The sequence below is a fragment of the Neolamprologus multifasciatus genome, chromosome 2 (genome assembly GCF_963576455.1).
Source record: "Neolamprologus multifasciatus chromosome 2, fNeoMul1.2, whole genome shotgun sequence".
NCBI lineage: Eukaryota > Metazoa > Chordata > Actinopteri > Cichliformes > Cichlidae > Neolamprologus > Neolamprologus multifasciatus.
The window spans coordinates 29,500,175-29,559,299 of NC_140440.1; the positions used below are offsets into that span (position 1 = coordinate 29,500,175).

At 39.4% G+C, this 59,125-nt stretch overlaps 2 protein-coding genes and 2 long non-coding RNA genes across 6 annotated transcripts; 2 read left to right on the forward strand and 2 right to left on the reverse strand.

Moving 5' to 3' along the window:
- Window positions 1-3,548: 3,548 nt before the first annotated feature.
- LOC146524718 (uncharacterized) lies at window positions 3,549-8,158 on the forward strand. Of its 2 annotated transcripts, XR_014875650.1 has the most exons (4): window positions 3,549-4,096; window positions 5,168-5,395; window positions 5,518-7,059; window positions 7,508-8,158. It is a non-coding gene; the product is annotated as an uncharacterized LOC146524718 (long non-coding RNA). The 2 variants fall into 2 exon arrangements; XR_014875649.1 differs by having other exon boundaries at window positions 5,168-7,059.
- A 16,310-nt stretch (window positions 8,159-24,468) lies between these two features.
- LOC146524719 (uncharacterized) lies at window positions 24,469-26,174 on the reverse strand. Of its 2 annotated transcripts, XM_085169755.1 has the most exons (7): window positions 26,097-26,174; window positions 25,963-26,018; window positions 25,846-25,893; window positions 25,677-25,724; window positions 25,332-25,505; window positions 24,662-25,239; window positions 24,469-24,586 (listed from the first exon to the last, which is right to left on the reverse strand). In XM_085169755.1, the coding sequence occupies exons 1-7, from the start codon at window positions 26,120-26,122 to the stop codon at window positions 24,575-24,577; spliced, it is 942 nt and encodes a 313-aa protein (XP_085025881.1). In that variant the 5' UTR covers window positions 26,123-26,174; the 3' UTR covers window positions 24,469-24,574. The 2 variants fall into 2 exon arrangements, with proteins under 2 accessions (XP_085025881.1, XP_085025871.1); XM_085169745.1 differs by having other exon boundaries at window positions 25,332-25,724.
- An 8,763-nt stretch (window positions 26,175-34,937) lies between these two features.
- Window positions 34,938-37,067, reverse strand: LOC146524720 (uncharacterized). The gene is made up of 3 exons (XR_014875659.1): window positions 36,990-37,067; window positions 35,277-35,533; window positions 34,938-35,025 (listed from the first exon to the last, which is right to left on the reverse strand). It is a non-coding gene; the product is annotated as an uncharacterized LOC146524720 (long non-coding RNA).
- A 1,402-nt stretch (window positions 37,068-38,469) lies between these two features.
- slc43a3b (solute carrier family 43 member 3b) lies at window positions 38,470-51,322 on the forward strand. The gene is made up of 12 exons (XM_085169697.1): window positions 38,470-41,621; window positions 41,742-41,871; window positions 43,323-43,369; window positions 43,471-43,547; window positions 44,940-45,032; window positions 45,123-45,262; window positions 46,411-46,517; window positions 46,622-46,765; window positions 47,027-47,134; window positions 47,530-47,716; window positions 48,195-48,315; window positions 48,404-51,322. The coding sequence occupies exons 1-12, from the start codon at window positions 41,435-41,437 to the stop codon at window positions 48,524-48,526; spliced, it is 1,464 nt and encodes a 487-aa protein (XP_085025823.1). The 5' UTR covers window positions 38,470-41,434; the 3' UTR covers window positions 48,527-51,322.
- The last annotated feature ends 7,803 nt before the right edge of the window (window positions 51,323-59,125 follow it).

The window sequence follows — 59,125 nt, forward strand, 5'->3', positions numbered from 1 at the left end:
TCCTCCTGTGGCTCATTCCCCCTCGTTATCCCTCAGTGTATTTAAGCCCCATGTTTCTCTTTGTCAGTGTTGCGTCCTCCCTCATAGCTGTGTGATTTTTCCCTCTGGCGCCTTGTGCTTTAGTTTTCCTGGTTTAGTTTTGTATTGTTTTTCGTGTCCCACTCCACGCCAGCAATAAAGCTGAGTTTACTTTTTGTCTCTGCGAGTTTGCGTTTGGGTCCTACTCTTGCCTGCACACAGCCGTATTGTGACACTATGGTACAATGTACACAGTGTATGAAAAGATCTTTACTGCAGATACTACTATGGCTCTGCAGATTTTTTTCTTTTATTTTAACCTATGTTGCCTCACCTTGAGGTTGGCAAATCAGTTTTGGTGAACTATCTCAAGCATTTTAACAGTTTCTGTTGTGCCTGTCACTATTCCCTGTCTGTTTTCTTACCTGGTTCTTCCTGACCTTGTACTTTCTCCTCACGTTCCCCTCTTTCCTCCTCTCTCCCTCTTTGGACTGACAATCATACACAAATAGATTGTATTCAATTAGATGAAAAAATTACATTAATATGAAAAAAATATATTATTAAGATCACTAATAAAAAAAAGTCCTCTTACAGTTTACTTTCAACCAAAAGGCAAATAACCAAACCACATGAACATCTAATAAAAGATATAAATATTGAAACACTGATCCAACATTATCCTTTATTGACGGATCATTTGTTCTTACACTTTTACCTGAATGTTGTTCCTGGGTTTAATATCGGCACATGCACATATGACAAAATAACCAACTTCTCTCATTCCATTTCAAACAGGACAGTGGCAACAACAGTAGGCTACGGACAATTTTAAGTTTTAGATTTTAAATAGGCTGCATAAATTTCAATGGGAGCAACAGGACGGTCAAATGTTGCTGATTTTACTACAGAGCAGGACGGATTGTAGGGTAGCAAACATCGTCGGAAAACACGTTTTCAACACTGCAGGTTACCTGGGTGTAATGTTTCTCAGCTAAAAGGAAACATGGTCTGACACCTACCTAAATATATAAAGAGCAACTGAAGGTTAAATGCAGTTAACATGTCCTGTTTTAAGCCAGGCACTTACACCTCCGCTCCGCTGCGTCTAAGCTACCTTCGCTCTGGCAGCAAGGGGCTAGAGCCAGAGTAGGGGAGAGGCGTGTGACAGCAAAGAAATGATTGCTCAAATATAAGTTACCTTACTTTTTCTATGAAGTTTATATGTTTGTAAAAAATAAAGTAAATCATCTGCTCTAAACAGGTTTAAATAGACTCAAGTTTCCTTTTATAATTTTCTTGAAAACATGTTTTTGGGGTGTTCTGCAAAACTGAGTTTCCTCAGTTACCCACTTTTTCACTTCACTTAAAAAAACTTGCAGATCTGGCATATTGATCTCAGGTTTGATAGCGTATCTGTGGACAGTCAGCTTAAAGAAGAATTTGCAAAGTTCATTGTATTTATTTAAGATAATTTTTGACAGTCACAGCTGTGGCACATAAATTATTTTTATAAGACATTTATCACAGACTATAGACTGACAGGACTACGAGAAACACCTTTTAGTTATTGTTCCTTTTTAGTCGTCTAAAAAAATGTTAATATAAAAGCATAGGTTTATCTGTTTTAAAGACACAGATAATTTAAGACACAATTACACAAGTATATTTCAAGAAGACATTGTAAGCAACCATTTAGGGGCTGTCGTTTCACATGTTGCTCCTCCTATCAAGCGTTAGAGTCACCTTCCAGGTTTCCAGGTCACTTACTCAGTATATGTACTTGGACTGTACAATACATTACATTACAATGCATTAAAAATCTTTATTTCTAGACATATAGCACTGACTGGAGTTCATAATTTGAAGCATTAAAAGTCGGATTCTGTAACAAAAAAATAAATGATTGTGATTGTTGATTTCTTGCTAGTTATTAACTTTTACCATTGCATTTACCATCATTGCAGCTTCTGATGATTTCTTTGATTTTAATATTTGTCCAGAGCTTCATCTATAATAACTGTAAGGTTAACAGTACTCTTGTCTGAATTATCTCTGTGTTTATGTGTGTGTGAGGGAAGACTCTCTAACAGAGTCCCAAAAGTCCAACACATGTTATCCTGTTTTTAGAGACATAATTTGTGCAGCATATACAGAATCTAACCAAACATTAAAGGATTATTCAGCCTTCTAATCTCTCTAATTTATTGTGTTTTACAATGATGGACATGGTCGTCCATACAGAAGATAATCAGTATTAAGACATCAGTCACAGCTGAATTTCTTTTTAATCTTGCATTAGTCCCACTTGTCCAGCAGATGTCCTTGTTATGTCTTCTGCACATCTTGCTTGTTTGTACGTCTCAACCATGCTTTGACCAGATCATTCAGCCTTCCTTCTTTTATTTAAAACTATGAACCATTTAATCCAGTAGACCATGTAGTGGCGTTATTGCAGCCTTCAACTTGTCATTTTCAGATGGTTGTTTGTTCTGCTTTTTTTCCCCCTTTAGCTTGTGTCACTTTGTGGCTGTATCTTCATCTCCCTGTTTTAATTTTGATGCTGTTTGCAGTCATTAAAATCTCCTTTTTGTTTTTTTGTTTTTTTTAATTTTTTTTTTAATCTAACATTTCCAGCTCTAAATGTTAACTAGAAAAGATTAATAATTAGGCAGAACCCCTTGAAACTCACTTAAAAGTATGTGAAGACAAGATTCCCCCTGGTGAAGAAAAAACAAAACGAAAAAACAAACAAAAAACAACAACAATTAGGGAACAGTAAAATCCAATCTCTACAGCCTTAAACAACAAATAATAGTAATAAAATAATATCTAAACCACAGAGAGGAGTATACACTAGAGCAGGAGTGTCGAACTCCAGACCTCGAGGGCCGGTGTCCTGCAAGTTTTAAATATCACCCAAGGTCAACACACCTGAAACAAATGATTAGTTCATTATCAGGCTTCTGGAGAACTTCAAGACATGTTGGCTGTATCCCAATTCAGGGTCTGCAGCCTTAAAGTACGCAGCCTTAACGGTCCACAAGTGCTGCGTACTCAAAGACCACTAAGGCCGGAAGTGAGAGGCTTGTGAAATGGGACGTCTAGCCTCCGTTGCTAGGCAACCCGATTGCTAGGCAACCCGGTTGCTAGGCAGTTGCTAGGCAACCTGGTTGCTAGGCGGTTGCTAGGCTAGGCGGTTGCCAGGCAACCCGGTCGCTAGGCAACCCGGTTGCTAGGCAACGTTTCATACAGCTTTGTTTGACAGAAATGAAGGACAAAATCTTTTGTTCATTTGTGACTGTGAAATCATGATTATTGGGCTTCACTTCTGTACTGAACAGTCATTTAATGAATAACTGGCTTGGTTCAGAATTAATTGTGCGTGCGTACACTGTAAACCCGAATGTTCAAAGTAATTAAATAGATTAAGTAGTGTATACTCAAAGTCTTTAAAAAGTTCTGTTAACTTAAATATGTCAAGTTCGTGTAACATGTTCTTCTTTTTGAGTAAATGAAACGAATAATTTTTGATTGAATTGAACTATTTCTATATTAAGTAAGCATCACTTAAAATCATAACTTAAGCACAACGTAACACAGTTAAGTTAGGACATATAAGAATGGTAAAGTTCTGTTAGTTTTGTTGTTTCAAGTAGGTAGGATTTAATAATAAAGTTAATTTATGTAGCACATGCTAAAATACAATAAAATCTCAAAGTGTTTCACCAAATAAGTAAAATCAAATAGTCTTAAATGCATTAGTGGAAGACAAAATGTATTTATTTTAATATTCATTGTCTTATCAATGTATCCTATATATATTTTTTAATTTTTTCCGTAAGTGTTGAGCAGCTGCAGGAATCAATTTTTATTCCGAGTTAATCTCTGATTCACCCTCCGAAGCGGAAGGCGGCGCTAATGAGCATTATACACTGATCGTTTACCGCTATTTGGAAAAAAATACGAAACACAGAAGTAGTAAAGGTATATGGGCGGGAAACAGCACCAAAGAGGCAACACGGACGACTGGAGAAAGTTGGACCTAACGGCAGCAACTAGCATCACTGGACTTACAGTAAGTTTTCAATGTTGATATTAGTTTATTGTTAAAATACAAATATTTAGTTGTATTTTGGGTGCGTGTCGAAAAGAATAGCAGAAATGTCCGGTCGGTGTTTTTTATGTGCTTTGCTGCTCTCCCCGAAGGAAACTTTGCGCTTGCAGAGCTAGCATTAAGTTGTTGTAATGAGGGTCGCAGGCTGTTTAAAAAGTTAGATACTACTTGTTCTAGAGGTGGCGCCCGGTGGCCTAGTATGAAACAAAGTGTTTTAATCTCTCTAAATTTTGAAACCCCCTCTCATGACTCAGAATAGTTGGGTCCAAACAAGCCCGTTGTCCCTGCAGTTACACAGCAGAGATACCTGTCTGCAGTGAGAGTGCTTTCAAGCCACTATATTTTAAACTATATGTGCGAATAAGTGGTGCAGGTGTATTAGGCGTTTGAGCGACGGTCTCGATAGGTGTTTTTTTACATATATATCAGTCACTTTACGCAGTAGAATGATCGGGAAACTCATCCTTCTAATACACCTGCTCTGACGAGCCACATTGTTCACAAGCCAGAGTTAGAGGGCCAATGAAAGAGCACTGCACACGCATCGTCTCCTCTCACTTTGCCTAATTAGTGGAATCACTTGTCAATCAACTTCTGCCAACCAATTGGCACTCTTGGATCACTAAGGTCCTAAAAAACAAACCTGTCAATCAAAACAACCAGAATCGTTTGGAGAGAGAAGCAGTGATGAGGAGCCTGACATTTTTGACATTAACTGTGTATGCACATTAAATAATTTCAAATAACATATGTTTGGGGGAACCTCTCATCAGTAAGGCTTTAGTTTGTAGAAATGGCGTTGTTGTTGATTTAACCATGCCGTTAAAGTTCAAGTGCTGCTGCTTGTCTTCAGTATTGTAATATTTGCTCGATGGCTTTAGTATCTTGACTAGAGATGCATTCACACTTTGGGGATTAAATGAAAAAATCATTAACAGGGAAAAATTATAAATGGAAGTATTTATAATTTGTCACCGTTTGGATGCTTTTTAATTGTTCATCAGTTTATGCCTTTGGATCTCTCTGTTCCAGCTTCAAGAATTAAGACCGAGTCAAGGAAGAGAACTGGGGATGTGATCAAGCCTTGACCAGTTGAGGCAAGCAATTGTTGAAGAAGTCAAGAAGGCTGAGAAGAACCTGCCCCTCATTAGAAAGGTGATGGAGACCACATTTCCCCTGCACAGACAAACCATAGTGATGTCCTGTCCACCACTGAAGGAGCTCTTGGACCTCTGGCCTGCTCTAAAAATGGAGTCTGAGGTAATATGGATCAGCTCTCTTTAAAATGAAAATTGTAATTCTTACTCATGTGGCAGCTTTTTGCTGCTTTATAAAGGTGTGCGAGATTCTTCAAATTGAACTGTATTGTCCTTCTGCTGTAGTTGTATTCAGAGTTTCATTACAAATCAGAACCTGCCCAATACATTCTACGCTGGACTTGACCGCCATCTTCCTCGACTGATGACCTTATTCAGACAGAATGCATCAAAAACTGGGAAGACAGCAGATGCCCTGGCTGAAATTCTAAGAATTCACGATGAACAGGTAATAATAGATTGTTACACATTTCATAGGTTGAACCAGTGGAACATTGGACAGGTTCAATGATTTAAATGAGCTTTTTGAATTTTGCTATTAGTCCACTTTGAGTTTGCTATTTGTCTGACTGTATTAAAGATGTGAACAGGTTATTTGTGGACATGTGTTCTGATTTGACTGTTGTTGTTGTTGTTGAGTAAACTCACCAGTAGGGATGGGTACCGGTATCCGGTGCCACGATGGCACCGGTTCTGACATAAACGGTAGTAACCAGACCGAAAAGCAGCGCACATTTCGGTGCTTTATTTCGGTGCTTTTTTTTTCCTGAGATGTGATACACTTTGAATTCTAGCCAATCATTTTACGGTTCCGGGGATAGTAGGCGGGTCCAGGTACGTACGTTCTTTTAGAGCAGAGCTACAGATTAAAAATGCCCAAGGCGAAGCGGTCAAAAGTCTTGCTGTACTTCACAGCAAAAGATGCAAACTCAGCAGCCTGCAACAAGTGCTTTAAGGTGATACTGTGGAAAGGAGGTAACACCTGAAATCCGATGAAACACCTGGCGACGCATAGCGTTTTTTTTAAAAGCCGAAAAATGCGCCGTATTTGATAGCTTGCTGCGAGACCTCACACCGAGCGCATCTACTGCAGGTGTGGTGCCTGTTATCGGACGAAGAGTTAGCAACATCCCCCAAAAAGCTGAAGAGTAGAGTCCTGGCCCCTAGCCCTGCCAGTGTAGCAGAAATGATGAGGATGATGATGGCAGCAGCAGCCGTTCTTCTCTGCGTGAGTAGCTTAATGTTGTTCGTGTATAATTTACGTTGAGTAGGCTAACCACGTTATTACATTAATGTATGTAAGGTGAACTAGCAAACATCATCATAGCTACATGCGGCTGTCTTCTTTGATGGCAGATACTCCCTTCACCCTGGCCAAAAAGGCTAAAATGACCAAATAAAAAGTGGGAAACAGTTAAACATGAGAGGTTTTTGGACAAAGTTTTTGTTTTTTCCATTGTTTAAGCACTGCTTCCAGCCAAGAGTGATACCATATTTGCCCTATAGCTGCAGAAAAGGCTAACGTTGTTATCTTTTTACAAAAAAAACAGCTGAACATGAGAGGTTTTTGGACCAATTTTGTGTTCTCCATTCTTTAAGCACCGGTTTGAGCACCGTTTAAGCACCGGCACCGTTTCAAAAGTACCGGTTTGGCACCGGTATCAGATAAAACCTAAACGATACCCATCCCTACTCACCAGTATATACAATTCTGTTTTTATCTGGCAATAGGAAATCCATGATATCCACACCAAACACACTACCGTTCTCCACGCCCTTCCTGTCTATCTGCGTGAGGATGTCTCTGGATTTTTCAGAACCTGCACTGTGAGTGTCCTTAAGTATCTAACAGATACTACTGTGTATATAAACAGTGCATCAAAGTACAAACATGTATTTGGATGCACTGTTTGGACTTACCTTTGTTTAGTCTACCCATACGGTTTCCATGTATGGTCTTTTCTGTCTCCTCACTACGAATGAACTGAATTGGTGTTTTGTTGAAAGTGATAAGATGTTTAGTAAAACATTTTCCTGTGTATTTCCTTTAGCTTAGTTTCAGTCTATCTCACACCACTTGATTCTCTGGTGAATTAGCTGATTTATGTGTGCAGAACATGGATCTTCTGTTTTTCACCTCTTACAGTGAGACCCAGGTCTCCCTTGTAGAAGAGGTATTGGATCTCAACGGGAGTTGGTAAAATGAGAAATTATATGTCGTTTGTTTTATTTCTTGGGTTAGATTGTGATTAGTATCTCTTTTTCATTCATTCAGGACGAATCTGATGAGTTGGAGCTTGATGGTGTTGAAGTGGCCCTCTTCACTGTCATCAGTGACCATGACACGACAAGTCCAGTTCACTACCAACCTGTGAAAATCTCTGTCGTCATTGAAAGTGATGCCGTGGTCAGTCTCCCCAGATTTGGTGAAGCCTTCCTGGTAATGTTTGGACTGATCTATGCACTTCACCTCAGCTACCTCAAAGCCCTGACCAACACTTTAGAATTTACTCAAAAGATTTTACTTGGTCTAAAAAGTGGTAAACTGTCACCCAGGTTACAGACCCTCAAGAATGACTTGGTTATGTAGGAACTCATCTGAAAGAAGGATGCAGGGTGAAGCATTATAAAAGGCTAGTTCAAAGTTCTCTCCTTTTATCTAAATAATGCCTCAAAACGTTATTGCATTACTCTACAGGTGTTCAGCCAGTAGGTCCAAACTATACAACGTGCCTTTGTTCTCATTAACATAATGCAAAGCAACACTAATGTTTTGTATTTGTATGTTTTAATGTTTTTCGTAATACTATTTCTAAAACATTGTGGGCTGCGCAAGATGACCTAAATTTCACTGTTTGATACTGGTTAATGTAAAACAAATAGCATTGTAATTCACTCAAATTGCTGCCCTGTTGCCTTATCGAGATATTAGCCAGAGAGCCAAAAGCACATTTTGATATTATTTATTATTATTTGGCATTATTTTTTATTACTCTGACAGTTTTCCTGACTAAACAATTTTTGGTCTACTTATTTTAATTTATAAATGTTTTTGTTAATTATTTTTAATTTATTTAATATTTTTTTTAAAAATGTATTTAATTTCAACATAATGTGCTAAAAGGGAGCAGGCAAGATACTGTTCAATGGCAGATGTTTATGACTTTTGCATATTAAGTTACCGATACTCAGTGTAATTGAGGCAATCAATTGCCTCAAAAATTTTAAGTTTTGGGTCACATGTTTTTAAGTATCAAGTAATCAACATATTTGACTAACGTGTACTTAAAATAATGACAACACAAACTAATAAACATTTGAGTGTTGTTAACATAAAAATGTCGTGGTTGTGTACTTATTTTTTATAAGTTCTGTGAACTTATTCCTTTGAATTTGTAAACTTGAAACTTTCAGTCATATTAACTGCAAATATTTGAGTTAACCATTCTCAAAAGATACAAGTACCATGTAATCCAAACTTTTGTGTTCTGGAAAAATTTGACTTTTGAGTTGATCAACTTTAAAAAATTGAGGTAATCGATTGCCTCAATTTTTTTGAGTTCTGGTAACTTATTCGGGTTTACAGTGTACTCAAAGACCACTAAGGCTGAAGTGAGAGGCTTGTGAAATGGGACGTCTAGCCTCCATTGCTAGGCAACCCGATTGCTAGGCAACCTGGTTGCTATGCGGTTGCTAGGCAACCTGGTTGCTAGGCGGTTGCTAGGCAACCTGGTTGCTAGGCGGTCGCTAGGCAACCCGGTCGCTAGGCAACCCGTTCGCTAGGCAACCCGTTCGCTAGGCAACCCGTTCGCTAGGCAACCCGGTTGCTAGGCAACGTTTCATACAGCTTTGTTTGACAGAAATGAAGGACAAAATCTTTTGTTCATTTGTGACTGTGAAATCATGATTATTGGGCTTCACTTCTGTACTGAACAGTCATTTAATGAATAACTGGCTTGGTTCAGAATTAATTGTGCGCACGCACAATCAGCGTCACCAATATTATACAGAAAGCTCCCGTTTGCAAAAAAACGAAGTGCAATACAAATAATATGTACAGAACTGAGAGAATGTCCGCGATGTGTCACATGAGCAATATTAGGCCTGAGGATGTTATTCAGATAAATTATAGATTGTGCTGAAAAACGATAACGTTCACACAGCAAATCAACAGGAAATGATAAAATGTCCAAACGTGCTCTAATCACTCTCTCCCGGCGGAGAGCTCTGCGGAGAATTTGGGCTTCAACATCTACTGGCATGTCTGACACTTCCTACAGTCAGGTTTCCGACAAAGAGGCGGAGAAAGTCAGGGTTAGTTGAAGTAAACCTGCTAGGGGGCAGGTTAGCTTCACGGAGTGTGTCGTCATAGTAACTCACTCAGAATTAATCTAAACTCGCTTTGTGAAACCGAAAACCCAGAGTTTTCGTTAACTCAGGGTATACTTACTCAGAGTTTGCACTAAACCGGCTTTCTGAAACAGGGCCCTGGTGGCACTAGTGATGGCCAAATGAAGCTTACTGAAGCTTGTATTGAAAAACGGTTCATTAATTGAAGCTTTTCAACACAGTCCTCTCTGGTGACATCTGGTGGCCAAAAATATGAAGAGCAGCTTGAATCCACAAAATAAAACCAACTGCTTCGTAATGATTGCCCACTCTACAGAGTGGAATTTTGTCTGATATTGGGCCACCGTTGTGTTGCTTTAAACATGTATTTTTTGGGGTGACAGAAATGTTGTTTATTTCTTTAATAAATAATTTTGTCTAGTAAACTTTCCTTGTTTAAACATGCACCATTGTGTGGTCTTTCTTTGCTTGTGACGTCTTGATGTTGGTAAATACAGTAATTGAAAAATACCACGTTACATATAATATACATATGATAATGTACAACACATTATGGAGTATGCTTCTGCTGTGAGGTCCCGCCTCCATGTACCTATGCAGTTAATCGCTAGACGGGTATTTTTATATATAATATTACATTAAGGAAATTTTCCTATACATATTTTTGACCTGGGGGTAGATTTGATTGTGAACTGGAAAGGGAAAATGCTTAGGAACTTGCAAATTAAAAACATGATGCATTTAAGGTAACCCTTTTTCATTTTTATTTAAGAAGAAAATTTGTTCCACTGTGTGATGACCGAACCTGTTCCTTTTATATTTAGATAATTTCTCCTGCCTTAAGGAAAATCCCTTCACATGGCACAGAAGAGGCTGGAGTGCAGAGAAACTGGTAGAGATGCAGATATACAGTCTACCTGGGCCCCACAAACTATCAGCTAAAGAGAATAAATAAATTAAATTGCTGCACATTTTGCAGACTAACAGTTTAAGATTATTTAAAACATAAAATGTATTTTTTTTATAACATTAAATGTAAAGAGTCAAATAGAAGTCTTTCTAAAGTTATTTAATGATATTTATATTATGAAAAGCAGATTTTTGACATTTTCAGTTTTTCCCGTTGTCAGATAAAATAAACATGCACAAAACAAAAGCAAACAACAAGAACACAAAGCTGGAAAACCCACCCGATTGACAAAAATCAACTCAAAATCCTCCCACACAACAGAACCTCCTCTATTGCTCGCTGGCTCCAAATCTCTCAGTGGAATGATCAGTGGTTCGCTATCTGTCACCATCAAAACACTCCACAAATCCCGCGAATGATTCACTTCCTTATAAACCATTGAATCAGATACCGAATCAGTTAGGTTCTAAATGAAGCTTCGGACGTCACTGATCATGTGACTCTGGCTAAACGAATCAAGCTTCGACGCAGTGCTTTTGAAGCAGTGTGTTGGTTTTTTTGACACACGCACCTGAGCGTCAGCTTCAAGTGGGCCATCACTAGGTGGCACCCTTGGGCACTCCTCCCTGTAGGTTGCCTCCTCAAGTGGCCGGTCTCCACTATTTTGTTTAGTTATTTATTTTTTATCAATCTGTGATTGTTTTAGGGCATCTTGGGAGGGAGTCTGGTCATTTTAATCATCAGTTGTTAGTAAAGTGTTTTAATTAACTATTCTGCCGTCTCAACCCTGCTACCTTAGGTACCTTTCTGATTTTACAATTCTATGCTTTTAGTAGTTCTTCTTAGTAAATTTTGATTTGTAAAATTCATCTGTCTCACCTCTGCTGTTAATAACGAGTCTGTGGGCTGTGGTAGCCAGTGTAACACTTACATTGGCTAGAGGAATCTTTCCTGGGGTGTAACTTCCTCCCCCAGGTGGCGTTGTCAACATTTTAGTTATGGTTATCCCTCATTCGCGCCACCACACTACCACACAGGCCTAATTGGCAGAGAGCTGCAGAGGTCATTGTCCTTCTTAAAGGTTCTCCATACTCCACACAGCAATGCTGGAGCTTTGTCAGAGTGACCATTGGGTTATTGGTCACCTCCATGACGGATGAAGCTCTTCAGCATCCACACTGTTTATGTGTTAAAATAGAAATGATTTCATTTGTTGAGAAAATGAAGAGGCACATGAGAGTACATGGTCCCGCAATAAATTCTCCAGCTTTTGTGAAGTTGTTGGACAAATATATGAGAAATGAATTGCTGGGAGACTGGTGACCTTATGGTATGAAATTGTGGGTCTTTCTGTGTGGAGTTTGCATGTTCTCCTGTGATTGCGTGGAAACTCTAAATTGTCCATAGGTATGAATGTGAGTGCAACTGGTTGTCTGTGTGTTAGCTGATACCCTGGTGACAGCTGGGATAGACTCCAGCTGATTTTCTTTTATTGTTTATTTATTTGTATACAGTTTTTTATTTATCCTTCATTTCTGTGGTTTTTCTTTCTATTTGTTTTTATGTATTTAATCTTCTGTACGGCACTTTGTAGATTTTTTTTTTTAACTTTCAGTACTGTACAGCACTTTGGTCCATTGTGGTTGTTTTGTGATTCAGAGGCTGCCTTTAATAGCCGATTACATCACAGCCAGGTGACAAAGGCTGCTCCAAATGTGACCCACAAATGCCTCCTCCTTTTACCTGGATTTGAAGGATGGTTCGGGTGTATCCTTCATGGCCCAGCCTATCCCAGGATTCATAGCAGTGGATAATTTTTTGATTTAAGCTTGTTCTGCAGCTACAAGAGATAGGCACCTTGCAGTCGACGAAATCCTCTGTATGCCAGAGTCAAATCAGGTGAGGTGATCAGCTCTGTGCAGGTTAATAAGTCCACTCCTGTTATACAAAGACAAACATAAAGTGCAACCACATATAAGAGATCAGAGCAGGCAAACAAATATCTGACCATGGATAAGGTTAATGGAAGCACAACATCAAATTATTAAAAAAAGATTTCTAAAAATATTAGAAATTTGTTACGATCATGGCAGTAACTACCTTTAAAATGCATGATTTTTTAAATAGACACAAAATAATTGACCAAAATAACTGATTTAACTAATTAGACTAAGCAGCCCTAATGTTTGCATAAATGCAGGTCCAGGTGAGCTGTAAGTATACTGCAGTCATCCTCTAATTCAGGGGGATATAATGACAATTTCAACAGGGCCCGTGGGATCATGACAGCATTGGGTGCAGTGCCATAACCAACTTCTTTAAGGCGTCAACAGTTTGTTCTATGCAGATTTGTCCTATCTAATTGTCGGTGAGGTTGAAAAGGGGAAGAGACACATTTAAAAACATGACATTCAAAAACAAGACCGCTCAGCGTCATTTTACTCACATAAAAGCTCCTGATTTGTTACTGCTCATGAAGTTATTCTTTATTTACTTACCAGTAGCTCCCAGTCAAAAACTTTCAATGAACCGGAGAGCTCGAAATGAATTAAATAGGAAGTGCGACTTCCGGATAAAATAAACGTCTAACATAACAACTCCTGTGTTCTTGTTTACTCCAAGATAATATTGTCTGGATGCTTTTCTATGAAACCAAATAAGGACAAACGTTTTAAATGGCTTGTTTACCTGTCGTTTCCGAGGTAGGCGAAGAAGAAGCCAAACCAGCCAAAGGTGGTTTCTTCCTCTTTTCCCACGAACGGAAAATTTGCTTCTTATCACCACCTAGCGGCAAAGAGTGTAAATAATAATAACGTTGTCAGTAAGATATTACTGACAGATGTGGAAAAAATATAAATTTGTGCATATTTCTACAATGTAAATTATATTTATGAATTATAGTTATAAGACAAACTTATTTATTTTAAGATTAATTATAATCCGATTCAATCCAACTTTATTTATAAAGCACTTTAAAATAGCCAGCACAGTACCAAAGTGCTGTACAGTAAATAAATAAATAATATAGTGCTGTCCTCAGTCCTCAGCAACGTCTATATATTTTTCAAATATTGACATTCAAGGAAATGAGTGGAGGCTCCAAACGTTTGCACAGTGCTGTATATATTTAATTTCGTTTTCTTTTCTTTTTAAGTTGACTTTTAATTCTTTTCTGGAGTGACTTTTTATTGTTTGAAAATGCATAGTTTTAATTGTATCTATTTTCATTTCATACTATTATAATATGAATGGCATTACAACATGAACATGATTTTAATCACGTTGTCAAAGGAAAAGAAAAGAAAAGAAATTGAACTAAAACAAATGCCTGAATCCTAAATTATGGATATCCTATTGTGGTGATCTGAAATGTAACACTAAATGTGATTAAAACACTAAAACTCTGGACTCCTGGGCTGAACGACCGCGGGGATCACCAGCCCGAGGAAAACACAAAATACACATGACTCCGTGAGAAAGACAATTCATTCTTGAATGAAGACGTTGATCAGACACATTTAAAATGTTGCCAATTGTGTTTATTATTAAATTATTAAGGAAATAGAAAAGGGGGGGAATAGAAAAGGGGGAGAATAGAAAAGGGGGGGAATAGAAAAGGGGGGGAATAGAAAGGGGGGTAAGAAAAGGGTAAAGGAAAGGGATAGAAAAAGGGAGAAAGGGAGAACCCCAACAATGCCCTCTGAGCAAGCACTGGGTGCGACAGTGGATAGGAAAAACTCCCTTTGAAGGAAGAAACCTATGACAGAACCAGGCTCTAGAGGGCGCAGTCATCTGTCGGGACTGGTTGGGGGGTGAGGGTGAAGGGGAGAGAGGGGGGAGAACCCAACAATGTCCCTCTGAGCAAGCACTGGGTGCGACAGTGGATAGGAAAAACTCCCTTTAAAGGAAGAAACCTATGACAGAACCAGGCTCTAGAGGGCGCAGTCAACTGCCGGGACTGGTTGGGGGTGAGGGTGAAAGAGGGGGGAGATGGGACAGGTGTTAGGAGTTAAAGGGAAATAGGGGAGGGAGAGGTGTCAGGAGAGAAAGGGAGAGGAGAGCAGAGGTGAAAATTACGATGCAACGGTGGAGGAGGAAGACGGGGTCACATCAGAAGAAGAAAAAGTAGAAAAAGTAGAAAAAGCAGGAGTGCTCTTTCTCCAGAAGAAGCAGAAGCGTTTTTTCTTCCTTTCCATGATCTTTTCCACGAGCACTTTTTTCTCTAGGATGAGCGTTCTTAACTCATCAATTGTTTGTGTATTTTCCTTCTCAAGTTTCCTGCATGTTGTCTCCACTTCTTCTAATTTGGCTTGTTTTTCTTCGAGCCTTTCTTTCAGTTCTTTACATTTGGCCTCCTGCATAAGCTTTGCCTCGTGCATCTCTGTATAACTCTGTCGTAATTTGTTGTGTGTGTCTTGTAGCTGCTGACTTCTCTCGAGTTCTTGAAGTGTACACTGCAGGTCTTTGTTTGTTTTCTCTAGTTGCTGCTTTAACATCGGCACCTCAGTGTTTTTGCACTTCAACTTGTTGGAAAGTTTCTCCAGTTCCGTGTTTTTTCTCAGCATGTCACTGAGCTTACTCTGCATCTCTGAGCATTGTTTTTGCACTTTTTTCTTTTCCCCCTCCAGCTCAGTTGTTTTGGAGTTCAGTTTGTTATAACGGTCTTGCAGCTGTTGGTGTTTCCTCTCAAAGTCCTGGAGAATTTGTTTTTCTTCTTTCTGCTTTATTTCCCGTTGTTCTTTGTCTTGAAGCAGCTCTTGATATTTGTGCAGCGTTTCATCAAGCTTTACCTGCTGCGCTCCGTATTTTTCCTGCATGCCTCTCTGGTTTATGTCCAGTTTTTCTTTCTCTTCAAGGATTTCTTTATTTTTTTGCAGAGCTTCATCAAGCATTACTTGCAAACCTTGGTTGTGTTTCTTGATGTTCTGAAGCTCGCAATCCAGATCTTTCTGTTTCGTGTCATGCTGTTCTTTGTCTTGTCGGAAATCCTTATTTCTTTGCACTGTTTTATCAAGCTTTATTTTCAGCGCGGTGTATTTTTCCTCCACGCCTTCAAGCTTGGAGTCCATTTCTTTCTGTTTAATTTCTAGTTGCTTTTTTTCTTGAAGCAACTCTTTATTTTTGTTCAGTGTTTTATCAAGCTTTGCCTGAAGTCCTTTGTACTTTTCCTCCATGCCTTGCAGTTTGCGCTGCTTTATGTCCATTTGTTCTTTTTCTTGGAGGAGTTCTTGATTTTTTTGCAGCGCTTCATCAAGCTTTATTTGCAAGGCTTCCTTGTGTTTCTCGCTGTCCTGAAGCTTGCAATCCGTATCTTCCGTTTTCATGGTCTTTTGCGCTTTCTTTTGAAGAAACTCAACCCTTCCTTTCAGCACTTTTTCATTTATCTCAGTGCCTTGGAGTTTTATGACCAGTTGTTTCTTCTCTTGGAGGAGTTCTTGATTTTTTTGCAGAGCTTCATCAAGCTTTACACTCAGCTCCTGAATCTTTTTTTCCTTGTCTTTCTCGTTTTTCTTCTGTTGGAGGATTTCTTCTGTTGGTTTTTCTTGTACTTTATTAAGCTTTGCTTGGAGCTCAAAGTTCCTTCCCCGCATGTCTAGGAGTTCCATTTCTTTCTCCTTTTGAATATCTTCCTTTTCAAGAAGCTGGCTGAACAGTCTATCTACTTCAGCGGTCCTTCTCTCATATTGCTCTGTCAGGGAGATAATCTGCGCTCGTTGTTTAAAAAAACTTTCCCAGACGTAACTGGTGTACTCTGGCTGGAGCGGGTGTCGCGTATTGTGATTGTTCATGAGATTTTCCTCACGCATTTCTTCCGAGCACATCTTCTGCAGTTGAGTATCGTCTTCTCGATTGCAAAGAGGAGCGCTGGGCTTTACGTTTTCTCTTTTTTTCTGTTTTCTTGGAGACATGTTTCTAATCTGTTAACAGTGACTCTGAAAAGGATTCAAAAAAGTCTTCTCTGGCGAACGTTCGTTTGAATGCTGCAAACATAAATGCTGCGAATAACGGACTAAAAGTTGTTGCGTCTCACGCCTATTTAAGGGTTTTAGGATCAAAGTGGTGGTAAGATTCTAAATGTGTGTGACATCACAATTCTGTAAGCCAATGAGGTTGTCACATGACATTTGTGAGAGGGCATTCTTTACTTGTGTAATTGGGGAGGCTTTAGGACCCAGGGGACACAATGGAGGGTATAAAAGAGGAAGTAGCAGCAGGTGCTCTTCATTTCCACTGACGAGCGTCTATGAACAATGGTTGTGTGAGTAGGTGAGGAGCTTGAGAAGTTTTGTCTGCCATACAAATGGTTGTTTTAAACCTCTACTGCAGAGGTTCGAGGTGCAGGCAATTTTTCTTTTAGTGCTTTTTAAAATTTTGTTGAAATGTATTTGATGTTTATTGTATTTTATGTTTTTAATAGTGATTTTAGACGCTAAGCCAAGATAAGCCGGGTGTGCAGCAAACACAGTTGTCTGCTGGAGGTATGTTAACTTAATATATTTGACATTAAAAAAAGTATATTTATGCACTACAATCTAATTTATATTGTATTGCCTCCTGCACATGTGAACTTGTCACTGTTTTTTCCTCCTCCTGTTTTGTTGCGTTTTTGGTTTTAGTAGGGTCACATTTTAAAACTGTTTTTTTTTTTTTTTTTTTATGCTGGGTTTTATTTTTATTGGGCTGGTGCAATATTAGTCGGGCAATGTGCAATCCGTGAGCTGGGCTCTTACCTTAGGGGACGTAGGGCTTTTAGAGGTGCTCTGTGTGGATTTGCAGTGAATAAGTTTTATTAAGAGTGATTTTAGTGCCACCGATTATTGCCTGAACTAAAACACTTAGTGCATGCGATAAGTGTTCTGTTGGGCTCGTATTTCTTTGGGTGGATTTGTTTCTTTTAAAGCAACGAGCATCTGGGACCACCGGGGTGGAGCAAGCCCTCAGGTGATAGTTGCATTGCTGGCAGGTTGCACCAATAACACTATCTTGTGGTCGTTAGTGACCTTTTCCATTTTGATGTTTTCAGGCTTTTTTTTTTTGCAAACCCTTTGTGTTCTTTTAAAATAAATTTTAACATATCTGACTGATATTGACCCTCTTGTCCCGTTTATTCTGGGCTCTTAGCGGTTACTCGGTGGCTTTTACTCGCTACATTTTAACAAATTATCAATAAGCTTTCAATATCAGTAACAATGGTGACAGTATATTTGTTTATTGTGTTGAACAATAAACAATTATGCTGACAATTATGTGTCCAGTATGTTGGCTGATTTTCTTTTACTTTTTGCATTTGAAAATAAAAGCTGGGCTGATTTTAACACCATTACAAGAAGTGTTGTTAATTATTCTTTATGAATCATAATCAGGTTACCACAAATTGTTTTTTAATTTAGTAGAACTTGAAATGTTTGTCAGTGGGTAAACAATTCATAATGCAAAGTCAGAAACATCAAGTTATTCTTAGTACTGCATACTTGCAATACATAAGTTGTCCTAACACTCATGTAGGGCATCCGTAGTTCAGGGGGTCGGGAAGCTCATCTTGTAACTGCAAGGTTGCTGGTTCGATCCCCAGCTCTCTGTCTTGGTCGTTGTGTCCTTGGGCAAGACTCTTCACCTACCGCCTACTGATGATGGCGCGATATAGCAGCTTCGCTTCTGTCAGTCTGTCCCAGGTCAGTTGTGGCAACAACTGTGGCTTGCCTCCACCAGTGTGTGAATGTGAGACTGAAGGAATAGTGGAATTGTAAATTGCGTTGGGCAGCTGTCTTTTTATTGTTTGAAAATGCATAGTTTTAATTGTATCTATTTTTATTTTATACTATTATAATATGAATATCATTACAACATGATTTTAATCACGTTTTCAAAGGAAAAAAGATCGATTGCAGGTCATAACTTCTTACCTGAAGATCACTTCACCTGACACTCGGTGGCCGTCTCGGGTCTCTCCTCCTCACCCACCTGCTCTCACCCACCCGCTCTCTGAGGAAGCTCCGCCATAGCTCACAGAAGAGCCAGAGAATATAAGAAACAGCTGTGCTTCACTACCACACGGAGGCATTTGGCAGTCTTTTCCCATCTAAGGGGGCTGAGAGCATTATAGGCAGCTAAGCACTGCAGAGCTCCTCAGGAAAGCTACTCATTTTAGTATTGCCCTTTAGAGAGTGGATTGTGCCATGCTGCTGCTGTCTTGTCTTATGCTGTCTGTTTGTTATGTGATGCTTTTATAAAGAACAGTAACTTGGAGTGTATTTGTTTTATGTAGATCTCTTTTACTAATTTGTTTAACGTTTTATGCTTTGTTTTATTGCTTTAGTGCAGGTGCGGCCGCTTGGGCTAGGCACGTGAGGTGGGCATAGGTAGATTGCACCATTTAGAGTTCATTGTGGCTGTATCCCAATTCAGGGTCCGCAGCCTCAACGGTCCTCAAGGGCCGCGTACTCAAAGACCGCTAAGGCCGGAAGTGAGAGGCTTGTGAAATGGGACGGTCTAGCCTCCGTCGCGCTGCCCAGGTTGCCTAGCAACCACGATAGCTGGAAACGTGTGGTTGACAGAAATGAAGGAGAACATATTTTGTTCATTTGTTTGTTTCTACATAAGCTTTGTTTGATTTAATAAGTATCTGAGGCTGAGACCACAGGACTGTAAAACATGATTGTTGGGCTTCATTTCTGTACTGAACAGTCATATAAGATTAGCTAGTAAATACCAATTAGCTAATGTTGTTCATGAGACTAAAGTCAGTGTAAATATGATATGGCCAATATTATAGTTATTATACTAATCATTATTAGTTATTACAGCAGTGAGTTTGAACTCTCAAATCAAATAACTTGTCACATCACATGTGCAGGTACACTGGTACAGCACATGTGAGTGAACTCTGTGTCAAATACTGAGCTTCAGTAAAGATTCAAGTTGCAGCTATTTATATGGCAGAAGGGAGCGGCCGAAGAGTGAACTGTCAAAAGTAAGTACTGAACATGACGTCACTTAATTATGTGCGAATGTTTAATAACGAAGAACATTAAAACATTGCTGTTGGCCACATGTTGGCAAAGTTGTGTGACATTAGTGATGTTTGTACTTACAGTGTTAACTTGGTTTTAAAGCATATATATATATATTTCATAAATCTGACAATATAATATTGGCCATATTATATTTACAATACCACAGTGAGATGATTTTAGTCTCGTGACCTACATTAGCTAATTGTTATTTACTAGCTAATCTTAAATGACTGTTCAGTACAGAAATGAAGCCAACAATCATGTTTTACAGTCCCATGGCCTCAGATACTCAACTAATCAAAGTGATGTCATGACAAAACATTTTTCTCCTTCATTTCTGTCAAACAAAGCTGTATGTAACGTTTCTCGCGGTTAGTATGATGGTTGCTAGGGAACCTGAACAGCGCGACGAAGCATATACCGTCCCATTTCACAAGCCTCTCACTTCCGCACTTCTCGTACTTCTAGTACGCGCCTTATGTAGTACGCGTAGTGTGTGTACTTCAAGCGTGCAGACCCTGAAATGGGACACAGCCGAAGATAACGAGTATCATAAAAGAGGCAATCAACTGGGCTTCAACAATTTCTATATGAAGACAGTGAGTCCAATCAGAGACATTATCAGATGATGAAAATAAAATGATGGTAAAATCTAGAAATAGTATGAAAAATAAAGATTTAAAATGCAACACTGATGCAAATAAGACAAGTGATTCATGTGGCAGAAATGTATAGGATGAAGTATAAGTATAAAAACATTTATACATTTTGTGCATCACATGTCACTACAGCTGGGTTTTATTTATGGTGTTAGTAAGGTACTAAAGGTACAGCTTAACAGTGTGCACATATAAAACATATTTAGCCAACAGACGGTCTTTAGGGCACTTAAACATGCTGTAAATAAAGGAATCAGTGGAAATGTAACACTTTTAGATGGAAACTGTCTACATAACCTGGCTTAACCAGGTTAAGCGTTCAGTATAACTTACCGCAGTGATTTCCCAGGTAAAAACAGAGCCACGTCTGTGACATGTAAAGCTTTGAGATCGACCTGCTTGCAGACTCATTATTCTCACTTCATGGTTACACCTGTTAGGTGCGAGGAGCTGCTGAATACCCTACAACAATCTCAGATGGTGTAGACATCGAATTCTGAAAAATAACAAGAGTTCGTTTGCATTTGTTTTTGTTATTTGGATAGATGATTCCATTTTTGTGGAAATCTAAGCAGTTTTACGCTAATCATCAGTGCATCCAGTTCATCTCTCACTGTTCTGTTGACCTTTTCTGTGAGATGTGCGAACACTGAGCCAATACAACCCTTATTAGACTTCTAGCTTTTTGGACATTTCAGCGACATTATACATTTGTTAGGAAGAAATGTGCAATAAAAATTAAGTTTAATTAAAATTCACTTTAATGGGAAATAAAATAATTTGTCTCATGTAGGTCCTAAAACCATCTCTCATAAACAGAGCTTAAATCTCAATAATGTACAGCTGTTGTTCACAATAACAATAAACAATGAAACTGCTTAAAATGAATTACTATATATTTTTTATAACATAGTGACCCTTATAAAAAACATCACATGCCACAAGTGCAGAATATAGTACCTCAGAACAGATTAAGACCAACTAATAAAGTATTTTCACATGAAAATATAGGTGAAATAGAATAAGGTTAACCGACCCCTGCTCTTGAGCAGCACATGGGGATGGGGAAAAAGGGAAGATCTCTTATAATAATTTAGTTCAGTTAACTAGTGATGGGTCGTTCGCGAACGAAATGGCTCTTAGAGCCGACTCTTTGAAGTGAACGACGCGAGCCGGCTCCTTATTGGGAGCCGTGAGGTTTTTTGTTTTTTTTCTTTCTCTCACCCTCTCTCTCGCCCTTTTTTCCGCTAAACTCCGCATGCGCGGCCTGTACTTTGCGCTGGGCAGAGGGGGGAGGGGCGTTAGTTACACTTGCAGTAGCACAGGAACAGAGCCAGAGAGAAAGAGAGCGAGGGACAACAACATCACATTAGAAAGGTATAGTAATCATCCGCTATTTTCAGTTGCAGATGATAAAGGATTCAGAAATCATGCAGGCCCATATGACAGAGAATGTGCATCTTCTTTTTGTTTTAATATTTTAATTTATATTTAATTGTGTTGTGGTTTGCAGTGTTTTGTGTTGTTTCACGTTAATTTTGTTTAAAAGGAAAAAGCTGAAAATTTAAATAGTTATAAGTTTAAAATGTAAATAGTTGTATTAGTATAATATATATATATATATATATATATATATAAGCCGATTAGAATAGTTTGTATTATATGATTTATTTATTACATTTTATGTGGAGTGAATAAATAAAGTATATTTATGGTGGACCTTAGAGACAAAGCACGTACAAACTCCAAAACACGTAAAAACTCAGAAGCATGTACAAACTCCAAAACACGTAAAAACTCAGAAGCATGTACAAACTCCAAAACACGTAAAAACTCAGAAGCACGTACAAACTCCAAAACACGTAAAAACCCAGAAGCATGTACAAACTCCAAAACACATAAAAACTCAGAAGCACGTACAAACTCCAAAAGACGTAAAAACTCAGAATCACGTACAAAAGACGAAGTGCTCCAGGTTTCTAGGGCGCAGTGTTGAGCTTTTGTTACCTAGTGGCTACACAAGCCAGGAAGTATCAACAACCGGATTTGGTGTGTGGTAGTAACAGGTAAATGAACTTTTTTTTTAAATTATTTGAATAAATATGAGTGCTTGTCTATAAATACACAAACAATACACACATGCTTTCAATTGTGTAATTAAGTGATCTGGGTAGCTCTGTTTTGGAAGTTCAGTAAACGCTAGAAATGTGTTTTGGAGTTTGTATATGCTTTAGAGTTTGTACGTGCTTTGTCTCTAGGGGCCATATATAAACATATATAAATAAAACCACTTTTTTTACATTAGTAATTCCTTTTCTGCATAATTTTATATTATTGTTAGTAATTAAATAATTAAAGCAACAAAACAACCTGAAGAGCCGGTTCGGAGCCGAAAGAGCCGGCTCTTTTTAGTGAGCCGAGCCGAAAGAGCCGGATCTCTAAAAAGAGCCGGAAATCCCGTCACTACAGTTAACATATGAACAGCTCCAAAACCAGACCCTACATTTGCTGTTGGCTCACTCTGAACAGCATACAGACAGAAGCAGCAGTTCACAACAAGTGACTCATGGTAGTCTTTGTAAGGTAAGCCCTACAATATGAGAGCAATAACCTCAAGGATCATATCATCCCATGTGGTAAAATACTTGGCAAAAGTAGGGAGGACAAACGTCCTTTTAACAGGAATACACATCCAAGAGAAATAGACGCCTGCTACGACTAGCTAGGATGCTACAGAACAGTGAGACGCAGCAATGAAGAGCAAAGAAAAAGCCAGACAACACACGATACACAAAGAAGACTGGGGTTTGGACTGAAGTGAGAAACAAGTAAACAAACAAATAACAAACCCTACAAAAACCACAAATCAAAAACATACACCTCCAGAGCCCGAGATACCTGACAAGGCGAACAACAGCCTTGGTGGAGCTGAAAAGGTGAGCTTTAACACAAATCTTAAAAATAAAGAGTCTGTCTATGTGCCAATAAAATTAATCATTCATTTACAGTTACAGTGGTGAATAAACATATTAAATATTTACAAAGTTTCAAATCTTGAGGGCACTATGTGTGAAAGTCATCTCTATGAGTCAGTGTTCAAACAATTTTTTGTTGTTGCTCATTTCCATATTATCTCAATGACAACTGATATCATTGATATGGCCATCTCATGGCACACGTCTATGGCTGTGAGTTCAGAAGAAGCCCCACCCAAATGCTGTTCAAAGCTTTTGCATGCTAGAGGCAGCCAGTCCAAAGGAAATTAATTTCAAGGGAGGGGGAAGGGAACTGAAATTTCTTGTTGCAGACAGGAAATGAACTTGAGAGGTGCACCAAGACCACTATAATAAAAATAAGGATTATTTTATACTGCATCATGCAAAGCTACTCTAGTAATCCACAAATAAAGATGGAACTAAAAATCAGCAAAATAGTCTTCCTCTTTGTTTTGGTCTTATGTGGCCTGCAGGTCATAAATGGTGGTTAATGTGAAAAGTGGAGCTGTAATGCACAGCTGCTGTTAGTCTTTCACATGGAGCTGAGGACATGTCGAGAGAGTAGAAAGGATTGTGGATTTATAAATGCTGTTAACACCTGTGTGAAAGTGTCTGCAAATCATTGACGACAAACTGTTGCATGTTCATTTGACATGCTGGTTACAGAAATCACAGCATTCATCTGTGCTACAAGTTTGTGTAGAGGAGCGTTATTAAAACTTGATTTATTGGCCACTTGGGGGCAGCATAATATAAACATTGACACCACCTTATAACTCAGATGCAGCAACATTATGCAATACAAATGTTCATGTTTTTATGCCAACAGAATCTGAAACTTGCAAGCCAGTCACATGCCACAAATTTTACTTTTCCTCACTTTAAGACCGGAAAAGGAACTACTGGTATGGCAAACTAGTAAAAGGAATTCTGTGTAGTCCGGCTCCCAACGTGACACATGTCTTAGTTATGTAAAGTGCTTTAATTTCTGTGGGAAATTAAATACCTAGAATTATTAACTTTTTTTTTCATGCCAATTAGTTGATCAGGGTTTTAAAAATTTGTGCAAGTCTGCCCAAGTTTGGAAATCCTTGGGGCTTTCCACTAGGGTCTTGCTTTTTGTATCAGAGACCGAAAAAAATACTAGAAGCTATAGACTACTGAACCATTAAGTATCCAAGGCTGACTACAGAAATTGGCATTTAGCCACAGACATGTGAACAGGCACTAGAGCCTTGCCGGAGTAGCAAGGAAGGGTGGGTGTAAAGCTTCATTACCATTCACTACAGAGGAGACTGAAGTCACTGTTTCAAAACACTGAAAACCAAGTTTATTGTATCACATAGAGTCATTCCTATTGCAGCATTAACCAGTTCATTGTTTTGCCCAGTTCAGTAAGCCGATTAGATTCAGCTAGTATTTTATCTGAAAGACAAGAGGGAAGTGTAAGTACAATTACAACATGCAGTTGTGGTAAAATTTAGACATTAGGAAACATACCTGCTTAACACCTGTGTAGGAAGACGCAGGTACTGTTTGTGCTCCAACCTGGTAATAACCTCCCACCACTGGACTGCTCACATACAAGCTGGGAGTCTGAAGGCTCTGAGCTGCTCCAACAGTGCCCCATGCAAAGCCGGGGTAGGGGTAGTAGTGGTCTTTCAGGTAGTGAGTGCTGTGAGAGTAGTCTCGTCCCTGCTCGTAGTCCTGGCTGAAATGACTGACTGTGCCCACAGGGTACTGGCCAGTCAGGAACAAGAAGTCAAAAGATGGATACGGACTACCCCACAGTCCACCCATTCCAAACTGTCCTGTGGCAAAGCCTGGGGATGCCAGTCCACCCGCAGCAGCAAAAGCCTCCATCGTAGCTGGGACAGTCCTGCGACCTAGTTCTTCTGTCTCCGACTGGTAGTCCCCAGCCTCTGCAGCCTTCTCATAGTGGGACAACTCTCCTGGTTGGTATGCAGGTACTGGTGGTAGAAGAGCACCAGGCTCATCAGCTGTGCCAGAGGCAAGGCTTTGAGGGTTGGGTGACGATTCCTCACCGAGCTTGGGAGGTGGGACAGCCCAGTTGATTTCTAAGAACAGCAAAATTTAAGCCAAGGTTACCAAGGATTCGGGTCAGGAGATCCTAATGATTGCATTTATACTGCATCATCACAGTAGGTACCAGCTGCAGGTTTAGAAGTTGCCCCAGTTTGTGCAGAGCCAGCTGTGCTTCCTCCTGCCTGAGCAGGAGCGGAGTAACTGGAGCCGGTGTATGGTGCTGCCACACTTTGAGCAGCATGTGAGAAACCAGGCTGCTGCACTGCCACACCTCCACTGGGAGCACTATAAGGCACAGCTACAGAGGAGGGGTATGGATAAGGTCCTCCCTGGCTTAGGGCAACATTACCACCAGCATATTGAGAGACACCAGGCTGCTGCACTGCAACCCCTCCATATTGAGCATTATAAGGTACAACCACAGAGGATGGGTATGCATAAGGTCCTCCCCGAGTCAAGGCAACATTACCTGCAGTGTTTGTGTTACTGCTACTGGGGGAAGCACCAACATTTGAACCTACGAGAAAGCAGAATGCCTTTTTGTAATGGGAGCAATGCACATTTAAACTCGTGAAATATTTCACTGGTTATAAGCTGCAGGCTGAACAGTACCCCCAGTTAATGTGGGGCAACATTACCTGCAGTGTTTGTGTTACCTCTCCGGTAAGGAGTGCCTGGATAATAGCCTGAGGGAGAAGGAAACATTAATAGAAGTTAAGCAATACAGTTTGTATATATGGAAAAGTTTCACCTACCTTTCTCAAGAGGAAGGCTGCATATATGCACAATCAGCAAGACAAGGACTGAACCCCTAAAATTTTTTGTAAAAGATCATTAAGTAACTATAATAGGCCAGAAGATCAGAAATTAAAATACACTTGCCACATACCCCAAGAAGTAATCTGCTGTCATCATTCTGAAAGCTACAAGCAATAAAGTTGTCTGAGGTGAAGGCTTATAAATGCTGCCAGAGAGCAGTCTTAACCAATCAGAGCCTAATGACTAAAAAAGAAACACCTGCCTGAAAAGTGAATCACGCTTCAGCGTAAACTGCTCAGGTGTTTGAATGAAGATAACACATTTTAATTTGTGTTTGTTCTTTTTCTTGTTGTTGTTGATGATGATTATATTTTTTGTTGAAAGCAAATGCAACTTTAATCCAACCATTAATGCACCTTTTTCTCCTCTCACTGCTCTGTTGATCTTTGTTGTGAATTGAGGCACAGCATCACCTTTGATCAGATTTCTAATCTGTTTGAAAATTTCAGCGTCAATATAAAAAATGTAAAACAAAACACAAATAATGTATCACAGTATCACACCAATGTAGTACTAGTGATGGAGGGAGGGGAAGAAATCCCTTTCAATAACTATTCACTGAGAGGACCAGAGAATTGGAGTTAGAGTGAGAATGATAAAAGAAGTAAACAACTACACGCAAACAAAAAGATTGACCAGTAAAAACATTCAGCTATGGAGCCGGAAACAGCTGGAGAACGGGGAAGAAAAGGACACATAAACACCAAGAGGATGTTTCAGCATCACAGTACATTACAATGTATGTCAGTGGAAGAAGTACTCAGCTATAGTTAGAGATAGAGGGGAAATGATCAAATGTGGTTTCAGGCAATTATCTGACTCGTTTTCTTAAGTGAAAATAGGTCATTCAAGAAGAAGTAAACGTGTCAGTATCAAAAACGCAAGAAATGATTTGTTGTTTTTGTTTTTATTCTTAATTTATGTATTCATTTATCCAGTTTTCCCACACTTTTGACGGATCTCATGCAAACCAGTGAGGCTTTATTCTTATTTACATGTAATCCTATATCCTATAATCCTGAGGAACACAATATTGTTACGTTTTATTCAGCGCTTTCCCCCCCCCCTATGGTCACACGGTGGCGCAAAAGGACCATAGGCACACTTCATGAGCTAGCGTATATCAAACACATAGCTATTAGTTCATGATGAGACAGATGAATAGTACAAGGAGTCGAATTTAGTGAAGACGAGCAAATGCAAGTTTTAATAAGTATTTCAAGTTTTTCTAATTAAAATATTGGATTCTTTTTAAGAAATTAATTTTTGTAGAGGATTTAGACCTGAGCAAAGACCAGAGCTGGGAGCAGCAAACCAGCTAGTACTCATATACTAAGAGGGTGTGTGAGAGCGCAGAATCCTCCCGAGTCCTTTCTCCAGGCTGCTTTCATGTTACAGGACGAACAATGTGTGGATTTAATGGACAATGGGATCGCTGCAGGAGATCACAATATCACGTAAGTGTACATCCCCTCTTACAAAGACTTCAGACAAAGCTGCAGACTAAAAATAGACTCGAAGCTGTTTTCTAATGAGGACAGGCCTGCCTGCAGTTTTGTGTATGCACACAAACAGAGCATCAACATCATACGGGTCTGGCTGTGCAGACACTGCACCGAGCAGACACTGTCTGTAATAGATTACAGCTTAAAAAAAACACTGACGCCTCTTGTATTTTTTAAGCGCATACAGCAAATAAAAAGAGTAAGAGCTAATTAGTAGAATCACATGCAACTACACTCATTGTTTTAAATGTAACGATTTTTAAGGTTGACCTAATCTAAAGATGTGGTCAGACTTATGTGATGTAAGTGCCTTTGGGGGTTGTGCCAGAGCACAAACAAACCATTAGCACTTTGTTGATGTCAGAGGTCAGAGGTGAACGGTCATTCTGATGTGATGTGATTGGAGGGTAACAGTAATGCAAATAAACAGTGGTTATAAAGCAAGTTATGCAGAACCTTGAAGCAGGAGCAGAAGATCACAACAGGTACCACTCCTTTCACCTAAGAACAGAAAACTGAAGCTCAACAAAACTGAATAGTACTTATAGTAGATTGGAAAAACATTGCCTGGTCTGATGACTATCGATTTCTGCTGCAACATTTGGACTACCAAGTAAGCATTGTTTAAACACCTGAACGCTATTGCTGACCATGTCCATCCCTTTATGACCACAGTGTTCCCATCAGAAGATGGGTACACTGTGGTCATAAAGGGATACAGCAGGATAACTCACCATTTAAGAAATTCACTGTACTCAAATGGCCTATAAAGCCACCAAATCTTATCCAAAAGAGCATTTTTCACATGTGGTTCAATGTAGGAGTGCATCATGGATGTGCAGCAGACAATTCTGCTGCGACTGTGTGATGATGTTATGTAAATATGAACTAAAATCTCTGAGCAGGGATTCCAGCACCTTGTACCACAAAGAATTAAGGTAGTTCTGTAGGCAAAAGGTACTAGCATAGTGTAACTAATAAAGTGACGGTGTGTGAATGTATGTGTGCTTAAAGAATAGTTTCCTAATTTTGCAAGTCTGTCTTAAAACAACACCCATTTCCTGTTGTCACAAACAAAAAGGGTGACTATTGCTACTTTGCTCTTCCTGCTGTTATCGTTCTGGCTTTTAAGATATGAGGCCAAGATATCTGTGTCCAAGTCTATATCAGTATTATTGATTGGGACAAAATCCACAGCTCTTTATTTTTGAATGTTTATCTGAAGAATGTGGTTGTGGTCTTGAAAGGAATAAAAAAAATGAAATTAGAAGATTCTTTACCGTCCTATAAACTTTAGGTAACTGCATTTTTATGCATCAACTACAGTGGGGCAAAAAAGTATTTAGTCAGCCACCGATTGTGCAAGTTCCCCCACTTAAAATGATGACAGAGGTCAGTAATTTGCACCAGAGGTACACTTCAACTGTGAGAGACAGAATGTGAAAAAAAAATCCATGAATTCACATGGTAGGATTTGTAAAGAATTTATTCGTAAATCAGGGTGGAAAATAAGTATTTGGTCACCTCAAACAAGGAAAATCCCTGGCTCTCACAGACCTGTAACGTCTTCTGTAAGAAGCTTTTCTGTCCCCCACTCGTTACCTGTATGAATGGCACCTGTTTGACCTCATCATCTGTATAAAAGACACCTGTCCACAGCCTCAACCAGTCAGACTCCAAACTCCACCATGGCCAAGACCAAAGAGCTTTCGAAGGACACCAGGAAAAGAATTGTAGACCTGCACCAGACTGGGAAGAGTGAATCTACAATAGGCAAGCAGCTTGGTGTGAAAAAATCAACTGTGGGAGCAATCATCAGAAAATGGAAGACATACAAGACCACTGATAATCTCCCTCGATCTGGGGCTCCACGCAAGATCTCATCCCGTGGGGTCAAAATGATCATGAGAACGGTGAGCAAAGATCCCAGAACCACACGGGGGGACCTGGTGAATGACCTGCAGAGAGCTGGGACCAAAGTAACAAAGGTCACCATCAGTAACACACTACAACGGCAGGGAATCAAATCCCGCAGTGCCAGACGTGTTCCGCTGCTGAAGCCAGTGCATGTCCAGGCCCGTCTGAAGTTTGCCAGAGAGCACATGGATGATACAGCAGAGGATTGGGAGAATGTCATGTGGTCAGATGAAACCAAAGTAGAACTTTTTGGTATAAACTGAACTCGTCGTGTTTGGAGGAAGAAGAATACTGAGTTGCATCCCAAGAACACCATACCTACTGTGAAGCATGGGGGTGGAAACATCATGCTATGGGGCTGTTTTTCTGCCAAGGGGACAGGACGACTGATCCGTGTTAAGGACAGAATGAATGGGGCCAAGTATCGTGAGATTTTGAGCCAAAACCTCCTTCCATCAGTGAGAACTTTGAAGATGAAACGAGGCTGGGTCTTCCAACATGACAATGATCCAAAACACACCGCCCGGGCAACAAAGGAGTGGCTCCGTAAGAAGCATTTGAAAGTCCTGGAGTGGCCTAGCCAGTCTCCAGACCTCAACCCCATAGAAAATCTGTGGCGGGAGTTGAAAGTCCGTGTTGCTCGGCGACAGCCCCAAAACATCACTGCTCTTGAGAAGATCTGCATGGAGGAATGGGCCAAAATACCAGCTACTGTGTGTGCAAACCTGGTAAAGACCTATAGTAAACGTTTGACCTCTGTTATTGCCAACAAAGGTTATGTTACAAAGTATTGAGTTGTATTTTTGTTATTGACCAAATACTTATTTTCCACCCTGATTTACGAATAAATTCTTTACAAATCCTACCATGTGAATTCATGGATTTTTTTTTTTCACATTCTGTCTCTCACAGTTGAAGTGTACCTCTGGTGCAAATTACTGACCTCTGTCATCATTTTAAGTGGGGGAACTTGCACAATCGGTGGCTGACTAAATACTTTTTTGCCCCACTGTACATCATCGATCATGTGTGTGGAAGGGTTTTCTTGGTGTTCAGATATGTCCACCGAGTTAAACTAAAAATGATTAGCATCAATTATGCATATATGAATGCTTTGTTGTCAGTAAACAGATTGTTATTTAGAGAGTTTTAGCATCTTTCGAACTCTTTAAAACCTGATAGGAGTAACTCTTGAAGCTGTTTTCTGAACTGAGCAGTTTCGGTCATGTTTCAGGCTTGCTTATAAAAAAAAGTCTGGGTCTGCATCAGAATTGTGAGGGCGATCTCTGCCTCTGCAGCTAGCCTTGGAAAATCCCAGAAACTGAAATCTTTCATCTTTAGTGATTTATACTGAAGTGAGAAAATTCATCATTAAGGGTGGGCGGGGGAATGTTGTCAGATGTCATCTTTATGGGGGAAAGAGTTAAAAACCACTGTTCTTTAACTTTTAAACATTAACTAGGTCTGTGTTTGTCCGTTTGCCAAAGGTCACATGGTCATTGATTCATTCATACCAGTGAACCTTCACATTCAGTCATAGGTACTCTCATTCACTTCAATTTTGACTCCCTCGCATGCAATAACAAAGATTTGGCCTCTTGGTGTGAAAAAGTGACGCTGTTTCAACTGTGCAGGAGTCTATGACAACATTACCCTGATGCTCACTTGATTTACGAACTCAGTAGATACTTTCCTGATTGGTTACGGCTTCAGTCGATAGTTTTAAGTCTTATTTACTACAACATGATCATCATTTTTTTTTACACCACAGTGGAAAATAAAGCAGATTGTGCTTTAGGTTCAAGCTCACTTGTTATTGAGAAGTTGCCGCCATATCAACAGTCAGATCCACCCCCTGACTCGTGACTGATGGTTCTTAAAAACATCCTGGTGGCAGGCAAAATGCCAAACTTCAGATTTCAGAAGTCACAAACAAACGTCACACCTGTTCAGTTGAGAAGCTTCCTCATCCAACCTGACAGCCGCACACTGTGCAAGCCAAAACTCGCCAGCATTTTGGAACAGTACACATAAGCTAAAGAATAAAACTGTAAATCTTGTGACAAAATCCTATGTTTAGAATTTTTGTCACCAGCTAATCTCATAAGTCACATGTGGCACCAACTTTTTCTTTTACCTAAACTTTTTCAGAAAGAGGAAGTAGTGAGTGTGATGTCCCGTGGTTTCTCTATTTGGGGATCGAATTTTAAAGAAATATAAATTCGATGACATGTGACAATTTCCTGTCCAACGGTTTGCTGATGTTGGCACTTATCAGACTGGCACGATTGAAGAGTGTGTTTGACTGCCTGTTATGCAATACAGCACACACACACAGATTTCCATCACGTCTGAGGATTGATCATTTTCTGCAGAAGACTCACACTAAAATACTGATTTATGCATGTATGTATGTTTATATCCAATCACATGAATAATCATATACATGCATGTGTTTTCATATCAGGACACTCATTTACTTTTCCTAAAGCTCATAACCCTAAAGGCAACCATAATGACACCTGCACCTGGTTCGATTCATAATCAGACAAATTTCTAAGCTTCCAGATACACTCAAAAAGCTTCAGCATCACTTTTATGAAGCACATTATTACCAAAGTCCTCTTTGGTGATCTGATCTTATAGTGAAATGCATCCTTGTCTTTTTTTTTGCAGACTCAGATGAAAATCTAGCTTTGTTGTAGCCTAGCTTACAACAAAAACTGTAACAAAATCCATTCATCAATATCTGTAAAGTTGTTGATTGGTGGGTGGTGGTCAAAGTTTGCAGTGACATTATTATTATTAACTTTTGGGGAGTGACACTTGAATAACATAACTTCTGGTCGCACAACATTGTTTCTTTTGTTTACTTTGCCAGTTAACATTAACTTAGCAGGCAGTCAGTCGAGCACACATGGCCAGGAGTCAGAGTTGATACAGTGGCAGCTGTCTGAAGGTCAGTGCTGCTTATTGTGCCTTTCCGGATTGTGGATCTTTCTCCCAGCTAGATGTTTGGTTACATTTACAAGGAACTGGAAATGTTAGTGTTGCCTTTCGTCTGTTTTTAACTCTTCCAGTCACTCTGGAGAGAGGAGCTTCTCATCTTTAAAACTCAAAAAAACCCTCCAAAATCTGCCTCAGGTCAACCATGTTTTTGGGTCTTGAGAAAATAACAGTGGGCAGGCCAAAGGCTGTAAGCAGCACTGGTCGAATCAGCGCTCGATGGATGTTGATGTGGGTTTAGTTCTTTAAGAGAACTTTTTAATGTTAAGATTACTATGTGTATTTTTTGATGCTATTTAATATTTTTATTGCCAATCGAGTGCTAGCTTGTTATACTGTCCTGTGAACGCTGGCTGTTTTTAAGAAGAGCGCAGTTTACCTGCATAGACCAGCCCGCCCAGTGTCATCCTCAGCCATGCTAGTTACCACGACTGCTGCAGAAGCACTAAACTACTTTTAACTGAATAATTATAACGGAGCTCACCAGCAATATGGATGTTTACATTTTTCATTACCAAATTGTATTAATTATTGTAACTTAGTGTTAATGTGTATCAGTAGACTTCAGCTGAAGGGCCACAGTGACTTTACTGGGTGAACTTCGACCCGTGAGGCCCATCCATAACTAAATAATAAAATTTCATCACTCCTCAAGACCTTTTGCTGATTTTCAGTCCAGTTCTTGTGTAATTTGGCATACCTCATCCTTTTTTTGACATTTCCCTTATTTAAAAATGGCTCTGTGACAGCTGCTCCTCCACTGAGACCATTTCTGATTAATAATAACAATAATAATGGATTGGATTTATATAGCGCTTTTCAAGGCACCCAAAGCGCTTTACAATGCCACTATTCATTCACACACTGGTGGAGGCAAGCTACAGTTGTAGCCACAGCTGCCCTGGGGCAGACTGACAGATTGCGCCATCGCCTCGTGTCTTGCCCAAGGACACAACAACCAGGACAGAGAGCCCGGGGATCGAACCGGCAACCTTCTGGTTACGGATACGCTTCCCAACCCCCTGAGCCACAGTCGCCCCTTAATTAATTACTATTTTATGCACATCAAACTGTGTTCGCTTTGGCATTCCTCATAGATTTGACTAAAGGAATGGGAACAAAATATCTGTTTTGCATCAGGCTGCTTGTAAGAAAGTGCCTTAATATCTAATTTAAAATTGGTTCTTTACTAAAAGGTCTGTTATGTGTAGTTGCAACAATGTTTCATCACTTGAGTTAGGTGCATTTTTATATAGGCCCTACTTGACTCATAGGTCAGTATTAAGTGGCTTAACAAAGATTTCATGGACTAGAATGGACTGAAAATAAGCGAAAAAGCAGCAAATGTTCAAAGAAGAACTTCCAGAAAGCCTTGGAAACTATTATTCAAGACTAATTTAAACAATTACGAGAAATTCTGGCTTAAATTATAAAGAAATGAGCGTTGGCTCAAGAACTTTGCACAGCACTATATTAGCTCATGTAGCATGTCTCAAAATGCTGGGATGGGTCAATAAAAGGCTGGACACTGGACACAGCATGCCAGCTGTCAACTGCTTTGAATTGTGGTTGCAGTGAGCCAGCATATAATGGAGGGCCTAGGAGAAAAGGTACGCACCAAATACATTTAGTTTGTGTGTCATGGATATGACTGGGATTCATGCCAAACAATGATAACTGTGGTGTTTGTACTCCCTTAATCATTTGTGAGGTAGAGGTAGAAACTTGATCTGTCTCTCATTGGTGAGGTTTGAGCCACAGCGGCAGAACAGAAATGTGAAAGTCAACGGAAATGTGCCCTTGTTCTCGTTCTGCATCATCATCCTTCGAGTGAATAAAATGTACGCTGGCACATCATTCTTTACTTGTTACACTCACTTCCTGTGTATCATGTCACCTAGGGTCACCATTAGAGTTTGAGTCCACTTTGACTACCGGGATGTTTACTATAGTGACTCTGGACTGTGACCAGAAAGAGGTCATGTGCTTTAAGACCTTTGGTCATCTTTCCAGTGAGGCTATGGCTCCACTTGCATGCACATAGAAAGCTTTGGTTTCAGGAAGTGTGCTCAAGCTTGTTGCGTGTCAAGCCATGAGTGTGTGAGCTGTGTCTTGTGATGAGTAGTGATGATGATATATATGTGTTTTTATAGTAATACTTCCATTTACATCTCTGCCCTCTCATAACACCCTCGTTAACTTGCTGTAGCAGCAGAAACCCATTGATACAAAAACAATAAGGTAATAAGAATGACCTTAAACAGTATGTTTTGTAACTGACATAGATCACACAACAATATGTGCTGTGTTTTCTCGTTTGCTTTAGCAACAGTGACATCCTGGCATCCCACACCCAAAAATGCAAATACAAACAAATCACATGTTGGTGAAATTCAATTACTTTATTTGTTTGTTGTAATGTCACTGTCGCCATTTTCCATCCTTCCCAACAACCTCAAACTAAAGAAAACTGACAGAAAATCAATCACCATCTGGTTATAATCAATCATCTCTGGAGTCTGAGTGCAGGCTGTCTCAGTGACTGTAGGGGACCAAGCAGGCAAAGCTGTGCTGTTGAAAAAGTGGGTTTTATTTAAATCAAAATTAAATAAAAGCATCAAAAATAATATTTCATGCAAGACATATAAATTTAGCAAATAAATAGGGCAAACTAAATAAACACTGCTCATAAATTACTGCTTACAAAACCTCACTTTAACAAAGAGAGCTAAAACACACTAGAGCACCATGAACCTAGAGTAGTGGAGCAAACCATTATGGATGCAAAGGGGAAAAATCACAGGGATAACAACTAAACTCACCACAAAGAAAATCCATGAATGGTTTGGTCCATTCGCCTCTGTATTTCAAACAGCTCTTCCCTCAGCCACCTGCTTTGAGTAACCATGAAGACCTGGAGCAGTCGAAGTTTAATGCAAGCAACAGAGAAAGAGTGATTAGTGCAATTTGTATGAAACTCAGTGTTGTGTTGAAAAATGGTTGAATCAAAATAATCAGGTAAGCTAGTTATCTCTTATAACTGCACATTAGCTTTAAAGTCGTAACAATGCTGTGAAACCTCAAACCTGTATGAGCAGTAGCGGTTTTAGATACGGGCGACACGGGCGGTTGCCCGGGGCGGCATCGTGGTGGGGGCGGCATCACGGCTCGTTCTCATGCTGCCCCGACATCATGCCAACGCATATTGGGAATGGCATTGGTTTTCTATCGCCCATTTGCTGGGAGTAAGGGCGCCCCCCGTTTGCAAGGTGCGCCTGCTGCTTGCGGCACAGGGAGGAAAGGGCGGGGCGGCGGCGGCCTGGCTGGCTGGCTGGAGCAGCAAAAATCACCAACTGGCAAAATAAAACAAATTACAAACAAACCAACAAACACGAAAACACCAGACATTATAATACAGACTTATAATTTGCACCGATGTTTTTTCAAAATTCTATATGAGAAAAGTGAGCGCGAGAGCCCTCGGTGCGCCTGCTCGCTGCTGAAGTCAAAGTAAACTTTATTGTCATCTCCGCTACATACAGTCCAGTATATAGAGAGACGAGACGACGAGGCTCCAGTTACAACAGTGTGAGTAAACAAACAACATATATAAGAAGAGTAAGAAAATAAATATACACTTTAGGACCAGGGGTAAAGGGATCAATAACAATTTAAAATGTATATTTTATATTTTGTTGGTCTAAAGTCTCACACACAACCCGTTTTTAAACTTCTTTTCTCATTTTTTAAATGAGAAAAGAAGAGGAGGAGTGTAGCGACTTCCACAGTCGCTAGAGGCCGGGGACTGAGCCTGCCTATTTGCCTGTCAACTTTACGCAATAATGCCAGAGGTGGAATTGCTTGCTTGTTTATTAAAGTGCTTGAAAAGTTTACAGAGCAATGTGATCGGCTCGCGATTCAAACTCTTAAAACATCACAGGCTCTAATGCAACAAGGGGAAACTCGTTGTGCTGCGGTCAACAAAAACTACGGCTACCCAGCCCTCCTCTCTGTCAAAATCAAACCAGTGAAAGACAGACTGACAACGCCCTCTTAATGTCGCCGCTAGCACCCACGTGACTCCCGTTACACATCACCATAGCAACCAAACAAATGAAAACCAAGTGATCATTAAAATTCAATACATTTAATTATGACTCCTACAAGGAGAAACGAGCAAAAGATACAGGTAAGCAGATGTGTCATTGGATAATGGCAGGTCATGTATCCTAAAACATTAAGAATCAGGATACTTTCTTAATCCCTAAGGAAATTATGTGGGTTACAGTTCCTCCAAGAAGAAATGGTAAAAATAGTAACAGTAACAGACTAACCTCCAAACAATATATACAATAATATAATATTAATTAGTCAGTGTCAATTGTTGATTTGTCCTGTTCTCATTGTGTGACGAATTATGATGTCTGTTTAGTAGCCGTTTGCATACAATGCATACTTCGTCTCTCTCTTCGTGTGTGTGTGTGTGTGGGGTGGGGGGTGGGGGTGGGGGGGGTCCTAGCCAAACAGGCTAGGACCGCTACTGTGTATGAGGGATTTAGGTGAGTGCAGAGAATGAATGGATGTTACTGAACTTGTTCCAGTGGTGTGTTTTTTGAACTTTGATCATGCAAACCTTTTTGATAGAGGGACCTAAAGAATATTTGGATGCTAAAAACAAAGGCCTATCCTTGAAGCTATAATATGGAATTTTGTCTCATGTATTAGAAACCAACCACATCTTTTGAAGGTTCACCTTCACTGTAGAAGATGAATTATTTAATAGGTTAAGGATATCAATCTAGCCATTATGTTCAGCTTGTATAATTCAGGGTTGCAGGGTGAATGGAACATATCTCTAGCCTAGAGTCGGGGTACACTGCTCTAATCACAGGGCTAAGGCTCATTTACCAATTTAGAACTACCAGCAATATAATTTTTTTAAAAAGGCTAACGAGCAGCAGCTGGATCTAAATCCAGAACTGTCTTGCTGTGAGGCAATGGTGGTAACCACTGCTCCCCTGATACTAAGGATGCTGTACAAAAACTGGGATGTGTAATAATGTGTGTTTTCTGGTGTTTTATGACTGACTTGGGCTGTAAGCCGGAATATCTGCGAAATGGTACGCTGTCGGATGAAAGCACTTCTGATTTGAAAGGAGCGTGACACTTTTTTTTTTTGACCGTGCAATGTGGTCCACTAGCATATGCGTTGTGCCAGAGTTCACACTGAGGAATCGAGCACTGTAGAATATTTGGATGTAATGAACAGAATTATGTGAGACAGAAAGCACTCCGACAAACCTGAACTTGGTCAGAATCTTTGAATAGTCCTTTACAGCAGCGGTCCCCAACCTTTTTTGGGCCACGGACCGGTTTATGCCCGACAATATTTTCACAGACCGGCCTTTAAAGTGTCGCGGATAAATACATCAAAATAAAACTAGTACCGGTACCGAAAAAGAAGATTTATTCATAACACACGTGAAAAGACCCAGGAAAACTGAGTTAATGATAACGATAACAAAATAACGCTGAAAACCGATAAAAACCCCGAAAACCATACATTTCACACTCGAGCCTCAACTCTCGCGGCCCGGTGTTGTGCCAAAAAGTGATTGTCTGCCAAAAACTGATTTCCGGTATTTGCCAAAAACTGATTGCTCGTATTTAAACTGCTATAAGTAACTTGTTGGCCTATAATATGTGAAACATATGTCAAATGCATCCCTTATGGATGACATAAAGTCATCTTGAGCCACAAACAACATTTGTGTAACAAGGTAGAAGCCGCAATCAGTTTTTGGCAGTGACTTTTATATAACCTTTATTTATGCAGTTAAAAAAATCTCATTAACATTAAAAATGTCTTTTGTAAGAGTAAGCTGGCCAACAGGACAGCAGAAATGCCAACAAATATTGCAATGGTTCTGTAAAAATATTTTAAGTGGGGAATAAAGGACCGGATTGGCTATAATGTAAGTATATTAACACAGAGTTGTAAAGATACTTGAAAAACAGATATTTTTTTATTTCTATATGTAACCCCTTTGTAATCCCTGTTCACCGAAGTCTATTTATGAACATACGTAAAGATATTACACATAAAAAAATACACAGAAACATTGGAAATCAGTTTTTGGCAGACAATCACTTTTTGGCACAACACCGGTACCAAACGTTTCACGTGGTCCGGGGATTGGGGAATGCTGCTTTACAGGACTGAGCACGTCTTATTCAGGTGAGTGAGTGGGTCAGGCAAGTTTTACAGGTTTTTCCCATGTTGTCTTCCTAAAAGGGGAAAATGCAAATCCGAGCAAGGGATACTAACTAAGCAAGTTTGTAATATTTATGGTTTCAAGTGGCCTGAAGGACTTTGCTATTAGTGGACTACTACAGTATATGGCAATGACTGAGGGTGGAGACCAAGCTTAAATATGTTAACTGGAAATGAGGTGTATCAGCCCACTCCTGAGGACACCCAGCCACTGCTGCAGACTTGTTAGTTTCATACACACTTACAGGGGAGAGACTGTGAGAAAGTCAAACTGATTAAACGTGATCATATTCTATTATGTAGTTTATTAAAGTGGTTTAGTTGGTGTTTGACCAGTGAAACTTAAAAAAGTCACATTGGCTAAGAATCATACTTTTGTTTTGAAACTTGATACATACTAATCACTCCCCATGTTTCTCATAATGCAACTGAGAGTATCTTCAGTAGGAACTTTTTTTAACCCCATGGGTTTTCTAGGGAAACCATGAGGTCAAATTTGGAATGAATAAACCTTCTGAAAAGTAAGTTTGTGACAATTTTTGTTTTTCACATTTTTGGCAAAGATGAGAATTTCCGAAAGTCTGATTCATTTATTTATTTTTTTCTTACCAATAGCCTATGAATCATTCAACAGTTAAAATGAACCTAACTCAAGGGATGAAGCAGTGTTGCTTACACATAACGGACAACTTGGCATGAACCAGCTTTAAATTGTAGCTTTAAGCACTTTGTTTTTGGAACTGGCTGTTAGTAACACAATGTATTTCCATTTCTATCTTTATAATCTATAAAAAGTGCCAAAGAGAACAGGTTGATGGACAAAAAATAGTATTTTGACCCAACAGGATGATTCCCAAAGTGCTATTAGCCAAAACCCTGGAATATTTCAGCGTGGTGTGCAATCTTTAGAAACTAGACAAGCTGAAGATGGGTTTTTAAGTCTGCCAATAGCCTTCCATCTGTCACTAGTATCAATTGAATTCTATTTTATTTATATAGAAGAACAGTAGTTTCTACAAAACTACAGAGAAAACCTCAACAATCGGATGACCAACGAGGATGCACTTGGCAACAGTAGGAAGGAAAAACTCCCTCTTAACAGGAAGAAACCTCCAGCAGAATCAGGCTAGTGGAGGGGAAGTCATCTGCCGCGACCAGTTGGGTGTAAGGGAGGAAGACTGGATAAAAGGACAGGCTGTGGAAGAGAGCCAGAGATGAATGACTAATGATTAAATGCAGAGTGAGTGGGAAAAGGAACGTTTTAAGCCTAATCTTAAAAGTAGAGGTGTCTGTACCCTGAATTCAAACTGAGGGCCATCTACGAACATAGCAGAGGCTTTTGGCCTGGAATCTTTCAGTGTGGTGTGCAGCTTTCTTTGACTCTTCTTTTAATGAGTCACAGTATCAAACACTGCAGGCACTTTACTCTTGACTCAATTCACTCCATTGTAACAAGTTATTAGAGTAGTGAAATCTTTCTGTTCTGACTATCTATGCTTTTTTTTTTCTCTTCCCCCTCAGTGTCACCATTTGACTTTGCGTTCTTGTTGGATGAAGTTTTTTGGGGGTTTTTTGTTTTTTGGGGGGGGGGATTTGCATGCAAAGTTAATCCCTTATGTAGAAGCCTTATTTTAACCCTCTCCTCCTTCTAATTTTAGCGAGGGGCTAATTATGCATAGTTTCTCAGCAGCCTGGAGCACCGTGGAGAGTCACGAGTTACTGCAGCATCCTTTTTACAGCCTGTCAAGGAGAGAAAACCTATCACACGTCTTCTTTTTTTTCCACGTGCACCAGCTGTGACAAAGAGGGTTCCACGCGGCACTCACATTTTTTGTTTTTTTTTTCCCCCCTCCCCTGTCTGAGTCACATGATCTTTTGGCTAAACTGTCTTAGCCTCCCAGCATCCACATCTGTACTTTCTCCCACAGTGTATGTGGCTCTGCTATCTGGCCGGCTATACGTGCGCAAGTGTTTGTTTTCTTTAGCCACTAGCACCGCAAAGAATATTTTCTCTCCTATAGAGCAGAGAGGAGAAAAAACCAGAGGGAGGGAACTGATGAGGAAGAGGAAGGAAGAGCTGTTCTATATAAAGCAAGCGCGAGAGGCTCAAGCTTGTGGTTTAAGAGCATTTGTGAAGACGCTTGGAGGCTGAACTGTGAGTACAAGACAGTAATGAACTGGAAATCATTGTAACTGAACAGCAGAGCGTTTTGTTTATGTGGAATACGTCCTCTTTGTGGCAACACGAAGTTAATCTTGGTAAGAATAACTTCTTTTTGTGTAACCTAATGAATTTATGCAATATGCGTCTCTGGAGAAACTTGAGCAGGGCATTTTATGTCCAGATGTTTTCAGTTACAGCTCTTACGCAGCTGAAAAGGTTTTGATTTAAGGCGTTCTGTTTTGGGTTTTTTCATTTTCTTGTAGTCTTTCCTTTTCAATTTGGAAGGGATGGAGAAACAGGAAAGGTGGGTTAAGGAAGAGCTTGGCATGCAGCAACGGGCCTGGAATGGAAACAAACCACGACTGCTAGACAAAATAAATGACTGCTGTTAAATGGTGACATCATTCTTATTTTTCTTTAAACATAAGAATAAAATGCAGTGTTTTGGTTTGGTTCTTTTAGCAGATGCTGTGAGTGAAGCCCCCTCTGAATTTGTACAAGTTTGTGACGTACTTCTGAGTGTGAGCTGAGCCTATGCGACCATGCCAGGGTCTGGGAGCGGTGTATCGGTGCAGCGCTGCCTCACCTTCACCACAGGTCTGGTGGAGTGCCTGTGTTTCGCTGGAGCCGTGTTTGGTTGGGCTTCTCTTGTGTTTGTCCTCAAGGAAGAAGGCTACTTCAGCTCTCTGTGTGTCAACGGCACAGGAATCAATGGAACACATGTTTTAGGTCAGTGTGATGTTCTCACCTTCACAACTTTGAGCAACAAAATAAACTTGAAAATGGCTGAAGGATGGAATTGAATCAATCACCTGTTGCTTCTGTCTTTTCTAACTTTTGTTTCTGCAGATTGCACCGAACAGGATGAACAGTTCTCGCTTATTTTTACCATTGCGTCTTTTATGAACAACTTTCTGACGCTGCCGAATGGTTTCCTTTTTGACCGGTTTGGTACTACAGTGACTCGGCTCTACGGAATGTAAGTCCAGCACCTTAAATAGTCAATTAATCATTCTAATCAAGAACATTCATATGAAAAATGTACTCGTATGTGGTACTAAAAGCCCAACAATCATGTTAAGAGAAATGAAGTAAACTATTAAAGAGCACCAATAAGATGTCATAACTTTTGAGCAACAACTACACAGTGCAACTTTTAATTAGTTTTTCCTCGAGATGTGATGGTTTATTGAAATTCTGCAGGTAATTCTAATATATCCTGCCCACAAATAAAATGGACTTAAAAAAAACAAAACAAAAACCCCCTCCTAACTGCAAAGGTCGTCTGTTTTTTAGGTAAACAGGCATTTTGACTAAAATGTTATCCCAGATTTTCCTGACAATTCCAGAGGAAGGATCCACTCCTTAATAGGACTTTTGCAGAACTTCCGGTCCTTACTCTCATGTTGAATTTCAAGAGTTAAAGTTGGTGGTTAGACGTTTTTATAGCATCTGTTTTTCAGAGTCCACTTTTAAATTCCATTATCTAGAAAACTACTTGAGAATTTTTTTAGGGAAGATATCAGGAATTATTGCGCCGCAAATGTGGACTTTCAAGCCCATAACTATGATTACCACAGAATGATGGATGCATGAATTTCCTGAAATACTTGGATATCCAATCTGACAGCAGATTTGGAGGCTTGGAGGAACCACAGTTTTTCAGCTTCTCACATGTTAGGGACGTGAATAAAACAGTCCAAATTAGGCGACTGGTGTCACAAATATTAACATCTGAATTTGACCCCATGACCTAAATCGAAATGAGCATTATTTTTCTATCTGTCTGATCTTTGAGTTTCCTCATGATTTCTAACAAAAACTCACATTAATGTGCGATAGCCAAAGATTGTTTTTGAAAGTAGAGTAAGAGGAATTATTTTCTTCTGCTGCCAGAGATGCCGTCTAAAGTTCAATCAAATGTCAGATTTAGCGGGGAAGGCAAGAAAATGGAAAGACGGTTAATCACAGAGTAATGTTTTCTTTTCTCCTCCAGATGCTCAGAATCCAACACTAAGCTGTCCTCCCTCCTCAAAGTTAATCATGTAATAGAACACCAGACATACCTCTGCAGGGTTCTGCCCCAGATATCTAAATCCACAATAACAGACTGGCACTGAACAGATCCATATGTTTCCAGTTAAACAGGGTGGGGTGAAAATAAATAGCCAAGAAATGCTAGTAGTTCTATAAGAGGCACCAAGTGCAGATGAGGATGCTTAGGCCAAGAAAAGGAAATTAAAGCTCTCCAAACAGCACCAGAAGCATATTTACTTGGTTGTGAGTGATGGTGTGTTAATGTAACGCATCTCAAAACAACCAGTTTGCCAAAGTGCTGTACAGTTATTAGGACACTAATGATCAAGAATTCATCAAATTGTTTTAGCAAATTGTGTGGCACAAATAACAAATGATACTTTTCAATTGCAGATTTCTTTACACCATAGGTACAGTGATGGTGGCCTTTTCTACTTCAGGTGAGAGTTCTCAAATAAAGATCAGAGTAAATAAATATAAATATCAACATGAACACAAATGTTACAGCTGTTATGTTTTTGTTTTTTTTTCTCCTTTTTAGTTCTGGCCATCCTGCTCTTCCCAGCTCTCTCCCTCCTCGCTGTGGGTGGCATCTTATTTCTGATGACCAACATGCAGGTACTGGATCAGTTTAAGATTACTGCTGCGACATCAGGCAGTTTTAATTAATTTTATTATACATTTGACTATTTCTGTAAAAAAACAAAACAAAAAAAAACTCTTATATATTTTTCTAGAATGTCTGTTTGATCATTTTCCTGTTTGGGAAAGTAAAACCTTTTTAGACCTGTCCCATTTTAAACCTTTAAACCTCTCGACTTCTGAAATGCGCTTTTGCATGTGAGCTCTGTGTGTAGATCACCTGAAAGAGCTGGAAAGACACATGATTACAACTTGCTAACTGACTCATCTATGGCCCACTTTGTCAGTAAAGCACCGTGTGACCTTTTATGATCTGGGTGTTCTGTGAATGTAAGACGTTCCACTCTTTCCTCAGGCTATCAGCAAACTGCAACAAAGCCAAAACGCAGAAACCGCCTTCACCACACCTTTTTTGTTTTTGCACAAATCCCTCTTGGGGAGGCCACGATGATTTATGAATTTGAACCACATTCTACATTCCCCCTCGAGCAAGACCTACAGCCAAGTGTTTGGACAGTGACAGGTTTTGTAGTTTTGCCTCTGTACACTGGATTTTTAAATCAAACAACTTGGGTGTCATTTGAAGTGCAGACTTTCAGCTCCAAACCTAACTGACAAACATTAAGCTGTCTCAAGGTTCAGGAGATAGAGCTGTGTTTATGCTGTAGCTCACTGCTGAAAGGCAGCTGCATTTTTCACATTTGGTTTGACTTTGACACGATTTTCACTAAAATTACGTCGGCTCGAGCTGTTATCTACCATAGCGCAGAATTTAAAAATAATCTTCAGCTGTGCACACTTGACTCCTAACTGAAAAACTGAACCAAGTTTATCTATTCTCCCCTCCCTTTGTGGGGAAAATAGATAAACTTGGTACAAATATTGAATTTGCATTTGGTCGCTGTTCACAGGAACTCTCAGTACAAGAGACGTAATCACCTTCAGTTGTATCTATCAGTGAAAGCAAAAACTAGGAAAGGATAGACTTCCTAGGATAGACTAGGAAAGGAGGAATGCTGAAGCCAGCTCAGCAAAACTAAAAGACCGCAGATGATTGCACTGGTTAATAACACGAGGTCTGGGAGAGCATCTAGACCGCAAGAGACTTTTATCCAACAAATACTCAAATTTGAAAATTTTTGAGCATCTGAGAATTGAAATCTATAAAGAGGCTGTAATTTTTAAATCAATTTGTTAAACCTCTTTAATTAAAGCTTAAAGTCTGTGCTTCAGAGGCTACGTGACAGTGTGTGTTTCTGTCCAGAAACTTACAATAGACAACAGAAAGATGAATGCAGAGGGGACCAATATCAACTAAGAATTTTAAAGAGAGCCCCCACAATAACATTTAATTCAATTTTCCTAAAGGTAGGAAACCTGTTTGGCTCGCGTCGCTCCACCATCATCACTCTTTATAACGGGGCCTTTGATTCTTCCTCAGCACTCTTCCTCGTCATCAAGGTGAGAAACATTTACACACAAAAGAATCAGCAGGATATATTGATGCTGGCTCGTGTAGCTATGATCACCACCACATCTCTTCTCCTGCAGCTGTTGCATGAACGTGGCATCGCTCTTCGCTCCTCCTTCCTGTTTCTGTCCGCCTGCAGCGTCATTCACCTGCTCAGGACTTTCTTCTTGCTGCCTCGGAAATTGATTCCATACCCGCTGCCGGATAACTACACATACGGGTATGAATCCACGGCAGACGTCACAGACGAGTCTGCACTTCAAGTACAAAGTGTATTTTTTTTCTAAAAAGACAAAGGACCATAAGGAGAGGAGGGATGCGCAGTTTTAATCGGTGGGAATGCTGGATAGAAAGCACCTGGATGCAGAAAAAGTGTGACTGGGTGAATCAGAAATGTTATGTAGTGCATTTCTGCTTGAGCTTTATGCAAGGACCAGTCAGTTTACATTTACATACTAATGTGTTTGGAAAGTGCCAGATGTACCTTGCAGCATGGTTGCTAAAATAAAAACTGCAGTGAAGATGCATGAAATGATCGTGCATGAGTTTAATTTTACTTTGATTAGTTTGTCTTGTGTTTGTGTTGCTGCCAATGAACAAAACCTGGAGTGGACGAGGAGGGCAGAGCTAGTGCTAAAGGAGAGTGCCATAGCTAAATCAAAAAGAGGAATGAGTGTAGCACTGTGGTCAGAATAGTTTCCTCATAGAGAGTTCCTGTTTTCATAGGAAACAGATCAAACATGCATCCAGTGCTTACTGAGAAAGCTCTTACTCAGTAAGCTGAGTAAGAGAGCTCTTTACAGCCAATGATGACAAAGGCCCAGTGATGAGGACATCAGTTGTATTAAAATCAACAGAACAGTTAAACCTCAGTATGAGGACAGCTTTTTTTTAATGCACTAGAGTCCCCGCCAATATAAACACAAAGTCTAAAACTGATCATAAGAGCAGAAATTTTATAGTTGCGCATTGTTTTCCTCACCTGTAGCTCAAAAGGTAGAAACGTTTGTCTGCCGATTGACATGCAGACTAGAGGCGCCAGGAATCAAACCACCAAACCTCCAAAGTATCCTTGAGCAAGATACTGAACCCCACTCTCATCTGTCTGAGAGTGAATGCTAGGTTAAAGGACTTAGAGGAAAAAATGACTTGTGTGTATTTGTGTTAGTGGCTGAATGAGGTTTGTAATAAGAAAATGCTTTGAATGCTCAACTTTTACCTCTTTTTTTTTTTTTTTTTTCCACACATCTCCATGCAAACATCCTGCAAAATTTAAAATTCCAATAAACTCAATTCGTAAAGTAAATGTAAAACAACTCGCTCGGTCTATTCTGTGTGCCGTTAACCCCACTGTGACTTTGACCTCAGGATAACCTGTGGTAAATCGGACAATCGTATTGGTGAGGTGGCGGAAAACGGAGATGCACAGAAGGTAGAGGAAGTGCCGCTCAACAAGGATGCATCTGCAAAGCAAGGTCTGTGCCCAACTTGGAAAGAAAAAGAATGAACCAATCATACACAGTACACTTCTATCTCTTTGCCTTATTTCCTCATCTCTGTGATCTCCCGTCTCTCTCAGAGAAGAGTTTCCGTGACTGTTTGCTGTCCAGGTTCTTCATGTGGCATCTGCTTTGGCTGTCAGTGATGCAGCTCAGGCATTACCTGTTCATTGGCACCCTAAACCCCATGCTGCAGAGGCTCACAGCTGGAGAGTCCTCACTGGGTAATCGCACAAACACCACATCACTCAGTCTCAGCTCTAAGCACTTGAATGTAATTTTACTAAATCAACATGCGTTAGGTACTTTGAAAATGCATCAGTGTCTAAATTCTGCTTCATTAATAACCTGGCTTATCTTATTCTCTGAAGTTACACACTAAATGCAGTGATTTACAAACTAAAACTCCATGTTTTTGATGCCTTTTGAACTTTCGTGTCTCATTTTTTGGTGGCCTTTTATCCTTCTTGTTTGTGTCCCTGCAGTGAGTCAGTACACCAATGCCTTTGCGATCACCCAGCTATGTGGCGTGCTGTGTGCTCCCTGGAACGGCCTCATTATGGACAGACACAAGGGCAAACCACGAGCTGAAGGTAACACCATGACTCTAATACTGATGTAGAATAAAAGACAACACCTCCCATCCCTGTGTGGATTGACTAATTTTCATGAATTCATTCAGTGATGGGTTTACATGAAATGCTGTCATGGTTTCGTTTTTGTGCATGCTATTTAAACTAGTCTTTTTATACCTTGTTTGAAGTTTTGTTTAAGTTTTACTTTATTTCAGACTAGTGATAGGGGAGAAGAAAGGAAACTTGCATACAGTATATAAAGATTTGTCTGGGAACTCGGAGAACACAGTCTGCAAAGCTTTGTCCACTTTAATCTTCGGTCTCATCTGAAGAGTCTGAGACCCTCAGGCTGGCTGCAGATTCATAAAGAGCGACATGCACTCTTCAGTCTTAAGTCATTATTGTGTTTGTAGGGGAGAGCGAGCAGGAGGTGGACCTGCGGGCGACGGTGCTTTCTCTCTTCCTGACGGCCCTGCAGTGCCTGTTGTTTTCCATTTGTGCCTCCACCCCATACCTGCCTCTTCAGTACCTCACCTTCGTCCTGCAGGTGCTCAACCGCTCCTTCCTCTATGGCGGCAACGCGGCCTTCATCAGTGTGGCGTGAGTATCAAACATGCACGCTAATCAATGAATAGTTTATATTTCACAGCACTCTTTCAACACAACTAACTCCACAAAATATTTCTGATATTTAATGAAACACAAAAGATAAGATATCTGTGGTTTAAAAAAGATAACACATAAAACACATATTTTAGTGATGACTCTCATCCATCAAAACAGTGGAAAAACAATAACAAAAGAGAAACTTATCAGAAAGAATTGTTTTTGATGAGGCATGTAATTTTTTTTTTTCTTGTTTGTTTTTAAATAAGCCAGCCTCTATATACACATGTGCATAGAGGCAGGCAGGTTTACACACTGGTCTTTAAAAATGTTTATAGAGGTGAGCATTACCCAGCATTTCCTCTTTAGATCACTAGATGGCAGTATATAACAGCTGTGTTTATAACATGAAGCATTTCATTTATCCAAATTTGGGATATGCTCCTTACTTTCTCGCTCTGTGTGTGTTTAGTTTCCCATCCTGCCACTTTGGGAAGCTGTATGGTCTGGTCATGGCTCTGTCTGCAGTGTTTTCGCTGCTGCAGTATCCCTGCTTTGCTCTGGTTAAAGTCTTGGATGGGGATCCGTTATATGTAAATACATTTTTATGATCTAGCCTTGCTCCTTATCTCATCCTTTCTCTCCTCACATCTTCATCATTTTCTCTCCAATTTTTTCCAGGTGAACATTGGTCTGACATTGCTCAGCCTGCTGGCCTTCATCCACCCCCTCTCAGTCTACCTGTACTGTCGAAGTGTTTCCTCCCAGCGGGTCAAGAATAAAGCCATGACGCAGTCTTCTTAAAGTCTGTACAGTGACTCATTTTTATAAGTTTACTACCAGTGAGAATTACCTCTTCAACTTGTTTCTTGTGGTTAAAGTGCTATTTCCACATTCCTGACAGGAAGTATTTGTTGTTTGCTCTTCAGGCTCTGTACTGAAATAATGATAGAAGCTGGTTTTTCTTTTTCTTTGAGGATCACCAAAGTTTGCATCTTATATTAGTGAGATCTCCTCCTAATCAATGACTGTGCTTATATAATTATATGGGGCTTTACTTTCACTGCACTAATAATCTGCTTGTCTGCATTTTGGTGTTATTGCCTGTTTTTCCTTTGCAGATGTTCATTTTAATAATTTCCCCAGCTACTGATTTGTCCGAATTAATTGTTGTTTTTTTTCTCTCACACTCACATTATTCTCACTTTATATTAACACACACCTCCACACCAGTGCAAATGTAGCTGTAGACCAGCACTGAATCAGCAACCAAACCTTACACATCATCTGTCAAACACAGTTCTTTGAATATTCATAAAAATCATCTCAAATGTACTTAAAACAAAACTGCTGCTCGGCCCGTTTTATTGAAGTTTGCATTGTTTTGCTTTAGATTGAATCTACTGAAAGACGGAGCCTGAAGAACAACAAAAAGCATTCAGATACTAACTTTATTGGCTGTTCTTTTTTTCTTTTTAACGTACCATAAGTTGGCTGTAAATGCATTTCAGATTGCAAAGTGTGCATTCGCAAAGCTTTGTGCATGTCCAGTGCAAATATGACTGTATCTGTCATAGAAAAGATTCTGCTCTGCAGCTTTTTAACTCCCTTTTGCAATTTCAGAGTTTAAGCAGGCTCTGAGCTGCTGTCTCTGAAGCATGTAAACAAACCGATGGTGCTAATGTGCCCTTTTCTCTAACCCTGCTTTACCGTCAGTTTCTGTAATCATGCTGGCTGCCCTAATAATATATGTGCAAAAACTATGACATGTCTTGTTTTAATGCACGTTTATTATTACGTCCTTTTTCTTTTCTTTTTTTTAAACAATTGCCAGATTGTTGGCAAGATACTGAAGGTATGCATGGATTTGCATAAAAACTCAAACTAAATGAAGTTACAAAGTTTTCTATGAAGTTACTATAAAAGTAAGGATTCCATGAAATTGGGGGAGATTATAATTTTGCAAGTGCACATCAGACTGAAACAAGGTGAAATATAATTTTTATTTTCCAGAGCAAATATGAAAGTAACTTGGGTCCAGATGAAGTCTTGGATTCAGGGGCTCTGTTCACACATTGTATGGAGGGAATTCCAGCCTTGGCAGAGAAATGCTTTCAACAAATACACTGCATTTGTTTTTTTTGTTTTTTTTAATATATTGTGTCATTGCTCCAGTGTGAACATCTTCAACTTCTCGCTCTCTCGCTCTCTCGCTCTCTCTCTCCTATATGTGTGGGGTTTTTTTGTTTGTTTGTTTTTTTGTTTTGTTTTTTTGTTTGTTTGTTTTTTTTACCTCTAAAGAGTAAAGGACCAACAGTGTGGCTATAGTGAACATAAGGGACATTTGGGAACAAAAGCAATAATTTTAAGCTCGTTCTTGGCTTTGAGCTATTTATTTAAGGAATGTCTTGACAGTACGTCAATAACTTGGTTGATGAGGGAAGTGGAGAGTATAAAAACTTCTTTGCCATCTGCTGGCTTCAGTGCACACGGTACAAACTGCACTGACATCATGACAATAATTAACAGTAAGGGATGCTTGTTTGCGTCCAGGATGTGAATTCTCAGGTGTTCAGTGTGGAGGAGCGTGGTTTCTTATTTCTTTTCTTTCTTTTTTTTTCTTTAAATGTACTGTACCTGGTAATGTTGACATGTGAAGGATGTTAAAGGGAAAGTCTCCTATAGTGTTTGTTTCAGACTCTAAGTATTTTTCTGAAGTGCCAAGTGTTAAGAGGTAGTAATAATATTGAAATTTGCATGTAAACAGTACTGTGCAAAAGTGTTTACCCATCGCTCGTTTATTTATATTTTGCAAGCTCTTCTTTCAATATCGGCTGCCTTTTGCTCCATTCTCTGTCAAGATGATCCCACACTGCTTCATAGTGAGGTTCAGGCTCTGGGAAGGTCAGTGACTGACAGTGCTCAACTGTGCCTTTTGTTTTTTCACTTTATCAGGTATGCTTTTACTGCACTGCCAGTGTGCTTCGAATTTTTGTTTGGCTGAAAAACAAAGCTGTTGACAAGATGTTTTCCAGATGTATCACACATAGGAATAAAATGGATTTACATTTTTCTATGTTCAAAATTTCACAAATCATGACAACACTTCACCATGCCGAGATGTGCCAAGTTTTTACCTAATAACGCTAGGGTTTCCTTGTTGGTGCAAATTACTTTTTTTTTTTTTTTTTTATAAATATACCTTATCAAACCATTATCTTGAGCATTTTATTTGTAGGGTAGACTGCTCAAAGCCACCTTTAAAATAAATAAATCTGAGCTCTTGGAAGCAAAATCTAAAGAAACTACTCTAGACTTTGCACTGTCTTGACCTACAAACTTGTTGTTGGGTTTTTTTTTTTCGGCAACAAAAAGATACAAGTCTTTTGATATTATCTGTAGTGTAGTAAAGGGAATTCATATTAGCCTTGAATGCAGTTTCAGTTTTTAACTGGTGAAACTGTTATATCCTCATGTGCAGGTGCCAAAGATATAGAAAGTGCAATTATGATGTAAAAAAACCTATGAGACATGTCCAGTATATGTATATTTTACATGCACATATCCAATACTATATTTCAATAAATGTGACAATTAGTGGCTTTTTGTCCTTTTTGATTTATTGAGTGTTTTGTCTGTTGCTTGAATACTTGACCAAATGATGTATTATTGCAACATGTTTCTAAAGGTGTTTGTGTGTGTGTGTGCATTTTATATAATTATACATTATTTAGGATTTAAAGCAACAAATAAACCATTAGATATATTAAATGAATAATTGAAGACCATCACTGAAGATAATTGGCACCTGCTCAGCCAGGTTTGGTTTATTTATGGTGACGAAGACTGGGTCATTGTGTGACCTTAGTCTTTTTTTTAGTTTGAAAAACTAAACATGCTGCCATCATTGTGGGTGCGTTGTATGGAAGAAAGGACCATCTACCAAGATAGGAGGCTTTTGTTCCACATATTTTTCTCTTTTAATTTGACAGATGTTGCGTGCTCCCCATCTCTATGGCACTGAAAGGCTAAGGAGGTGGAATTGCCATGTGTAAAAACATGAAGTATTGAGGCTTTTCACATGCGATGGCTCTGTAGTTGCCTGACAGCAAAAGGGTCATTATGTGTTTCAGCTTCAAAGCATGCTACCTTAATTCGCTTGTCACTGCTGTGCACTTGAGGAAAGAGAGCTGCAAAGTTGCTGTTCTGTTTATAAAACTCATGATGCATTAAACAGCTTTATAAACTGAATATTAGATCTTCAGTTTTCTGCTGCAGAATTAAAGACTAACATTAGGAAATCCATCAAACTCAAGACTACACACCTGGAAAGAATGCTGTTAGTCCAAACAGAAGACAAGTGAAGGGTTTTAACATGAAACGAGACCGATTCTTACAGTATATAGTAACCATTTGTGCATAGAATAGGATTTTGGCTTTTTGTGCACATTTTTCATTTATTTTTTTACATTTTTATTTTTAAATCTCTAATTCACTTTTTCTTCCTGTCCATGTGCTGCTGTATGTAACAAGTGAATTTCCCAGTTTGGGATTAAATAAAATCTGCCTATTCTGCTAATTTAAAACATCAAAGCTAACAGGTTTTAACCAGTTTGTGTGTAAGAACTTTTATCAATCCTTGGCTTCAAACTGCCTCTGTTTGGATGAGATGCATCCAGAAATTCGGGACGTGCTCAAAATATGTGACCAGCACAATATATAACAGAACAGCATAAAATAGAATTACAAATAGTGAGCTCATCAGACCTATAAGGGTAGACCTTACATTACCTGCCGCCAGCACACATCCTGAAGCCCCGAGGATACTGTCAGAGGTCAAACGGCAGGGTGAGCAATGTAGTTGCCATCTTTAGAAGAAGGTGGTGCATGTTTGCATGAAAAAAACCAGACAAGTCCTCAGATTCTATAAGCTGCATCATTTCATTTTCTTAAAACATTGTTGGATGTGAGTTTGTTAATGTCAGAGAAGTGTTGTGCTCAATCTGTGGAAAACAGATCTGATATCGCTTCACACCTGCAGGATTCACGGCAGCCTTGGAGGACAGCATGACTTCTTCAGTCATACTCATACTGTTGGCAGTCCGGGTGGCAGTTGCCATGTTTTTGTGGGAAGTGCTGAGGAGATTTCAGATGGGGAAGAATACTTGGGGAAAATCTCTGGCACCTGAAATAACAGGGACACTCCCCCACACCTGCTGTGCCCCGAAATTAAAAATAAAACTTGATGCAACTGAACACAGTCTTTCACATCAAGTGTGTGTGTGTGTCTGTGTGCGCGCACGCAGTGTGTATGCACATGGTGACAGGTTCTTCCCTTGCATCCATGCATCTGCGTCATTGATGATCACATCCTCAGCATCTCGCCAAATTAAAAATACAGACTTGTATAAATGAGTGACAGAAATAGGAGCGAGGGCGGGAGGAGTGGAAGATAAAAATAAGGTTGTCTGTTAATGAGGTGAATTGTGTGCACTATGTGTGTGTGTGTGTGCATTTTAATCAATATGAATATGTTCTCGAGACAGAGGATGTCTTATATGAACACACAGATTTAATAGGTGACCTCAAGCTGTGCCAACTAAATTGTGTCGCTCTCTGTGATTGGTCCAACAAGAGAAAAACATGTTAAGGCCTCACATTGTCAGCCTTTATGTGCTGTCTCCCATCTGCTATGGCAGCTAATAGGAAAACAGTTTATGCCTGAAACTGAATGAATAAGTGTCTCATCAGGCTCCATCATCTACTCTGAGCTTATTGATGCTCAGTTTAGAGTTGCAGCACTAAACAAACAAACTGTTCAAGGCTGTGAGGTCCCAGGTCTCTTAATGGGACATCAGACATGGCCAAAATGATGGATGCCTCTGTTTATATACTCTTTATGGATGGAAAGTACATTTATTTAAGTGCTGCACTAAAATAGAGTGTTGAGGCTCTTGTGGTCAGGGGCGGATCTACGGGCATAGCATGGGGTGACAAGTGCCATCATATAATGATCTCATGCCACCCTAGTTTTGCTTATCACAGTGCTATTTATTAAAATAAGCTAGCATTAACACTTTGAGCCTGGCTACAATTAACCTGAATATAAATTCTAAAAATATACTTATGACTTAAATATACTGCATGACTGATGTAGAATGACATAGCAACAAGCTGCAGCCAGGCTGAGTCTTTTATTTTATTTTTTAATTTTATTGATAGACCACTAAAATCTATATATATGATTAAAAAATCTATATACATGATGATCTTTTCTGAATACTGTTGACATGTTTAGTGCAGGAAGAAACAATAAAAAGGGCATTTTCTAAAAAAAAAAAAAAAAGTGCAAAAAAAAAAGAAGAGGAAAAAAATGACACCCCTTTCCTATTGGTGTCGACCAATAAAAAATGATATGGCAACATGTGGGATTTGGTTATTTAGGAAGAGGGTAAATTTTTAAGAGTGGCGGCAGCAAGAGCTTGGAAGAGAGAGAGAAAGACAGCAAGTTTTGAGATGTGAGAGATTTGTGATGTGTAGAGTGTTTGGAGTGTGTAGTTAGTGGGTTGTGTTGTCTTGTGTGGTGTATTCGTTGTTTTGTTTTGTGTGCCAGTGAGGGTACCAGTGAACGTCACAGTACCTGCCAAAAAGCCACCAAAGGCAACGTAAACACTGTCTCCAGGTGGAAACCAGGAGGAGGGATACACCTCCTGTTGTTTAGGCCTCTGTCTGTGCACCTCTGTCTTGTAGTGGACAAACTAATTTTGTGTGTCATGTGTGGCATCTTATTGTGACAGCCAATTGTTCTCTAATTTTAGTTTTACCTTGTGACTTACCTTGTTTCCTTTTTTACTTTCTCACACTCGTTGACTCTGGAGTTTGTCCCTTAATTGAACTCACCTGGAACACATTATATAAGGACTGCACTCACTTTCAGCATCACTCTTTTCACTCCCAGGGGCAGCAGCTGAGGTGTGTTTGGTTTGTTCTTCTGCGCTTAAACCTTTATTCTTAAGTGAGTGACTTGCAATCCAACCTTGTTTTCTCTTGCAAAGTTTAGCAGTCCATGTGTGTCTCCCTTTAAGTTAAGCACAGGTAACAATGAAATAAACCCAGATATACTGCAACTAATTGATGGCTGTTTTCTTTGCATTCTGACCAGATGAGATGGTGACAACAATTTTGACCTTCCTTTGAACCTCCTACTTAACATTGTTCTTTAGGAAGTTTAAAGGAAGGTTTAAAAAACTGTTATTTTTTTGGTGAAAAATGTGTTAATGACAATGCAGATTTCTGGCATTTTGTGTGAATTTAAGCAACAATTTGATTATTTCTAACTAAAAAAGACAGTAAAACTTAAGTTGGATCACCCCATGTTGTGTAGCTTTCTGGATTTTATACTTAATGGGCAACATAATTATTTATTATAGACTGTACGTGCATAAAGTTAAAATTCACATTATATGCAACTGAAATGTTTTATCTGGGCTAAAGAACATAAGAAAATTACGGACTAAATTTATATGAAACATGTACACCTACAGCATTTTGATGTATTTAATCCATATATAATACATATTAAAGAATTACTATTACCCGCATATGTGGAAAAAAAAAAATGGCTTTGATTTTGCCACCCTGTTTGATTTTCAAACCACCTTAAGAAAATTTCTCTAGATCCGCCCCTGCTGTGGTCATATTATTGCTGATAATGGCACCACAGTAGGACTGATATCAAATGATGAAACAGCATACAGGGAGGAGGTCAGGCCCCTCACAGACTGCTGCTATCAGAATATTCTGAAGTTAAGCTTTACAAGAACTGAGGAATTGATAACGGACCTCAGGAAGCACACTGAGCCCTCTACCCTTTGCACAAATAAGTAGGAAGCAGGGAGCTTTAAGTTCCTTGGGGTTCATATCTTGCTTGGCCTCATATAGAACACACACGTCTCCCATCAGGTGGTGAAGGCCCGACAGAGGCTTTAATTCTTGAGGAGGTTAAAGCACACTTACCTCTATCATCACCTGCTGACCAGTTTCTATTGGCTGCATGGTGAGATTTACCAGCATCACAGGAGAGAATAGAAGTGGCCTGCAATGAGTGGTGAGGGTGGTAGAGTGTGTTACCAACACCACCCTCCCACACTAATTGACTCCAAAGGAAAGCACCCCAAACATCACTCATTCTTCCCCCTCTTCTCTGGTGAGAGATTCAAATCAATCTGATCTAAAACCAATAGTTTCTTCCCACTGATAAAAAGCACAATTTCTTCCACCATTCCCAAGACTGTGAATTAACAAACTCTTTCACTACATTTGTATTTTGCATTGTTATCGTGTACATATTACCTCACTGTATTTACCTTTATTTCCATTTATTTTATAAATAATAATACCAGTAATACCATGGGCTATTTGTCTTTTGCTGTTGAAGGAGTTTTGAAGCTTTAGTGAACCATGACAATAAAGATCTATTCTGTTCTGTGGTAGATAGAGTAGGAAACATATAAGCTTACATACATAGACTGTGATTATTACAGTATGATACTATGACACATTATATTTTGACACACCAGTCCAATCTGACATTGCATTTGGTGCTCAATTGATCTGTCAAATGTATAAATACATGTGACTGTGAGATTTGTATAGAATATTTGTATATGCCACCTAGTTCAGAGGGTCAATGTGAGATTAGAAATTCTATCAAAAATGAAATTATTCAAAGATTGTCTGACATTCAGCCAGTTCTGTTGATTTTAATTATAATGACCAACACATTTGGTAAAATGATGACCTCAGAAAAAGAGATTCAACAATGAAGCAAGTAACAAACTACAATATTAACAAGTTGGACAAAAGTAAGCAAACCCATATGGGGCATAAATTATTTTTACCACATATATTGATGACGACAGCACAGTTTTTACAGAAAAAGGAGATGCGAGCCTCACTTTCCCCTCATAGGTTGTCCTGTCTCTCTTGTGATGTCACTGACAGCAGATGTCCTTAATATGGTCATATCAGGCGTACAGCACTGGCAGTGAGCACAGCAGCCCCACCCACCTGCTGTTCAAATCTTTTGTTTGTGAGAGGCATTCAGTCTACAGAAAAGTTGGCTTACAGGAAGAGGAGCTTAAAAAGACTTGTTTCAAGACAGTTGTTGAATTGAAGAGCTTCAAAAAGACTGAGCATGAGATCAATTAGTTTTGTTATGAGGTTTAAATCATGCTTACTGCCATCCAAGGATAAAAATGTTGAGATAGAAATGGGTAGAATGGTTCTCTTTAATGTATATTTAATCTGAAGTTGCTGATTACTTGAATTGTATGCGTTTTCATTACATGCATTATATATTATGCAGAATATGTATTTCCATGAACAGTATGCCTCTGTACAAAACTACAAAGGCATTTAAATCAAACACTCGAGGTATGATTTGAAAGTGTTTGACTTTGATTTTTAATAGGTCGCAACTAGGAACAAGCAAAGGCTCAACTAATCTCAGTGACCCCAACATAAAAAACACACCCCAGTTTCAGTTTGCCACTAAGAATCATTTCTTGTTAGAAACTCTTGTTCCTTTTCCTGCAAAAAAGGAACAAAAAGATGGAAGGAGTCTGGGTCCAGCCACACCGTGGGCCAAAGGATTTTGTCTCCCAAAATGAATGAAGAACAAAAACTAAACTATCAAATAAAACTGCAAAAGATAAACAAAAACCAAGAGATATCAGTGCAAGTGAGGGAGGCAATCATTACAAACCTGCCAGAGACAGGAGTGGTCTACTCAACAATCTTGTTCAATAAATAAAGACAAGATCACTCACTGGTCATCTCACTAAGATCCAAAGTTCTGAAAGGCCACAGAAGAGAACTAAAGTGCATATGCACAAATGTATTTCCTTGCTTGAAAGAAATCAACTTCACAACATAGAGAGCAGTCTAGTAGAAGAAGGTGTATCATTATCAGAGTTTGCAATCAAGAGACTCCCACATGAATGTAAATACAGGCGGTCTACAAAAAGGTGCAAACCACTGGTTACACTCAAGAATAAGAGGGCCAGACTGGACTTGGCTAACAAATATCTCAAAAAGTGACTGCTGGTACATGTAGCAGGATGAATTGTGACGTATAAAGGGATGTACTCAGATTCAGCCAGTTGATGTAGAACTGATCTGACAGAGCTTTAGAGTGCAAAAGCATGTCTGAGTGCATATTACAAAAGCATCCTAAGAGCTTCTCAAGGTGAAGAAAGGTGATAGTTTTTGATAACCAAGTTATTCACCTGATCTCCTAAAGGATAGGCCTATTGCGTGCCACAGTTTGTGTCTGGCTTTGTGTTAAACATAATCATTGTGGCCTAAACCTCATGCTTTTGGGACTAAAAGAGTGAGAAGTTATCACCTAACAGCTTTGTGAAGCTGAATGAAAACAAATTCCTTAAGATTTTCTGCAAAGGCTTAAACAGAGGTTTTTAAACCAGAGTAATAAAAGTAAAAGTAACTACTTATGTTTGTATGAGATGAAGTCGTGATTTTGGCCTGTTGCATGTCCACATACTTTTAATCTTAAAGAGGACCACTTTCCACTTCAGTTATCAGTGACTAAAGCACACGTTACACAACTACACTTTAGATTTCTCTTATTTTGCATCTCCCAGTTTTGCAATGAATTTGGTTTCAGATACATCACGTTGATTACACAACTAAACATGAACTTTACACGCTGAAGCTTCTCCACTGACACTGAAACAAAATATCAAATGATTCATTGTCTCGTTAGCTAAGTCTTGTCAGACCTTTTCTGTCCTAAAAGACACCCACATATTGTCTGATTCATACATTTCTTTCAAGTTCACAGTGCATTAAAAAACCGAGATTTGAAAACAATTCTTGGACTAGCTGTGCTGACCAATTCGAATGACTTTTTGCAATACCTCACAGGGTTTAGGTCGTCAGATGCATTTAATGATAAGCTCAACCTCCCCCATACCAAGAGGTCGAGAAATACACGGAGCCTGACGTAAATGAGACAAACTTTGAGAGAGCGAATCCATAAAAGCAAAGTTTCTGGAGTTTTCTCCTTGAATTTCCACCCTGTGGGCAGAGATCCACACAGTCCTCACACAAGGTCTTCAGCTGTGTGTGTATGTTTGTATGTGTGAGTGGGGGTTATGGACAGAGTCACCAACACTTTTTTTAGGATCAGGACAGATCCTTTGAACATGCTGTGTTTACACCAGTTCAAATGCCAGCGTTCCAGTGACTCACTTTGACACAGCAGGCAAGTGAGAGAATGTATCTGGGAATGGAGATAGATGTGTGCCTGTGTGTATGTCCTTGCATACATTTATCCACTTTAATATTTTGTTCTGATTAGATGGGCCATAGCTTTAGCAT

Coding starts and splice junctions, on each gene's coding strand:
- LOC146524719 (XM_085169745.1), bottom strand. CDS start 26,122: ATGATGACAGCAGATTACTTCTTGGG. Junction 25,894..25,962: donor CAGCCTTCCTCTTGAGAAAG/GTAGGTGAAACT, acceptor CTTCTCCCTCAG/GCTATTATCCAGGCACTCCT. Junction 25,725..25,845: donor AGGTAACACAAACACTGCAG/GTAATGTTGCCC, acceptor GCTTTCTCGTAG/GTTCAAATGTTGGTGCTTCC.
- slc43a3b (XM_085169697.1), top strand. CDS start 41,435: ATGCCAGGGTCTGGGAGCGGTGTATCGGTGCAGCGCTGCCTCACCTTC. Junction 43,548..44,939: donor TTCTGATGACCAACATGCAG/GTACTGGATCAG, acceptor ATTTTCCTAAAG/GTAGGAAACCTGTTTGGCTC. Junction 47,717..48,194: donor GCGGCCTTCATCAGTGTGGC/GTGAGTATCAAA, acceptor GTGTGTGTTTAG/TTTCCCATCCTGCCACTTTG.